Source organism: Pinus tabuliformis, chromosome 4_1 (genome assembly GCF_031772625.1).
Source record: "Pinus tabuliformis cultivar Carrire ecotype Pingquan chromosome 4_1, CPIR1, whole genome shotgun sequence".
Classification (NCBI taxonomy): domain Eukaryota; kingdom Viridiplantae; phylum Streptophyta; class Pinopsida; order Pinales; family Pinaceae; genus Pinus; species Pinus tabuliformis.
The window spans coordinates 243,995,453-244,067,541 of NC_142303.1; the positions used below are offsets into that span (position 1 = coordinate 243,995,453).

Below are 72,089 nucleotides of genomic sequence, written 5' to 3' on the forward strand. Positions count from 1 at the left end.
CTAGTGTCCTCTCCCACTTCAGTTATACTTCAGTTCTTGAGTCCACTTGGAGTTTCTTGCTTCCACTTGGAGATCTAGATCCTCTTACTCATCAGAAGGCGAATTCCCTGATCCAAGTGTCATTTTGGAAGCTTCCTGGGCATTTGACACCTTGCAGAATGACTGTGCCACTTGGCCAATCTCGCCCAGCGCAGGTAGCCTTCATTAGAGTTGACATTCAGCGCAGGTACAGAGTGGAGCAGTTGACATTCAGCGCAGATGCTCAGTGGAGCAGTTGACATGATCCAGAATTAGCTTGCTTTTGAGTGTTTTCAGGTGGAGAACTGATTTTTAGTGTTGTGGTTTGCTGACCTTGTTCCTCTAGGGGTAGGAACAACATGTTTAGGGACTTTGGATCCCTTAGACTATCAACATTTCATGCTTCATGCTGTAAGGCACAAAAATGTCTATAACAGTTGCCCCCTAAAGTATGAGGTCGTTTATCGGGTGAAATGCTTTATCAGGAGGATCCGAAGTTCATTCAATCGCCGAGAGGTGCCCTGTAATAAAATACAATACAATACATTATTTTTCATTCTGCTTTCATGATCTAGCTGAGGCGGGCATTCCCATGCTCAGCTTTATAAATTCATTCTGGTACATAGAACAGACGATCGTCTGATGGTAGACTGATAATTCTCTGCTGAAATTATCATCCTTTGAGTAGGATGATCATCTGCTGCAATGATTTACATATCAAATGTCTTTATATTTCCTGAATATATATCGCAGCCCGGATGGATGAAACTAGATCCGGGGTCTTCAAACTCGTTCGATCTTCACTCTAAGTACAAGTCGATCCATGTGAGAATTGCGCTGAAGTCGAACATGGAAAGACATCGCTTGATTACCGGTCAATAATGTAAACCGTTAACAAGCGCGAGAGGAATCACCAATAATGACAATGACCCTCAAGGTACTGCAATACAATTCACGTGGTGTGAATAAAGGACTTGGCGTCGAACACCACGCAAAATCTTCTGGTCGAAGGTCATTGATGTATACCTATCGCCGGAAGTGAGAAACTCGCCATTGAGGCATGCAAGCTTCAAAGTACTGAGGGGGTTGTTCCTAGATCAACTTCTTGGATAATGAGCTGAAGTCGACAAGAAGTGATCCGTCAAAGGAGGGCCTTAATGAATCCCACATCAATGACACGGAACGGAGCTAATGATTTTAGTGGAGGTGAAAACAATCTGTGAAATATGATTCAGGGTGGCGATCATGGGTGGATGAAGGATAATGTATGGCAGTGGATGGGACACGGTTGACTCTTTCTGAACAACATCTCTTGAACATATAACGACACTGATGTGATGGATCGGTAGCATTACCCCAAATGCGGATGGTTTGGCGAGGACCATGGTGATGAGACCGGTGAATGAAACAGCCCAACCCGATGTGATACGGAGGACAAAGTGTCATGTTCGAGAGCGACTTGCTACCATTAAAGCTTTGAGGTTCTCCCAATTTTTCCCCAGTCATTTCTGACCAGTACCTCTTTATTTTTGTCAAGCTTGAGGAGGATAACATATGCTTTTTCTATAACCTGCCCTTCGGGCAAGCCCATCGCTATGTTTTAACGAGCTTAGCGATAGGGAAACTCGTTCTCGTCTAAAGACAAGTTTGTCGCTATTTAATCATTTTAACGAGTATAACGACAAAGAAAACTCGGTCCTTTTCATTTTTAGAGAGTCTGAAAAGGTACAGAAAGTTAACTCCAAAATTCCTTTTTCGTCATCTAATCCCTTAAGTCCGAAAAAGTATAAAACAATACAGAAGGGATGGGTTTTCGATAACTTTAACGAGCCGAATAAAACAAGCGCTCGACCTTTTTGTGTAATAATCCCTCAGGTCCAAAAAGATTAAAATCTAGAGGAGGGATAGCTCTTCCGGTCATTTTAACGAGCTGGAAGGCCAAAACTCGGCAAACTTTTCATATTTTACGAGTCAGATGAAAAGAGCTCAAAGAAGACTCGTCTTTTGAGGAACGAGTGATAAACAGGGATAGCAGCAGATTCCAGGTACAGGTTGGAATTTTCCAATCACGGCAGTGTCACAAGGATGGCTAAGTGAAATCACTCTTCGCAGCTGTTCCTCAAAATGGGTAAACAATCATATGGGGGTGAACGATCGGCCAAATGAAATGGAGGTGGCAAGTGCAAACATGACCAAGGCTTTTTATGGCTAATAAATTTACGATCATAATGGTTATTTACCGGAATAGGTTCATTTTTTAATGAGCTTAAACTCTGGAGGAAAATCTTGCTCACGCTTTTCTATTTTTTAACGAGCATAAATTCCACGGTAAAACTGCTCAATCTTATGTTTATTTTTTAACGAGCATGAACTATGTGCTAAAACTGCTCGGATCTCGCTTTTCTATTTTTTAACGAGCATAGATTCCGCGGTAAAACTGCTCGATATACCAGTCATAAGATAAGAAATGTCTCCTGCAAGATTCCAATTTTTATAGAGCTTGCACCTCACATAAGCTATGCTCCCTCTCATCCTTTCTTTATGCAAGTTCGGAAACGGCTAATCCCAAAAACAGATAAATAACCGCTCCTAGCTTGCACTCCAAAAGGTTTGCATGCCCCCAGGTATAAAGTACAATTTCAAGGCTGCCCCTACTTATCCGATAAAACATTTGTTTTAAAGGGTGAGGCTTGCCTCTTCCTGGTTACCCAAAGATTGTTTTGTTAACACCATCAAACGAAAACACTTCCTCGGCACTGTCTACCGAAGTAGACAATGGTGAATGACCTTTGTCAGACAAGTAACCTTATCAAAAGAATCCTGTTCTAGAACAACCCCTCTTCCTTCCACGGACGGGGTACGGACTAGTCATATTCCTTCGCGGAAATTCTACTTTATACCCAAGGTTTCCTCTGCCCGAAGCAGACCAGGATGCATGCCCCCTGGGTTCCAGTCCCATCTTTCCGAATCACTCGCACTCATCGGGAAGGAGGACTGGGGGGGGAGGCATTTCTTGGGTGAATAGACCATTCAGGGTTGGTATTTGACTATTTGCGATGCGTGATCCTGGAAATGAAAGTTGGTCTACGAGCTTGACCATTCTTCCTTCGTGTGGAAAACACATTACTCTAAAGAGTGAGGAGACTATAGCTCCCATGCAATATATATAGTCTCGTCCAAGGAGTAGGTTATAATCCAAGGGTCCTTGAACGACCATCACGTTCATTTGAACGGTCTTCCCTTTCAATGTAACAGGCACATTGGGGAGGATCCCTAATGGTCGACTGGTTCCTTTATCAAAACCCGAGAGATTTCTCATCTCAGGCAAAAGCGCCGGGGAACCCAGTGCTTTCCAAGCAATAGAGGAAAGGATACTCACAGATGCCCCTTCATCAATGATAGTTCCAGCCATTACCATTCTGTAGATTTGGACTATGATTCTGAATGGTATACTGGCTGGTAACCGGGGTCTGCCTAGTTGGTTCCAATCAAAGGACACAACCAGGTTGCTTGGTGGTGGGACCGAATACACGGCCGGATACGATCCTGACGATGTTCCTTCCTGCGATAAAGGAATGGGCGCATTGCCCTGATGCCCATCAGAATCTGTGTTGATGAAAAGAATCTGGATGGTGTCATCCTTATTCTCTTCAGTGAGGGTGTCATTTGAAGATGAATCTTCAGTGACGGTGTCATTTGAGGATGAAACCTCTGAAGGAAGAACCGGGTCAACTGCCGTATCGACCTTTAGACTTTCGTCTGGTCTGGATTCAGTAGGTTCATTTTCAATGACTGACGCTTCAGCTGACCACTTGAGCGGGCCAGCTGTATTTTCAACCAACGAAGGACTTGGCACGAGTTTTTTGTATCCAGGAGGAAGTCTCAACGGTGAAACCGGGCGATCTTCCAAAACTCTCTTCGCTTCGTCTAAGAAGGGACAACGGTGGATGGCGTGATCGCCTTCACACAGTCTGTAGGGGGATCTTGCTCCCCCTCTTTGTCTTGAACCTTCACTTTCGCTGGTCGACGGTAAGCAATCAACATGGCTATCAGAGGTTGATGCTCCCGAATTGTGCAAACGAGGGGACCAGTCCCTTAGTATCCGGGGAATACAGGGACAATCTCTATGGAAGTGGTCTCCTCTACATATGACACATGGCGATTTAGGCCCGGTCTGTGCTGTGTGTGGATTTTTGTCAGATGTCTTTTGCTTGCCCCAGTCGCCTTAGGCTCCTTCTTCTTCTTCTCTTTCTTCTTCTTCTCCTTCTTCTCCATGGGAGCTTGGCTTTTGCCGGCTCTACCCTGCGAAGATGAAGGATTGGAGGAAGAGTTATAGGAAGTTGAAGGCTGGTGGGCAGCTCTAGACTCATCTAACTGTTGACTCGATTGTTCAGGAACCATGGTGGTCTGAACTACATTAGTTGAGAATAGCCAAATAGGCAGGCCAATTGTCAGTCCTGGAAGCGACAATGTGGCCATGTGGGGCGCACCAACTTCTCCCCAAGAGGAGAATGGACTAGGATTTCCATCATGTGGAATTCCTTGGTTGGGGCGTTCCATGTTCTCAACCTACAGATCAACGCGGGAATAGGAGGTGATTATGTTCCGTTTAAAATAAATTTTATAACGACGCTTTAGACACAACTTGCTTTTTCACTTTTTAAGAGTCGAGAAAAAGCTAAAGATGACTCTAGTCTCCTTCGATGTTTTAACGAGCCCGAAGTGACAAATGCTCGGATGGACTTTTTCAGTTATAGAGTTTGAAAAAGGCCAAAAGAAACTGCTCTGGAGTTCTAGGCAGAGGGTGTGCCAAACTTTTCGCAAAACCACAGAATACGTTTTACGGTACGAGTGGTCGATCTTCGTGAATGCTGTGTTCACTGCATTGCGATCAGTAGGGCGGCCGACACGGTTTCCTATTGGATAAAGGCTTTGTTCCTATAGGGGTCTCCCAATATATACGCGACGGTACGTGGGAGCACAAGTCCGTATTGATACTTATCGCTTCACCGTGGAGGAATCACCCAACCACTCAACGCTAAGATATCACGTTTAACGACGCCGGAACACGTCTCTAGCTTAGACCTCTATGTGTTTGCGTTATGTTTCAATGCGTTGTTATGTAAATTCAATTTATTTTAAGGTTGATCTTGTTTAGCAGTTTGCCTTTATGGATCACCACGAGATGTATGATAACACTCCTAAATGCAGTCTAAGATGATAAGCAAGCTTTTCAATCTTTCAACTTTGAAAATCTTAACTACTGAGGGAAAAGAAAGATAACATCTTTTCACACAGATCATAGAGCACACACTAATGCACTTTTTCCTAAATCAACATGCAAGCTGTCATAATGCACATGCACAATGCAAGTATTTCTTTTCTCTTTCTTAATGTTTGTGCGACACAAAAAAGAAAGCTGTTGTATAACTTTGAATTCAATTTCAAGTGAAAGCAAACAAGCTTGTCTAAAATCGAAAGACACCTTAAGATTTACTTGTTTCGACACTAGAAATATATAAATTCAAACCAAACGACGAAAGCAAAAGCTCAATCAGCTATGAACAGCAAACAAACTAACTCTTAAGATCAAAACGACACTTTATCACAGGTCTAGATCTAAGAGGTCACAGCAAGACTAGTTCACTTTCGTTATGGGAAACTGTAAATGATACAAGAAATACACAAAGAACAAACACAGTTTTTTTATACAACCGAGGCGGAATAGTGGCAAGGAAAGTTGGTTTCAGATAGGCACATTGACTGGTAACAGGCAGCAAAAACAAGAGTGAAAACAGGGCAAGAAACAGCAGGAAACCCCAGTAGCACAAGGCAAGACTGGTCCAGCGCAGGTGGGACACTGTCTGTTTGACCTTCAGCGCAGGTAGCCCCTTCGGGAACTGCGCTGAAATGCAGACAGCCTTCACAGCAGTTGCACTGAAGAACGAAACTTTCGTTTCTCTTGGTTTCCGGGTCACAGATTGCTCAAAAATTCACAGTTTTTGGCCAAATCAGAAGCTATCAGTCAAGGACACACTAAGGGATGACAAGGAGGATGAAAAGCTATCACTAAGAGCTTATTAGAGTCCTTGTGAATCAGCTCTTCAAATCATAAACTTGCCCAGAAACTGAGCTAGAGTAGCTGCCCTCTACTTTGCATTTGAAAGATCCAAATGCAGTTCGATTCAGTACTCCCTTTGTTTATGAAATGAATAGCAAAAACACAAACAACCAACAAGATACGATCCCCAGCGGAGTTGCCAATTTGTTGTTGGGAAAAGTATCCAATACGGAATGACCCTATCCCACTCTAAGGGTGATAGTACCTCAGCAACAACCGAATGCAAAGCTATTCAAGATTACTTCTTTATGAGATGTAAGAGAGAGGAGAAAGAGATCCACTAACCGTTATCTTCCGCTAATGATTGATCCAATCTTCCCTCTTTGCTGCTTGCTCCCAGCTCCTTGCTCTTTCACTAGCCCAGCTACACAAAGATCCTGCAAAAGCACAAGAAAAGGAAACTACAAGAAGCATACATCCATAATTGATTCAAGGATTAGAATAAATCAAATATACAAGCATCAATACGCCACAGAGACACATGCATATAGAAGAACCTCAAATACTTTATTAATGGAAGAAGTAAAGTTCTGATAGTGTTACAACCATAAGAGGCCCAATCCAGCAACACCTCCCAGTAGAAAGAAATCTCCTCTTCACCTCCTTCAAAGCAATCACCCAATAGTTCTATACTCAAACCAACAGCACTTCCTTACATTCACAAGATTCCAGCCTCTATAGACCTCATGAGAGAGCTCTATATATAGGAGATTTGGAGAAAGGATGAGTCAGCTTGAGTTTGGCATGAAGCTGACTAGTGTCCTCTCCCACTTCAGTTATACTTCAGTTCTTGAGTCCACTTGGAGTTTCTTGCTTCCACTTGGAGATCTAGATCCTCTTACTCATCACAAGGCGAATTCCCTGATCCAAGTGTCATTTTGGAAGCTTCCTGGGCATTTGACACCTTGCAGAATGACTGTGCCACTTGGCCAATCTCACCCAGCGCAGGTAGCCTTCATTAGAGTTGACATTCAGCGCAGGTACAGAGTGGAGCAGTTGATATTCAGCGCAGATGCTCAGTGGAGCAGTTGACATGATCCAGAATTAGCTTGTTTTTGAGTGTTTTCAGGTGGAGAACTGATTTTTAGTGCTGTGGTTTGCTGACCTTGTTCCTCTAGGGGTAGGAACAACATGTTTAGGGACTTTGGATCCCTTAGACTATCGACATTTCATGCTTCATGCTGTAAGGCACAAAAATGTCTATAACACTCAGGCAAGAGAATTATTTGACCAGTTCTTGAAGAGTCCCAACTATGAAGGATTCTAAGAAGAGAACGAGTTTTCTTTTTTCCTTTAGGAGTACCAGATGTGAGAAGATTATACATACAAGGCATTAATGATGGCAATCTCAACAAACTATTCATAATTTTTTCACTTCCACTGCAACACAATGATAGCAAAACAGAAATAAATTGTCCTTGCATTTCGCTGAAGATGAACCCAATCTTAAACGGTTGACTATTAGAGGGATTGCAGAGCTTTCGCTAACTACAAGTAATCCTCTTAGCTCTCTTACAAGAACAGGTAGAACACCAACTGCATATTTTCTAGTTTTTATCTAAGAATCCCTTTGTAGAGGAAAAACTAGTGCAAGATTTGGAGGAAGTGGAGTGGTCACATGGGAGATTTAGCATAGTAGACCATCATGATGGATGTGATTTCTTGGAGAAATATTGACATTTCCTTACTTATGACACACTGAGCATGAGCAAGATTTTCTTTGATTTAAAAAGACTAGGTCCTTACTATCATGATAAATCCACAAGCACAAGATCTGAAATATAGAGAAGTCAAGCCAAAATAGAGTTGTGATCTGGGAAAACTATTGGGATGAAATCCAAGGGGGAGATGGGAAGAGTGACTGGGTGATTGAGAAATAAGTGTTATTAAGAATAAATTGCTTATAAACATAGTAAAGAAACCTTTCATCACTGATCAACAACCAACGAACAAATCACATAGCATATCAATATCACTCCAGAAACAAAGATCTGAGAAGGTGTTTGGAAGGATCAAACAACATCATAATGTATTGATGATAATCACAAAACCATGAACCAGTTACTTTTCTCAAAATACATTTGTCCATGTACATGAAATATATTACATTTGTCCATAAATTTGTCTCCCATACAAAAAACTGTAATAATTACATGTTGGGGAAAAATAAAACATTAATAGGTTCTTCTTTAGTTAAAGAACCATGCTATGATAGACCCAAGAAAAATGATAACAACAACCCATTCGCACAATGGGGATTTATATTGATGGTGATCAATGATTTCTGTTGCTGTGGATGGTGATCCTATGCAATATTTGACATCTACATATGTGCTTAAAAATGCTCTAAACATTATACCAGTGGACATCTTTTCACTATCTGCAGAGCGATTGATGGTAAAATGTTGAAATTGACAACTCCAATTTATTGCTTCCTTATGAAGAGGTTTTAAATTGTCCTTCCGAAGCCAATAGATGCCTTTCATCTGATTACATATCAACTTCGAGTTGGTGAAGACTTCAATATCATTGACATCATGTTGTTTTGCCTCTTTTAACCCTTCAACAAGGGTAATGTAATATGCCTCATTGTTTGTCGTCATTCCAGGCACTTCTCTCTTTCCATGAAATAAATGATTTGTTGCCATATTGTAAAAGACGAATTTAATGACTGCTCGACCTGGATTTGGAAAGCAGGACACTTCAATGCATAAACGCCACTTTTGCACCATTTTTTACACTTCAAGAACCTGAAAAATAAGATAAAAATAAATTCATGTTAAACAAGTAGACAATTATCTATTTCCTAATACTCAACATGTTTTTCAATCATATATAATTAAAACTAGTAGATAATTTTTGTTCATTTACATTGCAACACTTTCAATACTGGCAACTATTCTGCAAAAAAACACATTTAACAATCACCACTTTATATAGATGAAATGCTCATTATAGGACCCAAATACATCTATGAGTTTTAAAATAAATGATACTAAATTAGGCTTCTCTGGTGTTTGAATGCCATATGAAAACTCTAAAAATATTTATCCTTACCGACTGTCCATACACCAAAAACCACATAACCCTAGACTAACAAAGCATTGTCTAAGAAAAACATGATTCATGTATATGCCTTATGTGTGACAGAAATGCCATTTGTCATATAACATCACAAGAAATTTATTCAGCCACTCTACATGAACAGTTCCTTCACACGACACTTGCTAAAGGTTGAACTTCATCAACAACATTTGGAACAACTTTTCTATTACAATTGGGGAATAGGGTAGACTCTGAAGCTATCTTTGGGTTGAAGTAATAGCACTCCACCACTCTCCTACCAATATTATGGGAAGTTTTGTGTCGTGCCTTGTGGATCATTGATGTCTATGTGTCATGCCTTGTGGATCATCTTTTTGTTTGATGTGATAGCATCTTCCTTAGTTATGATACTAATGTTGCAAGCAGTTTATGTTTTATGCCTTGTACAACATCTTTGAAATTGGCTCTGGCCTTGGCTTTTTCATTGCAAGCAATAACCGTTGTGAAGCCTTATAGAGCATCTTTGAAATTAGCTTTGGATTTTGGTTGTCATCTATGTGATGTTGCAAGCCATTTTCAAACTCATGTAAATTTTGATGTTGCAGTACATGCTGATGGCAATGTCGTGAAAATGCTTGTGGGGAATAAGTCTGATTTAGCTCATATAAGGGAAGTTCCTGTGGAAGATGGGAAGAAACTCGCTGAATCAGAGGGGTTGTTCTTCATTGAGACCTTGGCTCTGGATAATAGAAATGTATTTTCTGCATTCCAAATTGTAGTCAAGGAGATTTACACTAATGTGAGCAAGAAAATGTTGAATTTGGATTCCTATAAGTCTCAATTGTCCGAGATTTGAGGTGGTTATGAATGTTGTGTGTGCAGGTCTAAGAGAATGCATAACCCATTTGGACACCACCACCCTGAGCCCCAGCAGCCATATCAGGCTCCTCATGGGAGTCAGTATCCACAACCTATTCAAGGAGAGATTTTGAAGATATATTGTGAAGAAAATCCTGATTTCTTCTTGGCTGGTAGAAATGGCAGTGTTGTCATGGCTCTGGAAAATGAATCAGACCCAAGCCAGGTTGGTGACATCACTTTTTCTCTCTTTGAACAAGACCCAAATCAGTTTGGTGAGAGAGATTAGATTTTTATATGTATGTATGTGTGAACGAGACCCAAATCTAGTTGATGGTAGAGATTAAAGTTTTTGTAAACAACCCAAACACAAACAAGGTTTGTGACAAAGATTAGTATTTGTTGTGCGTATGTGAAATGATTGGTCAATTATATGTTTTTGATCCGCAGCAATGGATCATGGATACTTCATGGAGTGTGAAGGCCAAGGACGATGAAGGATTTCCTGCATTTGCCCTTGTAAACAAAGCTACAGGCCAGGCATTGAGGCATGGACGTGCAAAGAAGGATAAGGTCAGTTTTGTCATACTATCAGGGACAAATGAAGCTTTGAATGAAAGCAGGTTAAACCAGATTTAATGAGTAAAATTCTGGGAGAGACATTTCACAAGTTTTAAGCAAAAACTTGAATGAATTTAAACAAAGTCATCTACAAATGTGATGTCTGTTTTTCCTATTTCGATTCCAAAGGCAAACAGGTCAGTATTAATCTGGAATTTGTGAGTTGTGTTCCATAAAACCAATATACTAGTCATTATCTTCGAGTTCCTGCAGAACAAACATTAGATATACCAGCTGATGAATGACTGCTACTGCATGGAGTAGGCTAAACAACAGACTAAAAACAACAATTTTTGGCCATGATTCTAAAGTGATTCTGGCAGACTGGGAAGCTTTTAGGTTACTGTCTGGCAGTGGTTCAAAGCTCGAGTATATCAATTATCGGTCGTAAGTTCATGCACACATAACCTATTTTTATTTTTTGAAAAGGTTTATTATATCATTTTTGCTTGCCATCCTTTATAGTTAGCATATCTTGCAGAAATATTGGTAAGTGTGGATTCCATGATTAATCTACTTACAGGTACTACCAAAGTACTAACGGGACAGAAATAGTCCGGATCTTTATCGAATGTTGAACATATTTGCTGATATATTTCATGTTCTTTTATGCAGTATTTGGCTTTTTCACTCTTACCACACACTTATCCCACCAGATATTGATGTGTGGGTATTTTATAGTGCATTGACTATACATGGCTCACCCTAGAATGACATCGAGGTGGGTATTTTATAGTGCATTGACTATACATGGCTCACCCTAGAATAACATCGAGGTCTTCCTATCCATTTCAGTGATGGCTCTTATGTGTTGAAGAACATCCTTTTGAGTCCCTTATCTTGGTCTAGATTTGTGATTCTGGTTTCTCAATTGATGTCTAGTGCCATTGGTGTGTCCTCCATCCATCTTTGGCCTTCCTTGGTTGTATATCTGGCTATAACATGTGCTTTGGCCAACCCACTTGGATCCCTCCCTTTCTGATTAGGATCTGCCTTGGGCCTCATGCACTTGTTAGGGTATTAGTTGAGGAACCTCCTTTGAGTCCCCCAAACGTCCCTAATCCATTAGAGCATACTGTTTGAGGCACACACTTAATTAGATTTCCTATAACTTAGTGGTCTAGGCATGCACTCCAAATTGTAGATTGTTTTAAGACTACCACACCTGTTTCCAGCTTCCACACTTTCCTGCATTACAGAGAGTGGGCTTTTTGGAAATTACCTATGGTTAGGCCCATTTGACTATGTACATTCGGTCAAAATCTATCATTTGACTCTTTTCAAAAAGCCGCCTATCCAACGGTCTCTATTCTCACTCTTGGAAATACCAAAATTGTCGATTTGAACACTCTGCAATGATCTCATGATCTCCTTCCTCTCTTGGGCTTGCTGGTGTTTGTTGTCTCTATGAACCCTCCACCTATTTGGAGGTTTCTACAGTTGTTCTCTTCCTCTCCTTTTAGCTTAACCCTCCATTTGTTGCTTAGGTTAGTTTGATTGAGTTGTTGACATGGTCCCTTATTCACATCTAGTCATCCAATCTCTCCTACTTAAAGGGAGTTCAATGCAAATCTTTGGATGAGGAGATAACCTTCACAACTGAGGGCATACGGGTCATGCATACTTTCATTTTCCTAATTCATCTTTAGTTGTGTAATTTGTTTGTTGCTATTGTTCATTTCATTAGGAGATAGCATATCTAAACTTGTTTTCAAAATGTGAGAAGTGCTATACAAGTACATAGAGTAGGGTCTAGACTCTAACCCTCTTTGCTACTTCTTGTTTGACTCTTTTCCTTTAAGCCCTTGTAGCTTGTGATAGACTTACAGTATATGAGGGTTAGAGGAATTCCGAAATATTCCCGAAAATATAATTGAGTTAAATTACTGAAACGACTAGTTAAATTTTGAGTTAAATTGTTTTGGAAGCATTCACATGAATATGTACATGATGCTTTCTCTTTCTTTTCATTTGGCGCTTCACTTGGCTTATATTCGTCCTCTCGGCCCTTAGTTCTGCTTCTCTGCCAACAGCAGGGATCTGCTTTTGAATTAATGTGATCAAACTATTGTCAGGCTTTTCTGACATGACATGAAATTTAATTTATGATTTTTCTTAAAAGTGGGGGGTTTGTCTCTTTACAAAGCAAGGGCGTATATGGTTACAACAAATTCTCGGATTTCTGAAAGTAGTTAATCATGAAAGTAATACTCCTAAATTTTTTCCGCAAGGTTTACTGATCTTGAACATCATTTTGGAGATGTGGCTAAAGTAATATTCCTCTGTTCTGTACTAAAAGATTAACCGATTTCTCCCTGGTCTGAGTTTTGCTAAAAAGGCCTGTGCATTGCTCAGGAAATTCTCTGTTCTAAATATCGTTTTCTTCAACTTTCAGCTCTTACTATACCAGATAGGTGATGTCAAATCCTTGTTAACATTTTAGATGGGACAATTTATTTTTATACTGATCAATTTGTAAAATTGTCATTAGCATACATATCTGCATTTTACCACTGAGCAAACTGCCTCTCATTTCAAGCATGCATGCAGTAGACTAGTGGGATACTTCATGGAAACCAGGTTCGGGTGAGATGGAAGTTCTTTCTTCTAGAACCATATTTGTTTGCTGTGCATTCTTAGTAAACATTAACAGCCAATCAAGGGGCTGTGAGCTAATGATTGGCTACTTGCATTTCCATCTTATCCATTGAATTTTACATTATTCCCATTTAATGAATAAGATGGAAATGCAGTAAGCTAATGATTTGTTGCTCACTGTCTAATGGTAAGAGTTTGCCATGCATTATTGCCTTTACATCTTTTTTCAAAGATGATGATTATCTCGACAGAATTTTATACCTCTTACGAGATGAAAAATTAATTTTTAAAATTTAGGTGTTTTTGGGAACATATGGTTCTTTTCAGGCCATGATCCTATTTGTTTGCTGTGCATTTTTTTTTATCCTTATGGTTCTTTTTAGGCGATGGCCCATCACGGGCTTGATATTAGCGAATATCCTTTTTATTTTTATTAAGGAAAAAATGTGCAGGCTTTTTAACTCCGGAGAGATTTTCTGTAAACGAAAATGACATTTCTGTGCTTGATATTGCATTAAATTCTATGGCTAGTTTCTGGTAAATGATCTGTAATTTCAGCGAAACCAAATTTTTTTGAAATCACGGGTTCATAAACACGAAAATCAAACTCTGGGAATGCGTGTAGACGGGTAGTGGCAGGCGAGGAGCGGTATTAAAGGCAAAGTTGTGGGGTCGATCTGGTGATCCAGCGGCTGGACCACCTGGAAATACTGGTGGATTTACGGGCTTGTAAAGCACGAGTGCTTTCAAAGAGAAACTGATTAGAATGACAATCAGTGAGGGCGAAAGATCCACCCAGCTTCGAGGTCAAAGTGAAGGCTATGCAGAACGCCACAAGCGTGCAAATGCAGAGGCAAAGTTTTTTGTTATAAAGTCTCAGAGAAAAGGGAACGTGGTGAATAGTAATAAACAAGAAGTGTGGACGAGCAGTTGTAGAGGAAATAGAATATTAGTTGCAGCTTACAGTGAATCCTGTCATAGCCGGAGTGTGAATGTTTCTTGTCCAATTTTCTTATTCTTCTCGGTAAATTTATCACTCTACTCCTAAATGCATACTGTCATAATTAACGGGCTTGTAAAGCACGAGTGCTTTTTCATCATTAGGGACCGCAGACATTGGCTCTGTTGCCATTAACAAAGGTTCAGTAGTCTGCTGCAATTCTGGTATTTGGACTGGCTGCGGTAATTCTGATGTTTCAACTGGAAAACCCCCTTGCATCTATACACATTGTTGATCCCCACAGAAGATTGGCAAATCCGGGAGATTTCAAGCACTTTATCCATAAAAGAACAAGAAAGAAAGAAATAAATCCAAAACTGACATTTGCAATTCTGCAAAATAATCCGAAACTGTTCCTGATTTTTCCATGCAAACTGTTGAACTTTTACAAATAATTCAGGGTTTTAATGGCTCCAAACTGGCGGTTAATATGACTGAGGAAATTTAAACAGCCGAACAAACCTGATACTTCAATAACAAATGACATTTTTTTGGGTATGGTGTGTTAGTCCAGTGTACCTGGGTGGCGAGCAGCAGAGCGGAGGAAGGTGAGTGAGGAATTGCAGAGCGGGAGGCGCCGAGTCGAGGAGGAAGGTGAGTGAGCAGCCCGCGATCCGGCAATTCCTCCATTTCGAATTGGCAATGGCATTATTCCTCTGCGGCGGCGATCTGTCAGGATTTGTCAGGATTGCCAGCTTCGATCCGATCTGCATGGAAAAATCAGGAAGTGAATGCGGAGCGTGGCGGAGCTAGGAGAGGGTGGCGGAGGGATTGCCGGCGGCCGGAGCCGGACAATTTTCTGGGCGGCGACGGAAACCGGGCAATTCCTCCGCCTAGGTACACTACTTCTGAGTAACAAAGCTATTTGAAGAAGTATATTCAGGAAATTACATGTTTCATTGCAGCTCGATTTGCGGTCGGAGGTCCCTAGAGAACAAGAGGCGGCGGGTTTGGGAAGAATCACCGTGATAATTCCCCATGCCATTCACATCTGAAAGTTTGTTGATAACAGCTAGGGCGTTGCTCATGACTTCTGTAGACTTTTCTGTCTGGGCATTAACAACCGGGACAATGTTTTTATTTGCTCCACCCAGTCCATGCAGGCAAGTTGAGGGATTAGTGAATGCTGCACTAACCCATGTCTGCACATCAGCTATATCGTCTGCAAATGAATTGGAATTCATGTTCTCCAATTTCGAGGCCGAAGAATTGAGCTGCTCCACTGTATTTTGATACAGTTCCACGCAATCCTGAAGGGCCTGCCTGTCGCTGCCATTTTTGGATTTGTTTTTCAAATCTGCTATGTAATCAGAGACCCGTTCTGCTTCGTTCAAGCTGAGCACCACCGCAATCCCGGCGAGCTGACTCAGATTTGCGTTGGCGGCGCCCGGATAAGATGACAGGGACGAGATACAGACGTTTCTGTATAAGGATACGTTGCAGGCCTTCATAATGGTCTGCGAGACCAAGGGAGACGGCGGCGGGGTGAAGGGTGTGGTGGCGGCGGGAGGCGGCAGAGTTTCTGGGGGTGAGAAAATGGGTGGAGTTGAAATGAAAGGTGGTGAGAAGTTAAGTTCCACCACCATAGCCAGAACCATTTGTGTGATCATCATTTTTGTGGAGACTGAAAACAAGAACCAGAGCGATGACTATGGCCAGTAGCAGCATAGTACCAGCACATAACAGCGCAGATCGTTTTCTCCGTCCCGACGAATATGGCGGCCCTTCGACTTTCACGTCCATTTTTTTTTTGCAGCGGTGACTGAATCGCCGGAGTCCTGAACTTACTCGTTGCAGTGCTGATTTAACAAGTGAAATGGGGGCGAGAACGAGATTTAAGGCAAAAGAGTAAAGGTACACAGGCGAGAAATTAGAAATTAGAGGAAATAGGAAATTAGAGGAAATAGGAAATTTAAGCTTTATTCTGCTCTCCCGAATAATGTTTTGCTTTCAATGTGGGTGATCCCATTATTGCCTTACAAGGAGAGCGACATGCAGAGTATGAGTCCGATGTAGATTACGAAAGTGTTGCAAGCTTTTGGATAGCTTGAAATCTTGTGATTTGGCTCATTGGTGTTTACAAGATTTTAGTTTTGTCCTTCCCTCAGTTCATCTTGTTCAATTATTTATAATTTATGGTTATTTTACCATGGATGTTGCTTTACTCGACCATGATTCCTCAAATAATCTTCACAATTTTCCATGGAAAAGGTTTTAGATATGGCTCCATTAATATTTATATTTCCAAGAATTTTACAAGGATGTTGCTTTATTAGACCATGATTCTTCGAACAATCTTCACAAAATTCCGTGGAAAAGGTTTTAGATAAGGCTCAATTAATATTTATATTTCTGATGTTAGCATGAGTGAATGTGGAGGCCATATGATATTATAATATGACATATAAACAACAATTTGCTAGTAAGTGTAGGTCAATCACAAAAGCAATATGCTAAGTGCTTGCCATGGCTAGGTCATTGGTTAGAGTCACATTGACACTTGTTGTAAGTTAGCTGCAATGTTACTTATTTATTTATTTATTAGCAAACTAGCTATGTATTCTACTTATCCAAGGGGTGACTCATATCATATTATTCTTTTCCTGTATTATGACGTGTACATACATGTACAAGAGCCTCAACTTGGAATGAGTGATAATTTAATATCACATAATGTGAAAGCATGAGACTCTAACATCACATTGGTAGTTCTTTTGAGTTGAGTCGGTTATAATATCGTATTTGAGTGAATTGATTATTATAAGTATTGTACTTGTGTAGAGGGTAAGCCATATCACATTATTTTTTTTTTTTTTTTTTTTAGGACTGAGATGTTAGGATATTTAGAAATTTATTTAATTTTGATTTTGTTTATTTTATTTATTAAGTGAATGTGTTATTTTACTAATGCATTATTATTTTTTCAAGATAATGGTGATGTATAACTATTCCCTAGCTTTTAAGGGAGATAATTGTTTGTTTTTTGAAAGTGATGGTCGCATGTAACTGTCTAAATTACATGAACGACCATTGCAAGTGGTGAGGACAGAGAGTATTTGTTTTTTCTTATAGAAAAATTTGGACTATGTGTTGTGCTTTTAATACTTATTTAGATAATTATTGAGGGAATTATAATTTAAAAGTCATGATATGTTCTAGACATACAATGATCCAATCTCCCATATTCTTCTCAATACTAAGGCTACTAATTCGTGGGTTAAAACCTAATTGGTCTTTAATATATATTTAAAGAGCATGGAGGGTCATGGTTGATGATGACTGTGAGATATTTCTTATAAAAGAAATATTTTGCATTAAAAAAATTGTGTTGAGTGGCCACATTGGTTGGAGTTGTAGATTATTTCCATTGTAGAGGGTTTTAACCACATAAAAATATTGGTATTATAATCGTTGATTTGGTTGTGTGAGGGGTTACTAAAGGTATTTACCCTATATGGAATACCTCTTTGTCTCAAACATAGTACCACAACTCATTTGAATATTTTTTCCCATTGTTGATTGATATCTTGAGCCCATGTTATTGCATTTATGAGATCTTATATTTATGTGTAGTTTCATCTTGAATAAAACATTCCATTTTTTGCTAGAATAAACCATTCCTTGAAGACCGTCAACTTGGAGTGGGGAATATGTGATACTTTAATATCACATAATGTAAGGGCATGACACTTTAACATCAAATTTGTAGTCATTCTATGTTAGCTATAAAATTATATTTGAGTGAATTGGCTATGTACTCTACTTATCCAAAGGGTGAGAAATATTACATTATCTTTTTAAGGGTGGGATGTTAAGACATTTAGACACTTAGTTAAGTTCAACTTTGTGATCCAAGGGATTAAAAATATGCTCACTCAAAGTGCTCAAAATCGCTCGAAACTAGTGCCAAATCATAGATCTCATTATTTTAATTCCAATGACGCTTGAATTGCCTCAATTTGACACAATATGTGAAATTTATCACGTTTTGAGGTTTTTGGCAAACAATTAAAAAGTCAACTTGCAAGGTTGACTGGTCCACTAACTACGCAGGTCGTACATGTGATGTGGCATTGATGTCAATAGGATGACTAGACAGTACGGATGTTAGATGAGTCAATCACGTGCTAACACGTGTGTTACAGATCCATTTGGGCACATCAACCCCAACTTACAGATCGATACTATTAGGGCCCATCAACCCCTAATGCAGTTGTTACATGCCCTAAAGAAGTTAAACATCATAATGCCTCACTTCACAAGAAGTTCCATCACTGAAAACATCCAAAAATTGCCTCTAAGAAGATCAACACAGGTAGGCCTTCATTAGGGTGCGCTGCAATGCAAACCATACACTGTTAGGGTGCTATGCAGCGCACTTGGTCCCTCTTTGGCCTGCGCTGGGCGAATTTGAGCGAATTTCCGTGAGGGTTTGAAAGATTCCTTATCCATTGGATGCCTCTAGAAGTTTCTCAAAACTACCCACTCCTTTGAGTTCGCATTTGGATGAGGAAGGGAGTTAAGGAACATCAATCCCCTTATCCCTTCTTCCATGGAACTGATTTCTAAAAATAGGAGGGCATTCATTATCACCATTGATGGCATAACTTCCTTCATTCACCTATAAAAAGATCACTCATCTAAGAGATCAGGGGGCTGGAAATTATTGAATTATAGGGAGATGTTGTTGATATGAGATTTGTGTTGATTACAAGTATTGTAATAATGTCAAAGTTTCTTACTTGTTGTGAGGAGATGATGGGATTGAACTAGAGGAATGATGCTGGATAAGGAAAATTGGGTTGTAATTCTTCCTTTTACTAATAAAGTGTTCAAAGCTTTTTCCATATTCTTGTATTGTCTTTTGATGCTTTCATATTCTTATCATGTACTTGATTCCATGCTATGTTTAATCAATAGATCATTATAATATGCTTTGATTGGTTCTTATTTTTGTCTGTGTGCAAGTACCTTTTTGGATCCTTTTTCATGTATACATTCTACGGATGAAGGAATTGTCAAATCAATGATGATAGGAGAGGCACCGAGGGGGGATTATCATCATAATTCCCACCTACTAGATGGCATTGAAGATTATTCAAATGAATTAAATCACCCATTAATCGTTGATTTCTTGTCAAATTTTGTAAATACTATAGATTCTGAGCGTAATTTGTCAAACATAGAAGAAACAATTTCTATGAACATTTCGATCAAGCCCAGCACTATACAAAACATTCATGTCGGCAAATCTTGTTCTCCATTGGAACTTGATAATCACTGTGCTCTATTTATTTCGAGATTTTTTGCATGGTCTTATGAGGAGATGTTGGGCATTGACTCAAGTATTGTTGAACATGAGATTAAAATGTACCATGATGTCAAACCAGTACGACATCAGTTTCGATCTATTCATCCTAAGAAAGATGCTGCCATTAAAGAAGAGGTTGAAAAACTTTTCCGTGCTGGCTTCATTTTACCTGTACCTCTTACTGATTGGGTATCTAATATTATTCCAGTGATGAAAAAACAAGAGACAATTCGAGTGTGCGTTGATTATAGGGATGTAAACCAACTATGTCCAAAGGACAATTATCCTACACCTTTTAATGACCAGATTATTGACGAATGTGCTGGATGTGAAATCTTTTCATTCATGGATGGATTTTCTGGCTACAATCAAATCAATATCCGCCCACAAGACCAATCAGAAAATGCTTTTATTTGTCTGTGGGGCACATTTACCTATCGAAAGTTATCTTTTGGTTTGAAAAATGTAGGGGCTACATTTCAGAGGGCGATGAATTATGCCTTCCATGACATCAAGCACATTGTTCAACCTTATCTTGATGATTTGCCTGCGCATTCACGAAAATGGATTGATCACCCGCAACATTTGAGAGCAATATTCTTAGGGTGTCGACACTAGAAGATAAGACTCAATCCACATAAATGTGTGTTTTGTGTTGGCTCTGGTCGATTGCTTGGATTCGTAGTTTCAAAAGATGGAATTTGACTTGATCCCCTTAAGGTTCAGGCAATCCTTGACTTGCCTCAACCTTCAAACTTGTTACAGATACAAAGACTTCAAGGGAAGGCAAACTTTATGAGGAGATTCATTCCAAACTATGATGAATTAGCTAAAGGTTTTATGCATCTATTGAAGAAAGGGGTACCCTTCCATTGGGACCAAGTTGCGCAAGCTTCTTTTGATGCTCTCAAAGATTCCCTGATTAGAGCATCATTAATGTATGCCCCAAACTATCAAAAAGACTTTTACCTGTATCTCGCCACTGCAGATACAACCATTGGTATGGTTTTAGTTCAAGAAGAAAGTGGAACTGAACATCCTATTTATTATTTGAGTCGTAATCTCAATGATACAGAAAGTAAGTATTCACATGTCAAAAAGTTAGCCTTGGCAGCTGTTCAAGCTGTGCAAAGATTTTGTCATTACATCCTCCTCCGCAAAACTACCATTATATCAGATTGCAACCCTATGACATACATTTTGTCATGTCAATTGCTGGGGGGCAAGTATTCTAAATGGATAGTTATCTTGCAGGAGTTTGATTTGGAATTCATCAAATCTAAATCAAAGAAATCTCTTGTCTTTGCCGAGTTACTTTGCGATCTTCCCTCATCCTCCAATGATTTAACATTAGAAGCATCAATCTTGGATGAGTCTCTGTTTCTTATCTCGTCAAGTGATCCATGGTATGGAGATATACTGATCTATCTCCATAACTAAGCTTTTCGGCCTAATACCTCTCCCTCTGAACAACAACGTACTCCATATCAAACCAAATATTATTTAATCATTAGTGATACACTTTATCGTTGTGGTGTTGATAAAATTTTACGTAGGTGCCTTACTCATGAGGAGGCCGAAAAAGCTTTGGATGAGTGTCATTCAGGTGCTTGTGGGGAGCATTTATCTGGTTATGCAACTACACAGAAAATTCTACATGCTGCTTACTTCTGGCCAACCATATTCAAAGATTGCATTCTTGTTGTCAGAAGTTGCCATGCTTACCAGATTTTTGACTGTAAAACCAAATTACCACCTGCACCACTGCATCCAGTCGTTTCTATTGGCCCATTCGCAAAATGGGGCATTGACTTTATGACATGTAACCCCACCTCAGCCGAGGGGCATGGGTATATTATAGTCGCCATTGAGTATTTTATCAAATGGGCTGAGGCGATGCCAACATTGAACAACTGTGGTGAAATGGCTGCTTTGCTTTTCTTCAACCATGTGGTTGCCAGGTTTGGTGTACCACAAGCCATAGTTACAGATCATGGGTCGCATTTTCGTAATCACATGATGATTGAATTAACTGCCAAATTAGGACTGTCACATGATAATTCTACTCCATACTACCCACAAGCTAATGGACAAGTTGAGGCTATCAACAAAGTCCTTAAGCACATGTTGCAAAGAATGATTGGAGTTTATAAAATGAATTGGCATTTAATCCTGTACTCAACTTTGTGGGCATATCAAACCTCAGTGAGGAATGCGACCGTATTTACACCCTTCCAGTTTGTGTATGGTTTGGAAGCAGTCTTACCAATCCAATGTGAAATCTCATCTCTCAAACTCGCAATTGGCCTGCTACCTAACACTTCTGAAGAAGATGCAAATTTCTTGGAGTTAATCCATCTGGATAAAACCCGTCGTGATGTCGCAGTGGCTAATGAGGCACATAAAAAATGCATTAAGGCGCAATATGATAAAAATGTCAAGCCTCATGTCTTCTCAGAAGGTGACCTCGTCTTGCTTTAAGATCAGGATTCTGATAAACTTGGAGCGAGAAAATTCGAACTGTTATGGATGGGCCCTTATATTGTTAACCGTGTGTGGACAAAAGGTGCCTACGAGTTAGTGGACTATGATGGGATTCCATTGTCGCAACCCCGAAACGGGATGTACCTTAAACGTTACCATGCTTAGTCAAGTGTAGTAAAACTCACTGTATATATGCTTTGCTTGCATGTGTGTGTGTTTCTTTTAGAGTTCTTATTTGGTTAAGTAATTCACTTCGTGTTTGTTGCAGATGTCAAATTTTTCATAACCATTTGTTGATTATGCCAATGGAGCTAGTTGTAGTATGCAAAATTTATCTTCTGTAGCATGGGCCATTTTCACTCCATGCGGTGAGTTAGTGAGTTTTAGAGGGATATGTATTAGACGATCAGCAAACAATATCCCTGAGTATAGCGCATTGATTGAAATCCTCTCTGATGCCATTTCACTTGGCATATGCCGAATCATCATTAGGCTAGACTCACAACTTGTTGTACTACAACTTACTGGCGTCTATACTGTCCGAAACCCAGCAATTCATCGCATGTTCCTTAGAGTTTGTATTTTGGAAAGGTATTTTGAGTTTATTCAATATCAACATACTTCCAGAAATCTAAACACATTAACTAATTCTCTAGCGAATTATGTGTTAAATAGACATTTGCGACATATGTAAAGTAAATATTTTCAATTCACATCATCATTTGAATAGGATTGAATCACTTAACCATAATTAAACTCTAAAAGTAAAATAGATAGTTGTATATAAGTTTTTAGAAACAATTTGTGTCCAAGACAAAAATTGGTATTCTGACCCAAAAAAATAACAAAATGTATAGAAAAAATATCCAAGTAGACTAGTGCTGCTCATGATAACAAGTCACAGCCTGTGCTATCATGCATAGAAGTCTCATCCAACAACTTGGCATGCCAATGGTATGGTGCTGCAATTGCATAGGTAACTCCTCGATCTAGACATCTGGAATACCTAGGGTCAAATCCTCTAGGTGATCTTGTAGCTCGGCCAATGTCTCTTCTAAATCCAAGTCTTAGAGAACTGCTCTCCCAACAGCTCTTTGTACTGGTAATTTTAGTGTTATAATTTGTTTTTAGTTGAATGGAACTTTGAAGCTGGCCGTTAGCGGCGGCGCCGCCGCACATTGCAATCCGCAACTTGAGTTCTAGTTCACAGAATTGTACAGAGATGATAAGAATTGTATAGAGATGATAGGTCGAGATATGATAGGTTTTTTTTAGTGCGGTTTAGGTTGGGGTTGCATCATGTTCATATTTAAAAATAATAATATTGCAATTTAATTGGCCAAATAATAATATTGGGATAGAGTAGAGAATTAAATGAGTGACTAGAATGAAGTAATTAATTGAATTGATTGCTTAAATAGAGTGATAAATGAAACCGATCACTAAAATAAAATAGAGAATTAAACCAGTGACAAAAATAAAACAGAGAATTGAACCCATAACTAAATAGAAAAAATTGAACCAATAACTGATAACCAGGCACCATATATCCAAGATGCCCTTGGACACTGATAATATCTATAAAAGTAGAAGTGCGACATGTGGGCCTGGCTTTCTGATGTTATCATTTATCAAGTTGAATTTATGGGGCTCCACCGTGGGTTCTGGTTTGCCGAAAGTTCACGAGGCATGAGTATCTTTTCTAATGGAGGCCTCTTTCAGTAGAACAATGATAGTAAAGTCGGTTTCTATGCGGGCCCTCGAATAAAAAAAATATCAAAACACTGCTCGTAATTCACGGGCAGGTTTTGTTTTGCCTTCAAATGTCATCAATATGATTTACAGCCCACGCGAGAATGACTTCCAGACTTTTGTGTCTATTTACGGATATTCCTGTTTCATATTTGAAAATGAGACATCTTGAAGAATGTACTTATGGATTGTGAAAATTTTTCAATAAATACTTATGATATGGTGAAGTTTTTTCAATGAATGAAATGCAATGATTATAACACAAGGCTTTCATAGTCACTTTTCTAACCCAGCAATGTGACTTTACATAGGATATCCTCAACGTCACATGATATTCACTTGTACTGAAATTGGGGTAGTAATATGGTTGTAGCATGAGTGTGCTAGTTTCATCGTGTTTTAGAGATTGTATTTTTTTAAATAGTTTATTTTTGTAATTTTAGATTTATGATTAAATTAGTTATTAAATTGATATATAAGAATTTTTTTATTTGTGAAATAAATGTTTTATTTTTTTATAATATTTTAATTGTTAAAGTTTATAGAAATGTACATATTTTTACCATTTTGGATTACAACAAGCGACTTTTTAAGAGGTGGTGTATTCAAAACAAGTTTATATGAATATATGATGTATAGTTGCATGAAAGTTTCCTCACAATTTTGTAGATTTTTTTTTCACAAATCTATTTATGTGATGAATGATTATTTTCTACATATAATGTTTATAACTTGATTAATTTCATTTATTAATGTGGTTATTTGGAGTCATTTAAGCTTGGAATATGTTTCCTTCCTAATTTTGGAACTAAGGATATAGAAAGTTAGAGTTTTATTTGGATCCAAATTTTTAATATAATTTTCAATGATCTAGGTTGATTTAGAATCAAGAAAACCCCATTAGGTCATTATTAGGCCTTGAATCACGGTGGAACTCAACTTATGCTTAAAATTTCAACCTCCACATGCATTTTGTGAAACTTGATGATATATTTTTTGACATCATTATAATCAATTTGTTGAGAATGTTATTCACCTCTTTCGAGAGTGTTTTGAGATATTTGGGTAATCATCCCAAATGTAAAGCTATAGAAATAGAGATTCTTATTGAGCTAAATTTAAAACACTATACTGCAAGGAAAAAACAAGTACTACCCAAACATCATGTTCATATTTTCATAATTGACCTTTCTTGCTATATAATATTAGAAATGACAATGAAAGAAATGTGTAGAAAATTTTTTTTTTCAACCATCTGTATTTATTATTACTAAGTCATTAAATAAGATTTGAAAAACACACTGAATATGCATAAGAGAATTTGATTATAGTGTTGGATTCTAGCGTTGATCTTCAATTATGCTTTTGAGGCATATAAATTTGAAGATATATATTGGATCCCTTAATGGTAAATAGAATTAATTTTAAGATATTATTAATTTGGAGATTATAAATATGAAGATATATATTGAATTTTTCCATGGTAAATGAAATTAATTTTAAAATAAGGGGGCGGGGAGCAAAGAACAGGAAGAGTGAAGAACAGCTAGGGTTGAATTTTTGCAGGCGTTGTTCTCCATGGTAGGGCAGGGAAGAGGGAGCTCCACTCCCTCCTATAAGCAAGCGGTTAACAACCGTGGTAAGAAGCCATTGGAGGAAGTCAGAAGTAATGACAAGGTGGAAGAAAGCAGGGAAGAAGGGAAGGATAGAGACAAACATTGTGAGAAGCAAAGAACTAGAGACAATGAAGAAAATGACAAGGAAAAGGGAGCAAAAACTAATGCTCAGAAGGGCCCTTGTAAGCCTAAATCTGAGGTTACACCTAGGGTGGTCCTGAATGATCTTGCGCTATAGGCACACAGGGACCACATGAGCACTTATGCTATTATTTGTAAATTCATGGGAGTATGGCCCACTGAAAAATCTTTACAGAAATGGATTAAATATCATTGGAAACCTAAAGGGAGCATAGACCTACATCTGGGGTCAAAAGGGTTTTTCACAGTGGTCTTCACTAATATAGAGGATAAAGACAGAGTGTTTGAAGGAGGGCCCTACTTCTTTGCAGCTGTTGGCCTGTATATGAGGCCGTGGATGATGAACTTTGTCCCGGAGCGGGAGACTTTCACCTCAATACCGGTTTGGGTAAGACTTTACTCCCTTCCTCTCTATTACTGGCAAATAGAATCGTTAACAGCTATAGGAAATAAACTGGGACGTTTTTTCAAGGCTTTAGAAGCTACTAGAAGAGGAAAATATACATCCTTTGCACGAATCTGTGTAGAAATGAATCTCTCCGGAGCTTTACCGGATGAGTTGATCTTGGAAGTTTTGGATGAAGAATGGGTGCAAACAGTGGATTATGAACACATTCCTTTTAGATGTCGCAGATGTCATGTGGGCACTTGTTCAGAGATTGCCCTCTTAGTAAAATCGAGAACAAAAGTAGAGATTATACTAAGAAAGATATGGAGAGTTTTCAAAAAGTGAGCCACAAAGGAAAAGGCCGCAAAAGAGGTCTTAGACACCATCAAGCCAAAGGGTCTCAAGTCATGCTGAATAGGTTCCAAGTGCTCGAGGAGGAAGAAGAGACTATAAAAGCAGATAAGGGATTAGAGGTAAATCTAGAAAATAAGGAGATAGAGGAGAACAAAGACCAACCAAAGCACAATAACATACAGAAAGAGGCCATGATGAGCGATGTAGAACGAGATATGGACCAAGAAATGACTTAAAGTGAGATGGAAATGGAGGATCAGGAGCTGCAGGATATTTTAGATAGAGAACACCTAGATTTAGAAGGGTTCTTGAAGCAAGGAACCATGGAAGGGTTAGATTCGTTACCTCAAGAAGATTTCTCTAGAGTACAACAGTTGTACTTATGGAAAACCCAGGCTGATGGGGAGGAAAGGCAAGGCAATACGGCAAAACAAGGCAATGAAGGTGTGAAATCTTCAAAAAACACACCAGGATTAGCACCTAGAGGCCCTGGCAAGAAGAGAGGCAGAAAAAAGCAGAATGAGCTGCTGATGGAGTGTGGAAAGCTAATGATAGACTCGGGTAAGATGAAAGACCCAACCAGTTACTCTTTCACTAATCTTTTATGATGAAGTTTACCTCTTGGAATATCAGGGGTCTAGGTAGTAAAAGGAAACAAAGATTACTTAGTAACAGGATGAAACAAGAAGCTTCAGATATCATTTTTATCCAGGAAACTAAATGTTCTATTCAAAAAATTAAAGAACTTCATAGCAAGTGGCTCAGTCGTTTTGAGTTTCTAGAAGTCAAGGCAGAAAACATAGCAGGTGGTATTCTGACTCTTTGGAACCCCCTCAAGATTAGCATAATAGATGCTGAAGCTTCCAGAAATTATCTTTCTTTGGTCATATAGCCGGAGGGGGATAGGGAGATCTATCTGGTAACGAATGTTTATGGCCCTCAGAGAATGGATGACAAATTGAGATTCCTTGATTCTCTTATGGATCTCAGAGAGAGATATGTTGGGACTCCATGGATTTTGGGTGGGGACTTCAACATGATCAAATCACTATCAGAGAAAAAAGCGGGCACCAGAGCTCTCACTAGAGATGCCTTAGCCTTTCAATCCTTTTTGGATACTTCGAAATTGGTTGATATTGATACAAGTAATGATCTCTTTACTTGGAACAATAGGAGAGGAGGAGGGTCTTTGGTGGCCTCAAAGTTAGATAGATTCATCTTATCAGAGGACCTTATTCTCAAAGATATTGATATAGGAGCAAGGATTCTACCCTTTGGAGGTTCTGATCACTGGCCAATTCAACTAGAGATCAGGGGCATTGGGACTCCCAGGAATAGACCTTTCAGATTTGAGAACATCTGGCTCTCCCATCTGGATTTTATCAACAGTATGTCTAGTTGGTGGTCTGGGGATTTGCATATTCAGGGTTCAAGTATGTTCATTCTTCACAAAAGACTAAAACACATAAAACTCAGGCTTAAAGAGTGGAACAAGTGTGAGTTTGGCAACATTTTTGAAGGTAAAAAAGCTGTTGAAAATAAATTGCAAACACTCAACCAATCCATCATTGAGATTGGCTTTGATAAAATTAGAAATGATAGAGTCACCATTCTTCAACACAAGTGGGAGAACTTATGTAAATAAGAGGAAATTTTCTGGAGACAAAAATCTAGAGTGCAATGGTTAAAGGAAGGGGAAAGAAATACTTGATTTTTCCACAGATCAACCTTGGCAAACAGGGCTCATAATAGAATCTCCTTGATTAAAGATGAAGAAGGGAAACTTGTCAATACCCATGAAGAAATTGAAGCGGTTCTAGTTCAACACTTTAGAGGGATTGCATAGGAAAATATTCCAAACAGAGAGACTTTCATAAAGGATATAATAAGAAATATACCAAGACTTGTGTCCAGAGAGGATAATATCAACCTCAACTGGCCAGTTACGGAAGAATAAATCAATGAAGTCCTTAAGGAAATGCAGAATGGTAAAGCACCGGGTCCAGATGGTTTTAATGTGGACTTCCTTAAAGCATGCTGGAATATTGTAAAACAAGATATGCTGAATGTGGTAGAAGATACCAGGAGGAACAGAACTATTCTAAAGGCACTCAATACCTCCTTCATTTCACTGATCCCTAAACAAGTTAATGCTCTTACTCCAGATAAGTTTCGACCCATAGCACTGTGCAATGTGGTTTACAAGATTATATCTAAGGTTGTAGCTAACAGACTCAAACCTCTTCTCCCCACCCTTGTTTCTAGGGATCAATCTGGTTATGTGGAAGGTAGACAAATTCTCAATAACATCATTCAAGCACAGGAAGTAGTGCACTCACTGACTAGCAACAAGAAGGCAGGAATGATCATGCAGCTAGACATAGCTAAAGCCCACGATAAGGTAGACTGGACCTACATTAGGAGGGTTCTCATAGATTTTGGGTTTGATCACAATTGGGTTAGATGGGTTATGGCTTTGGTAACCTCTTCTAGCTTTTCAATTTTGGTAAATGGCTCTCCCACCGAGATGTTTATTCCCTCAAGAGGCCTTAGGCAAGGAGGTCCACTCTCTCCCTTTCTCTTTATTCTCATGATGGAAGGACTTGGTAGATCGATTAAGCAAGCAAAAGTCAAAGGAAAAATCAAAGGTCTTCAACTTTGTGAGAATGGTTAGACTTTGACTCGTCAGCAATTTGTAGATGATACCATGTTGCAGGGGGTTCCCATAGTCAAGGAAGCTTTGGCTTACAAACAACTTCTAAATTATTTTGGTCTAGCCATAGGTATGGAGGTTAATCTTTTCAAATCTAAAATCTTTTTCTTTAATACTGATATTGCTATCCAAAGGAACATCTCCAGAATTCTAGGTTTTCAAAGAGATTCTCTTCCTTCAAAATATTTGGGAATCCCCCTTACTGCTAAACCTCTTCATAAAAGTATCTGGGAACCGGTGATTAATAAGATCCAGGATAAAATCAGAAATTGGACCTTCAGATCTTTAAATTTAGCTGGCAGGTTGGTGTTTACAAAGGCAGTTTTACAATCTATCCTAGTTTTTATGCTTTCAACACTCCCTGTTCCAAAAGGAGTCTTACAACAATTCAGAACCATTCAAAGAGACTTTCTCTCGGGGAAAGGAGAGAAAAAAAGGAAATGGGCCTTAGTGGCTTGGGAAAAGATTTGTAAACCTAAAATTCATGGCAGTTTGGGTTTGGATGATCCAGAGGTTCTAAGCAGGGATTTAGGAGCTAAGTTATGGTGGAGATGGGTTAAAGAACCGAAGGCCCAGTGGGCTAGTATATGGACAGAGAAATATGCCAGCACTTGGGACAATAACAATATTATAAGGATGTCCGACAATATAAAGGGCTCATACATCTGGAATAAGGCTTGGAAGAATAGAGGCATAGTTCAAAAGAATAGTTTCTGGGAAATCAGAGAGGGGGACTTGGCACTTTTTTGGGAAGATAAATGGCAACAGGAACCAATACTGCTAAATGAGCAATTTCTGCACCTCAAAAGAGAGACAGATAACAAGGGGTTATCACAAGTCAAAGATTTTTGGGACCAAAATAATAATGTAAGTAAGTGGAGAAAGTGGGGGAAAATGTTTTATGAGGAAGATAACCCCTTGAAAACTAAAGTAGAGGCTCTCATGAGGATAATGGAACAAAGGAAGATCTTAGTAACAGGAGGGCATGACCAATTAAGGTGGGGCAACAATAACAAGGGCACCTTTAATCTGAAGGAGGCTAAACGCAAACTCCTCGAATTGGACTCTTTGGCCCCGGATAGAGTATGGCAGAATCTATGGAGGCATCAAGGTTGGATGAAGATTAAACTCTTCATGTGGCTTGTCTATCATAAGAGAATTCTGACATGGGATAACATAAGGAAAATGGGTGTGCTGGGGCCTTCTAGATGCCAGCTCTGTGAGGCCCAAGAAGAAACCATGGAACATCTCCTCAATAATTGCAACTTTACCTCTAGTTTATGGGATTATTTTGCTAACATCTTCTAAAGGAGTGACAGGGACAGAGGGTGCATCTTCAACACCTTGACCAGATGGAGAAGTGATTATTCAGATAATGAAATTCTCGGTGTAGCATGGGCTCTTACACCTCATTATTTGGAATCTCTAGAAAGAAAGGAATCAGAGAATTTTCAAAAATAAGAAGAGATCCCTTCAGTGTCTTTTAAAACAAACTTTGACACAACTTAAAGAGACAGTGAGCACCATAGTTCGGAATTCCCCTAACATTCCCCCCTCAGAAGCTGACTTGAGGATTCTGGGACTGTTAGGAATGCAGGGGCTTTTGTCACAGAACCTGGACAGAAGAGTTTTAGTAAGGGTCTCTAAATAGGAATTTTGGCATCCTCCCCCTTTGGGCTTTCTGAAGTTTAATATAGATGGGGCTTCTAAAGGCAACCTGAGCAATGCAGGCTTTGGAGGGGTGTTAAGGGATGTAAATGGAAATATACTTTCCTTCTTCCATGGACATTTAGGCAGGGCTACAAACAACATGGCAGAGGCCATGGCTATGGAGCAGTGTTTAGATCTCTTGGTTCAGGATAACCGGCATAATGTAATTATTGAAACGGACTCGGAAATAATTATCAACTCGGTCAAAAAAATTAGTTGGGGCTCGGAGCTGGAGAGGGTTTCAAATCACTGGAGGTTGATCCAAGTCTTCCAAAGGATACAGTTCCACCTCAGAGGCCTACGCACGGTCAGTTTTAACCACATTCGAAGGCATGCCAATAAACTTGCTGATTTACTGGCTAATCAAGGAGTGAAATGTTCCATGTACAGGGAGACGTTAGGCAGGCATAGGCGGTTTCAGGACAGTTTTATTGACCAGTGTGACATCCAAGCTGAAGAGGATATGACAGTGTACCGAACCAGAACTATGGAAGCTCTGTCCAATAATGGGGATGAATTATGAGGTGCTATTTTCCCCTTTTCTCGTTTTTTCTCGTGCTACTTGGAGGCGTTTGCCACCAGAACAGATGTTTGGAGGGCAGGCTTGGTATGACCCTCAGGACCACTCAGGGTGGCAATAGCTATAGTGGTAGTGACCGAGATCCGGAGTCAAACGACGACCGTTACATTCCTTTTACACCGTCAAAGGTTGTTATTCAGCTTGCGGAGTGGCTTCCGGTATATGAGGGGCCTCCCGGGAAGGAAGTGGTTTTCAATTTTTGGGAGCGATCATACTCCTCGGTCGACACGTGGCGGTAGGGCGGTTTTAGTTTCCACCCTCATCAGGCGTTAAACAATAGCTATTATGTTCAGAGCAATATGTTTCTCCGCAGTAGGATCTGGCCCGGCGGATCTACAGCTGTGATCTGTCGAGTAGGTCAATGGGGCCACAAGGTTAAAGGGCGGATGTCTAGGAGGCACGATATATTCCTACACCGTTGGATCAATTTGGGTGGATCAACGGTTAGGAACAAGTGCGCTCATTGGTGTTTCCAAAAGGTTTTGGCGAGTGTCATGGTTCTGCGTGATCATACACTGCTGTTGGTGGGTGTTTTTATAGTCTCGTGGGGATTCTTTGGAGGTCTAGATACTAGTTGCCTTTTGGGGTGTGTAGTGTTGTGGGTTAGGTTGGGAGGTCTTTCAGTTAACTCGTGACCCCTGTTTCTCTTGATTGTAGTGCTGGTCTATGATCCATGTTTCCTCATGGATAGTTGTACACTATGTAAATATTTTTCTGATTTAATGATTATGAAGGTTCGACTCTTGCTTCAGCAAAAAAAGAAATTAATTTTAAAATATTATCAAGAGATTTCTTGTAAGTTCTACTTACTTGTGAGTAATTATCAAATGTTTGATCAATTATCAACTTGGGAATATATTTTGAGATCTCTATAACAAATTTTTTTACTTATGGTATTCATGGCTAAAAGGAAAAATCCTATAACATTATAGTTTAGTGAGTTAAAAAAAAAATATGAAAATGATTTCTAGTCCAAATGTGTAGACCGTGTTATCTTAACTATTACTTTTAAATAACTTTATAATTATTGTAAAATGTAGAATAAAATAAATAATAATAAAAAATGGTTTTCACTTTGATTTTTTATTTTATATATATAAAATAATCTTCATTTTTATTATTATTATATATATATATATATATATATATATATATATAGAGAGAGAGAGAGAGAGAGAGAGAGAGAGAGAGAGATACATGCTAAATTGTGTGAGGCTTGAGATGACTGCATACTTAATATTTGGCTTGAGAAATCACAACCTAGGGGCATTTAAATCTCGTGTCACACAAACCTTTAACATGATTAGATTTTTACCCAACACCAACCTTTAACATGATTAGATTTTTACCCGGCAAATAACCTTCACATCATAAAATATCTTAATAATACAATACATTATTTTATTCTATATTTCATTAACTAATTATAATATATTTTATTATAATTATATAGTTATTTTATATTTTATCAAATTAGAAAAAAAAATTAAATAATTAATTAAAAATAATTAATTTTTAAAAAGAAAACCTCAAATACAAATACACATTTTATTTACGAGTATACCCTTGAAAAGATTGAAAAGTAACACTGGGACATATTATGTGTGAATGGAATAATGATAATGATTTTTTCAAATTTTATTATAATTATATAAAATATTTTATTATAATTATATAAATTATTTTATATTTTATTAAATTTTAAATATAAAAAAATAATATTCTAAATAATGAATTAAAAATAATTAATTTTTGAAAAGCAAACATTAAGTACAAAAACACATTTTATTTACTAGTATACCCTTGGAAAGATTTAAAAGTAACACTAGAACATATTCAGTGCGAAACGGATAATGTTAATGATTTTTGAATATTTTGAATATTTAAATGTTTGATTATAAATTCGATTTTTTTTACAAAATAGTGTTTCAAAAAAATCCAAACACAAATTTAACTTAGCAGCGTATGCTTGAGATTATGGATCGGAAACACTAAAACATATTATTTAAAAAAAATAATGATAAGGATTAATAGAAGAAAAATATATGAAAGAAAGAAATTTATTTTAATGTTTGTCAAGCTAAAGATAGTTTATGAGACATATTGATTTTTTATCGAGCTGATGTATTCAACCATTTTCTTGTGAAGCCTCACAATAAACAATCCTAGTTTCTTGACAAACTCTTCACTAAATAGATTATCCCAAGAGCTAGCTACCAGAATATCTGCATAACTTTCCTTGTTGTCTTTGAAAGACTCGTATTCTGAAATAAAGTGCTTTTACGTTTCGACTTTTCATGAAGAACAGAGAATACATACTCTTTCCTCCTACACTTCTTTTGTATTTTCTAGCACCCTATTTCACAACAGAGTTGATGAGAATTAGTCCTTAACTGAGCAATAAGAATTTGGCTCTCTAAGAAATATTGGCCTCTATGTTTTTTTCCATGATTATGAGTGGGATTAAACACTTCAATATAGTATTTTTTTTCTTTCTCCCCAACTCCTTATCCCAAGTACACTTATGGAACTTATCCATAACAAAAGTTTTTATCTCTTTACTATTTATGGGACACGTGTTCAAGAAAATACCCCTTTTACTAAACCATTTGTTATTTTGCTGCATCCAAGTCTTCTTTCTTGTGCACAATATGTTATTAAAGACAACCTTAGGCCATTTGCTCATTTTTTTTTAAATACTGTGTGACTTGTACCATAACAATTGCTTCAATAGGAACAACCTCTGTTTCACTTAACAAGATAGCATAATGAATTGCACTTTTAATTTTGAATTTGTGTATAATCAAACGCTTCTGAATTTTCTCAATTTGTTTCCACTGCATGTTAGATGTACTGCTAGCCCAAAGTTCACAACCATAGAGAATCAACAGAATCACTAGAAGCCAAAAAAGAGTTCGAGTGGTTTTCTAGTTCCATAACTCTACCTCTCTACACCTATTTTGAAAAGCATAAAATTCTTTCTAATCCCCCAAAATTATTTTCTTTCTACAACCATCCCATCTTAGATTTTTGTTGAAGTCAATTCTAAGGTATTCGTAATCCACAACTTCTTCCAAAATTTTGCCTTCAAAGTAGAACTTATGTTGGTTATGTTTTATTTTTTTAGCGAAAACCATTACTTTCATTTTGCTAATATTAACTTGCATCCCCACCCTTCTACAAAAATGTTGAAGGGATTGTAAGTGCTCTTGCAAACCAAGAGTAGGTTTAACAATTAGAATAAGGTCACCTGCATACGAAAGAAACCTTATAACAAACTTGCCCAAATGGATAATATCACCCCCTTGCGAATTTAATTGCTCCTCAAGCTCGTCGATATATAAACCAAAAAGGGCAGGAGACAATGGGCAACCTTTCTTGACCCCAATATCGCTTCCGAAACATTCAAAAATGCCTGTTGAAGTTCTAATTTTGACTTTCACCGTTTCATATAGGTTATGCACAACTTATCTCAAATGTTTAGGAACCCTAAGTTCCTCCATTATGTGCCAAAGATTATCCCTAGGAACCGTGTCAAATGCTTTTTCTGAAATCAACAAACCGACAAAAAACTTCTTTCTTTATCTCCCAAAATTTTTTAATGATGTTCCTTAAAGTTATACAATGATCAACTATGGAATGTTTAGGTCTAAAACCTGCTTGCCCTTTAGCACACTTATCTCTTTCTTCTGCCCACTTGCTGATTTTATTTTCTAGCATGCTTCCAAATAAATTTCCAAACAAAGGTTTTATCATTATGGTCCTATAATTGGAGGGATTATTGACGTCACCACTCTTGAAAAGAGGTATCACCAGACTAGTTGTCCAATCTATGGGGAACCCCTGTTATATGATGTTGTTGAGATATTTTGTAATGTGAGGTGTAAGAATATTTGAGCCCCACTTTAGATACTCTACTTGGAGTTCAGCTAAGTCTTTTTTTTTTCCAACACCCAACTTCTTGATACCCATCTCTACCTCTTGCACCTTGAATAGTTCAATATTAGTGTTTACCAAAGGGGGAGGGCCAACCTTGGGATCCTTCTCATAGAGTTGTCTTGCATAGTCAAACCATTTAGAAGTTGTAATGCTATTTTTAATTTGCATCTTTCTTGGTTGGAACTCCTTCCAAAATAATTTGGGATTATTTTTCCCAAGGAAGATTACTTCTTCTCTCCTTGAAACCATGAAATCGTCATTTTTCTCTCTTAATATATGCTTGAAAGTTTTGAGATTTATGTTATCCTTGTTTGACTCTTTCCACATTCTCCTTGTCTTTTTCATTCCTCGTCAAACCAAGCATTAACTAGAAAGCAATTTGTTTCAGACTTCTTAATTTTTTCTTTTTTGCACTCAGCGAGTGCGCTTTGAATTAAGTGTGTTAATTCGTGACTATGAAGGCCATGAATTGAGATTTTCTCCTTCTCAAAGAGCCTCTCTAGCGTCATTTTGAAGGTATTACAAATTTTTAGAGTCAAAATAATTCTTCCATTTGGGAGATTTTGTTGAACACACTCAGCTTTTCACTCTAATTTCTTATTTGCAGTCCAAGAGGAACTTGAATAATTTGACTCGTGATTTGAATATAAATCCCAAAGATGATCTGCAATCAAAACTTCCTATATATATACATTATGTTTATGTGTTACTTTTGAGTGGTAGTGGAATAGAAACATTATCATATTAATTAAAATTGTTTAATTAAAAAAATTAACTATTTATAATAGTTGTATTTTATATTATTATAATATAACATTGGTACATTATAAAACATATCCAAAGTGTTATGGAAGGAGAAGTTTAAACATTTTATAAAATTGGATTTTTTTAAAATTATTATTAGACTTTAGTTAAACAAGAATCATTTGAATGGCAATTTTTTATTGATGAATTTATAATTTTTTAATGAAATAATGAATTTAACACATTAAAAAATCCTTATTGTATCTAGATTGAGAAATGTCAACAATTGATATTTGTTGTTCTAATGATTCTTCTAAATTTTTAGATATATTTTGTGCAAAAAGTGATAAAAAAATGATGAGTAAAAGAGTTCCAAACTATAGCATATTTACTCTATATGGTTATTGAATTATTTATTTGTGGAAGGAAAATGATGAATGAGTGAGTTGAGAGGAAGAAAAAGAGTGCTAAAGAAACTAAATAATTAGTACAACCACTTTAAAAATATTAATGCAGTTGATATAGCCAAAGACTTTATAAATATAACAAAAAAAACTATTACAACAAAAAACTATTGCAACATGAAGAATGCCTTACCAATGTATACATTTAGGTGATTAACCATGTAGAAAAAGGTTATGGGTCAACTTTAACTTGAGAAAAAAATTGAATTACACATCTTATTGTAAAATTGACCATGTTGCTAAATAAATTTTGTTTATATATTAATTTCCAAATTGGAATAATCTCAAATCCCTAGGAAATTGGTGGGTGGGGAGCCATGTGGCATGAATATAATCTAATTTGAGAAAAAAAAATTACACATCTTATTGTAAAATGGACCATTTTGCTAAATAAAATTTATGTATATATTAATTTCCCCATCTAATTAGAATATGAACTTATTAGAATTGGAGGGTGGGGAGCCATGTGGCACGAATCTAATCTATTTTGAGAAAAAAAATACACATCTTATTGTAAAATGGACCATTTTGCTAAATAAAATTTGTCTATGTATTAATTTCCCCATGTAATTAGAATATGAACTTATTAGAATTGGAATAATCTCAAATCCCTAGGAAATAGGTGGGCGAGCCATGTGACATGAATCTAATTTTTTAAATTGCAACCTAACAAACTCTATAACACAATATAGTTGTTGATAAGCATTAAGACTAATCATATGCTAAGAAGATTCCCTTGAGAACCAATCTAGGCTTAACAAAAAAAAAGTCAATCCTCATCCACTTTAAGTTGAACTAAGAAGTCTTCGGTAATTATGATAAATATGAAATGTTTATTTGTTGAAGCAAAAGATGAATGAGTGAGTTGAGAGGAATAAAATGAGTGTTAAAAAAACTAAATAATTATAATAAATATGGTTAAGATGATGTTTTTAAATAAAAGTTAAATAGATTCATTGCTAGTATTAAATTTCTAATTTTTTCATTTACAAAGCAATATCAATCTAGAGTGCATTTACACATGGTCTATTTAGCATGGAGCTACCAAAATATCTCAAAACTTTGAAAATTGATCACATTTTCATGATCATATATAACAAAACCCATATCTCCCCAAAGAAGTGGTAAAAAAACTCAACCTACACCATTTTTAACATTGATCCTATTGATAGGGTTAATCACAATGCACCCAAGTTGATTTTTTTTCAAATTTGAACACTTTTTGTACAATTAGAGTAGAAGGACTTTGGGAAATGTCTATAACACGGGTTCCGTGCTCACTGTAAAAATTGTGGCATGAACCTTATGACTATAATATCACCTCCTTCATACTTGATTTAACATCTTTGGTCATGTGCACACCAAACTTATGATAGTGTGACTTCAGTTTGAATTTTTCCTCTCATCATTTGAATGATTATGTCATTTTCTTGTGGAAGGTTGATGGGAGGAAAATATTTAAGACTCAATGAAGGCCATTAGACATAAGATATATTTAAAGTGTAAAAATAATAGGAGAAAGAGTGCCATATTGTTCACATGCAAGGTATTATATTATTCGTGTTTAATCTCTTCTATTTGTAATAGAATCTTCTGTATTTTTTCCATATCTTCTTATCTTGATCTCATGTTATTTTTTATGAATTCATATCCATGGATTTGTTACGTACACATTAGAAAGTTTATATCTTACTAGAAAACCTCAACTTTTATTATAACATAGAATCCATGCAAATTTTATGTTTTTTGCATTGTCCCCATTAGTTAAATTGAAAGAGATTTTCCTTGAAGTTGATGATTCATCTATCAGATCCTTGATTTACTAGAATTTTTACATAAGATATGTTATGAATTATATATGATATACCAGTATATTGTTTCTCCCGATCATAACCCCAGGTTATAGGGTGCTTAAATTGAAGCACCTAAGAGCTAATGACCCTTGACATATCTCCTACCAGGAATTTTATTAAAGTTTTCTCATTGCATATCCATTGGTATTTGACACACAATTAGCACCTAGTCTCAATCCCTTGTCATGAGAGTTCTAAGGTGTAGCACCCAAGGGCTTAAGCCCCCTGGCATATTGTCATATCAAAGTTTTATTAAAAAGGAATATTTTACTTTAGCTGATATCTTGGTATGTCAATGCCATCACTTGATAGGCCTGTATGATAAAAATATTTCCATACTTGAAAACCAATACACTAGAGCCTTGACATACCATAGACACTTGTAATAGTGAATTCCCATTCCCTGAATGTTCCAATATCCCAATATGATAACACCTATCATCTAGGAGCCTAGTAGACAAATATTTTTCCAACACTTAATATAAATTTTCTTGTCAAAGGTCGAAAAGAACTTTGTTTTCCATGATCTTTCTAACAATTTACCACTTCATGCCTTAAATTGTGTTGGAAAATAATTATCGCAGAGATAAGGGTTTTGCTCAGGGAGCCAACAAAGGAATCCACTGTAATCTAGCTTTACGCCAACATGTTTTATCCTCCACAACAGAATAAAGTTTTACCTTAAGCGTTTCCAGGATTCAAGTGGATTGTTGGGGTTTTTAGAAGGTGATTCGATATATTTTAACAGTTATATGTAAAACCACAACCATTAAACCATTATAGAGTGAATGAAAAGGATGGGGAGAGATGGGAGAGGGAATGAAACAAGGGAAAGAGAAGGGAGAAATGAAAAGAAATAGAAAAAGGAGAGTGGAGAGGGGTAAAGGAAAGCCCATAGGGCGAGGGAAACGAATATAGGAAATGTAAGGTCAAGAGGTCAATAAGAAAATAAGCAGCCAAAATATTTTGAAGGGGCACAAGAACCCAAAAAATGATTCATATTAGAACATCATCTATAGTTCTCGGTGGGTAAGGGAAACCGATTATTATTAATATCAAGGCCATTGACTCTATTAATGTTGTTTGGGTGTTTCTTTATTTGAAGGGCTTCTGTAATTTGACATTTGTAATAATATGCTTTGTAGTTTTGTCACGTTCTTTCAATGTTGAATTCTTTATTCTTTTGTGTTTTCATATCAACACCATGTTCCTTGACCCTAACTTTTAGGAGCATCATTTTTTGCCAATATAGCACTTACCATAGGAGAAACTGAATTTACAAACACCTTGATTTATAAACGACTATAACTAGTCTATAATGAGGTCATTGTGGGAGATTTGGCATAACTCTTCCTTGGAGAATCCAATTTGGATCAGACTGGTGGCATTGGAAAGAGGACACAGAGGGCTATTGCAGGTCACAATTTCAGAACATAAAGATATAAAAGTACAAAGTTACAGTCGTTTCAAGATTGAGCTCCTAAAATCAAGAAAAAGCAAGATGAGGAAGTTTGATGGCAAGGATCCGGTAAATTGGATACTTCAGATTGTTGACACCTAATCCTTGTGATTGGGTAAATATATGTAAATAAATAAATGAGAAATATGAACAGTCATCGGGAGATGAACTGAACAGTCTCTCCCTCATGTATATAATAAACCTATCTGATGGAATAGAACACACGAATCAGTTTTTGTTTTGTGGAGTTACTGCTTGGCCTGACACAGATGGAGCAATATTCTGATCTACATGGTGTACCACTGTTACAAAAGGTATGTATTGCATCTTCATATTTAGAACCGGATCAATTTTTATGGTATAAAGGGCTTTGTTCTCATAAACAACTTGTTACGTGGTCAATTTTCACGGAGGAAACGATAGCACATTATGAGGATACAAAGAGCAACACCTTCTTTAGAGCAACACCACAACAATTGGAAAGAGTACAAGGGCTTTGTTACATAGTGGAAAGTAAAATTATGGCAACAAGGAAGTCTACGCCTCACAACTATAAAGATGGAAGTGTTGTTTCTTCTAGCCTTCCACAACCTACAATGGTTACACCACAACAATTGGAAGAAAAAAGAGAAAAAGGGCTTTGTTACAATTGTGATAGCAAATGCACTAAAGGTCATAAGTGTGCTGAGAAGAAATTATTTTACATAGAGTATGAGGAGGAAGACAAGGATCAAGAAACATCAAAAGAAGAGGATATACGCCAAGACCCAACCCCAGAGAAAGAAGAAATGAATCAGACCATATCTTGTAAAGCATTGGAAAGAACTACCACTCCTCAAACTCTCAAGATACAAGGACATATCAAGAAGAAAAAGGTACAAGAAGTGAAAGATCACATTGACAAAGAAGAAATGAATCCAACCATATCTTGTAATTCATTGGTTGGAATTACCACTCCTCAAACTATCAAGAAAGAAGGGCATATCAAGAAGAAAAATGTTAAAGAAGTGAAAGATCACATCGAGCATCAAGAAATGAATCCGACCATATCTTGTAAAGGATTGGAAGAAATTACCACTCCTCAAACTCTAAATATAGAAGGACATATCAAGAAGAAAAAGGTTCAAGTACTGAAATATCACATCGAGCATCAACAACAAGTTCTCCAACTTTTAAAGGATAATGCCGCTTTGGTGAAAAATCGAATGAAACAACAGGTAGATCAACATCATGGTGAAAAATGTTTTCATTTAGGTGATTGGGTATTTTTACTGCTACATCTCAAGCAAGCTATTTATGATAAGTAAATCATGGCAATACTATATGCAATTAAGAAATGGTGACCTTACCCAATGGGAAGACACTTCAAGGTAAAAATGGATCATGATAGTCTTAAATACTTTTTAGAACAACTATTATCTTTGCAAGAACAAAAAAAATGGGTCACAAATATGTTGGGTTATGACTTTGACATCATCTATAGAAAAGGGAAGTAAAATTTTGTTGCAGATGCACTCTCAAGAAAGGATGAGGATGTGGAAGCATTATTTTGTGCTATTTCTATTATCCAACCAGATTGGATAAATGAAGAAAGGGATGAATGGAAGAAGGACGAAGAAGTATGGCCACTTATTCAAAAGTTGCAAAAGATCCCAATTCAAACAATATTTCCAGAAATTGAAGAGGAAGGAAAAATCATATTGGAACTTGGAGCAGTCACAGAAACAAGAACCCGACAGCTACGAAATTGATCAATTTTGTGGTACCTCATCAAGTGGAAGAACTTACTCCCTGAAGATTCCACATGGGAGAACAAGAATTTTATACAGAAGCATCAAGAACTACTCAAGCATTGAGGACAACACTTTTTGAAGGAGAGGGGCATGTTAGGCTCCTATACTACTAGTGTAACCCCTTATTGTTATTAGTACAACCCCCTTATTATATTGATGTACCCATGTAGTGTCGATATTGTTACTATTGTGCCCCATAGAAGCGCACTATTGTTATTATTATGCCCTTACATTATTATTGTTATGTCGGCTCTGATTATGTTATGACCCCTTAGACTCCTATATATAGAAAGGAGGTATTTTCATTTGTATCATCCCAGAATTGTTCATTTATGTAATGTAAAGGAGGTTACCCCCTCGAAGAGGCTGACTTCTAAGGTGTTAATCTATCTTTCTATCTTTTTGTGAGCTGGTTTCATAACATATGGTCATTTAGGTTAGAAGATAAAATATCCTTTTTGACCTCTCTGATTACTTTTTTTATCGAATTATTGGTAAGCTTCCTATAGCTATTGATAAGCCCTAGTATTGCAACAAGAATGTTGCAAATCCCAAGGCTACTAACTTAAATTATCAACCTGGGGTTTGTACAAACTTAAGAGGTGTCGACACTATATGTGCAACATGTAATGATGTGAATATCATGAAATAAAATACTAACCTAAGCGCAAAAATGGAAACATTACTTTACTTGCAGAATGTAAATTAATACTCTAATTTCAGAATGTGGAATGTTGTTTTGAAAAAGTAAATTTGATATTTTCAACAATAATGCTTGTAACTGAAATCTTAAGGAAGCATGCATTCAAGAATCAAGTCTAATCTACTTTTCATTTTTGAATCATACTTTTTATCACTGCGTTCAAGGAAACTTAGCTTTAGTAACATAATACATGTACATTTCATAAGAAAACATTCATTGTTATTCAAATGTGGAAATTTGTCTTCTAATTCTAATTGTAGATTTGTACTTTCAGTGAAGGAAATGTGGGTATAGAGTGGTCTTTGGTCTTCCTCAATCATGGATTTAGACCCTAGGGGTCATTATTCAAGCCTAAGAGACAAAAACCAAGCTTTTGGAGTAGATCTGGTCAAGTTTACACATGCTACAAGAGGTGCTATAGGAGGCCCTGTTTTGCTACAGGAGGAGATAAATTGCCGAATGCCCAAGTAAATCAAATGAAAATGGGATGATATTTTTTTTTATTAATTAGGATGTCTTAGAACTCCATTCTAAGTGGAATCACTCCAAAATACCCCTGTTAACACGTCCTAAAAAATAGCAGAAAATTACTACTCTAAAAACTAAAAATTCAAGAACTAGTGAGTTAGTTAACCTACCAAATACCTAACCTAATCAAGTGAAAATGATATTGGGTAAATTTTGTTAATGAATTGAATATTTTTATGACCCAATGCAAGTGGAATCAAATCAAATGAAGCTCATTACATGTTCCAAAAAATAACAGAACATTACTACTATTTCACTACAAGAGACTTCTAGAAATTCTAGATTTGTGAACTAGTAAACCAATCCAAGTTGCTCAATGATGAAGATGAATTTTAAAAACTTTTCTAAGGATGCATCATTCTTGTGACTCTGTAAATAACCTGCAAAATAAATCGCTTCAATCATTTAACCAATGTAACCTATAATAAAAGAAGCATGAACAGTAAATGCAGAAATAAGAGATGCAAGTGAAAAAGACATTCAAAGGAAATAAAGAAATTGTAAAAGAGGGATCTGAGGCTCCTAGGATGGCCAAGCCTAAGGAAAATCAGATTCCTATGAAGGAAACCAATCTTTAGAAGCTAAAAATGACACAAAACTTCATTATTTGAATCAATCCAAATACATCCCTGCTAGAAATGAAAGTTGAGCTGCTAAATAACAAGTTTTCTCCACAAGAATACTAAGAAATACATGCCCCTAGAGGAAAATTCTAATTGTTACTTATACAAAGTGATTAGGAAGCATTCTCCTTGAAAGGAGGCAACTTTCCCCTCCAAAATCACTTTAAAGTGCATCTACTTCCCAACGCTAGGAATTTTAATTAAATGATGGGGAACACATTCCTAGATTTTCTCAATCACTAGAGCTCCAGAATTTTTGAAATGATTTCATAATATATTGTTCATTTATTATCTAATATCGATCCTCTTGCATCAGGGAGCAAGTCCCTAGATTATCTCCTCCTCCAAATCTTCATAATCTGCCCAATATTCTCACAATATTCTACAAACATAAATAATATTAGGCACAAATACGCAATTACCTCTAAACCTTCCTAATGAACATATTAAAGTTAAAAATATGTCATCTAATGCAAAAATGTAATTTTAATGTGTTGAAGGATGGTCAGATGGGCCTTAATTTATGTCTAATTTGGAGGCCCATCAACTACCACTCTCAGAAAAATGTTCTCTCAATTTCTTATGGTAATATTCAAGTTCCATTACCATTGTTTGCCCCACCTTTATCAACTTTTAAGATAAGAATGTATGGGTCATATTTGAGCCTTCTTAAAGCTAGGTGTTCTTATTTACCAATAATATTCTTTGGTGGTTTACCTCTTCTCAAGATAGCTACACAACCTTGTCTAATACAATCTTTTTCAACATCAACCAATATTTGAATACATTCGTCAACACTACAAATAGTATCTTCAGTAGGAATAGATTTAGGAGTAATGGAAAATTTTAATTTTTTTGAAGTACCTCTTTTTCAGTAGAATCAAGTGGATGGTTGGAAACGTTTACCACTTTTATTTCATTTCTATGTTGCCTACCCATTTGTGTGATGTTGGGTCTAGTAAAATAATCACCATTATGAGTTTCAAGCCTGCCTTGAGTTATGTATCTGTTTTTATTTTTTTGAGTGATGCTTATGCTATCACTCTCCATACTCAATCCCTACTACCAACAAGTCTACTGAATGGAAAAGATGGTTTGCAAATAGTTTTAATGCTAATATCCCAAATCCCTAACTCCATTCAAATCCTTGTTGATGTCAATTTTCAGATTCATGAGCTTTATGATATTCAAAGTAGCTAGTCCATATATGGTTTCATTGTTATGGAATATCTTAAGATCGGTATAAGGTTTTACCTCACTACAAGCAAGCGTATCCATTTTTTAACGCTAATTGAATTGTCTAGAGTGGTTGAGATAGTTATTTGTATGTGCGTGGAATCACTATAGAGAGCGTTAAGAAGGTTAAAACCCTTATCTACGTTGATATCAATCGATGTATCAACATTTATTTCACTGTTTTGAGCATTAGTGATCTCGTTATCCAAATTATGTTTTCCAATGTGCATATCCACATCAATATTTAGACTATCTTCAACGATTGAATTGGTTGTTTGTGTATTAATGGATACCATTTTATTGTTGAGAGAGTTCTACTTAGAGTTTTATGTAAGTTCATAATCTCATCTATGTTGTTGTTATTCAATGTTTCATTGTCTATTACAATGTTTTGAGTCATGGTGTTTTCCTTCATCTGATCAACACTCATATTTGTCATTATATCAATGTGCATTATGTTAGGAGGATTTATAGGTTCAATGTTACAACTTATCGAAACCACCTCACTCACATAATAAGATTTCTTTGATCAGTTAAAACTATTCTATATCCATTGTTTGTTTCGGAATTTTGTGTATTAGAGGTTATATATCTCAAACCATTTTGGTCTTATATACCTATCTATGTAATTCTCAATTGTTTCCATGTCTAAATTTGTTCTTCTATCTTGTGCATAGTTTAGCTCCACCTCTGAATCTAGTCTAACTATTGTTACTTGGCTAGAGAGAAGGTTATCAAGTATCTTGGAGTGTCATTCATGTGCCTTTATTTCATCATTCTTGGCTTTGATAATCAATAATTTAGGCTAGCCTTAGATGGAGATCTAAGGCTTGCTTAGATAGATTATTCAGTATACTTCTTACTCTTCTGATTTGGTTGCGAAAAAGATATGCCTCAATTTTTTTAAACACCATAGAGTTAAAAGGATTATGATTTTAGGATATACCCTAATGCATTTAGGCGAGATTTGTTTTTCCCTCCCCGCCCTTCTCCTCTAATAAACCCATTTTTTCTATCTTCTTGCACCATGGTTACTTTTTCTTTGTCCCTTCTTGTTTTGTTTCTTATTTAGGTCCTCTTAATTCATATATACTTAAATATATGACACTATCTATATATATATATATATATATATATATATATATATATATATAGATATATAAGAAATCTCTCTCTATTGTGCCTTCTTGTTTTATTTCCTATTTAAGTTCTCTTAATTCATATATACTTCAATATCTGTCACAATCTATCTATCTATCTATCTATATATCTATATATATATATATATATATATATATATATATATATATATATATATATATATATATATATATATATATATATATATATATATATATATACATATATATATATATATATATATATATATATATATAATTCCAACTAAATAATATAGTACACATATTATAGGAAATCCAAACTTTACTATATGACATTATTAAGGATTCATATTTCAATATAATTTTGTTGATTCCATTAACTTTTAACATATATTTCAATAGTTTTTAATTATTATATAACCTTAAATAATTTTTTTAATTATCTATCTATCTATCTATATATATATATATATATATCTATATCTATATATATATATATATATATATACATATACCCTTAGTCGTCCCTTGGATTTCTTGACCATACTTGTCCACTATATATTCCACTTTTGCTTGTCATTTTTTTCCATGCCTGACAATAGACCCTAAAAGGGGCTTTGAAATGTCGACAACGAAACTCATATTATTGGATCTTCCTATATCAATAAACAATGTTGCTAGAAATTACAATTCATTTGTTTCCCTATTGGATCATGTTAATGTTATAAGTGAAGTAACTATGAGCATAAGGCAAGTGAATATAGAAGCAACACAATAAAGGTTCCTCTACAAAAAAAGAAAAAAAAACACAAATATATGGAAAAGGAAGCAAGAAAAATAGTAAGAATGTGGTTTGCACTATATGCTCAAAATAAAGAGATCCAATGGTATGTATACAATGGATGCTTAAGGCACATGACATGAAATTAGAGTAAATTTCTTACTCTAAAAGAAGAAAAAAGAGGAAGTATTATTATTAGAAACATTGCATCAAAAAGAATAGGTGGAATGGGCATAATCAACGTTGATAATGGAAGGACTAAAACTCAAAATGTATTATATATTGAAGGCTTAAAACACAAAATTTTGAATGTTAGCAAAATGTGTGATCAAGGATATGATCTCATATTTCATTCTAAAGGATTTGAAATAAAGAAGTAAGGATCAGTAAGATTAGTGAAAAATGTAGCTAGAACCTCACACAATGTATATATCCTAGCTGAAGTTAAGGGAGAAAAATGATGTATGTAGAAATTAGATGGAATAATTTTATGGAATAGAAGGATGTGTCACACCAGTTTTGAAAATATAGTGAAGCTCAACAGATCATAAGAAATGATAGGCATTTCGAAGATCTCAAGGAAAAATAATTCTATTTTCAAGCCATGCTAGCATAGGAAGTAAATCAGAGTCATCTTCAAGACAAAAGAGTACTCGTCAATAAATCCATGGAACTTGATCATACATACCTCTGTGGACTAGAGAACACAAGTATTAAGAGATGAGAAATATTGTATGCTTATTATTGATGACTATAGAAGAATGACATGGGTTACTTTTCTTAAATAGAAATCTAAAGAATTCTAGAGTTTTAAAACCTTCAAAGCTCTTGTCGAAAATGAAGCTAATCCAAAGATCAAATGATTAAGATTGAAAGTAGGAGGTGAATTTACCTCTGATAAATTAAATTAATTTTGTGAAATACATGGGATCAGAAGAAATTTTTTAGTATAAAAGACTCATTAAAACGGTTTTGTTGAAATAAAGAAGAAAACTGTGTAGGAGAAAGAATAGTCAATGAATAAAATCTCCTAGAAAACATTTAGGGAGAAGCAGTTAATACATCTCTTTACATTATAAATAGAGTTAAAATAAAAGTGAATAACAACAATACTTCTAATTAATTATTCATAAGAATACCAACAAGAATCAATTACTTCAAATTCTTTGGAAGAAAATGTTACATAAAAAAAATGAATAAAATTTAGGAAAGTTTGATTCCACAATAAATGAAAGTTTGATTCCATATAAAGAAGATTCCTCTATTATTCATTGACAAATGAAGGCTAAAAATTTTACAACAAAAGACTGCAGAAGGTAGTAGAAATAATTGATGTAAGAGTGAATGAAGCATTACCTCAAAAGGAGAAGCCATAAGAAAATAAAGATTCACATGTGATAATCAAAAAAGACCATGAAGAGGAAGAAGAAGAAGAAGAAATGGAAGAATAGAAATAAAAATAAGAAAAGGAGGAGGAAATAGAGCATCGACATCCAAAGACTCCATCTAGGTCAATTAATAAGAAATATCCTTGAAATAAAAAAATTGACGATAAATATTCATGGGTTTAGACTAGAAGGGGATTCATAAGCACACCAAAGCATGCAAATTGTACCTTGTTATCCAAAATAAAACCTAATAATTTTTAACAAGCCAGTGTAGATGAGAATTGGTTCAATGCGATGGAGGAAAAGTTAAATCCAATCGAGAAAAATGAAACATGAGAACTTGTGACGATACCAAATGACAAAAATGTAATTGGAATCAAATGGGTCTTCAAGAACAAGTTGAATTAGGATGGACAAGTTGTAAGAAATAAAGATAGATTGGTTTGTAAAGGATATGCACAAGTTGAGAGTGTTGACTTTAAAGAAAAAATTTCTCTAGTTGCTAGAATTTAAGCAATCAAAATTTTCTTAACATTTGGATGTCTCAGAAACGTCAAAATTTGTCAACTAGATTTCAAGGTTTTCCTAATAGACGCTTAAAAAAAGAGGTATATTTTGAAAAATAAGGGAGGATTTTAGTTATCCGAAAATGAATATTATGTATAAAGATTAAACAAATCTCTTTATGTACTAAAGAAACCCCCAATAGCTTGGAGCTCAAGGCTTGAAGAATGTTTGCAATAGTAAGGACTCAAGACAGGCACATCAGATTACAAACTTTACATCAAAGTAGACAATGAAAACCCACTAATCATCATTGCCTATGTTGATGATATAATATTTGGTAGTGATATTGGCACATTGAACCAAAGGTTTGCAATAGAAATGTAGAAAAAGTTTGAAATGACCATGTTGGGAGAATTTTCATTCTTCCCAAGATTGTAGGTTGTTTAATATATTAAATGCATATTCATCTCCCAAACTAAATATGTTAAGGGGATGTTGAAAATGTTTGTGGTGTAAATTATGCACCTCTTATCACTCTTGTGGTCATGAGATGTAAATTAAGAAAATATGATGAATCCTTGGATGCAAATATAACTTTGTACAAATCAATGTTTAGTAACTTATTACATTAGATAACATCAAGACTAGATATTATGAAAGGAATAATATTTCCAATATTTCAATATGCACCAAAGGAAATATATGTGCAAGTAGTGAAGAGAATTTTTCAATATTTGAAGGGGAATTTCGAATTTGGCTTATGGTACTCAAGGAAAAATAATTTCACCTTAACAACATATACTAATGCATATTGGGTCGAATGTTTTGATGAAAAGAAAAGAAGTAGTGGTGGAGCATTCTTTCAAGGAAATTGTCTAGTATCATGGTTGAGAAAGAAACAAACCCCAATATCTCTATCCATAGTTGAAGTTGAATACATTACAACAACAACATGATACACTCAGGTTTTATAGATGAATTAGACCCTAAAATCTATTAGGATAGTTTGTTATCAACTTATATGAATCATTTGTGATAATACAAGTGCTATTAAAATATCATAGAACCCTATTATGCCCTAAAAAATGTATTCCTATCAAATAACACTTCCTAAGAGAAAATGTTTCTAACATGATTATCAAAATGGAATACATTTATACTAAAGAACAGATTACAAATATTTTCACCAAAACAATTCCTAGAGAGGAATTTGAATATCCAAGGAAAAAGATGGGAGTGATATCTTTCCCATCTCATGATCCAGGTCTGGGTGTGACGAAGGACCCTTCCAAAACCTTTTACTTTTGTGATGTGTTAAATTGCATTTTTTAAAAGAACATAAATGAATACATGTGCATGTTGTAAAGAAGAGGAACATGTCAATCATTAACAACATAGAAACATAAGTTGTTGATAACGGAGTTCGTCCAAGAGGGACTACGTCTCCGGGCCCTCATGTCAAGATGGTGTAGGTCATTGCATTAAGTGTTGTCAATAATGGTGATGTACATTGAGGTGACGTCGATATCATACAAGGAAAATTCCCTCACGCAGGAGTGGCTCCAAGAGATGTTCCGATACATGAACTCTCAATCATAAGACTCCTATCAGTATGACATAAAATCATGCATAATGAGCATCCCGCCAATATGGCATAAAAGGGATCTCAATGTAAAAACATGCATGAAAAAAACAAGAGTATCCCATCAACATACAACAAAGGGATCTCAAAACATAGCATGACAAATCAGGACAGCAAGTACATCACATAGATGTTTCCGCATCACATCAAGCAAGGAATCATGAAAACATGTAAGAAACAAGATCCTGCTTCAACATCAATCAAGGATCTGTGCAGTATAGTGCATAAAGAAGAAGTACATGAACACATCATATACCTCACAATCATGGGCCATCTGAAGAAGTGGATGTCGAACTACCGAATTTGTTCGGACCATCAATCTCATGGCATCGATCGCATGAAATTGATTGCTCGCACATGAATGTTGACACCTGCATTCCACTTAGAAAAGTGGCTAAAGAATTGAATGAGATGATGAGAAATCTGAATGCACCATCAGATTTGTGATGTCAAATAGTGCAAAATCGACTGTCCAATTTTTGAATTCTGAGAAGTTGAGAATCTGGGGCTCAAGGAATCTTTTAGATTCCCCCTAAATTCCTCAAATATTCTGCTCCATGGGTGGACTGTGAATATGCAACTCCAAAGGCGAATCTGACCTTGCCATTGTGATCCTTGTGGAAAACCATGAAAAATGACTATAAACTTGACTATATTCCGACATGGAGAAAAATTACCTCCTCAGGAAAATTGCAAGGATCATGGTTCCGCTCCCTGTTTTTGTAGCAATCATGGTTCCATCCTCATACTGAAAATGTCCAAAAAATGCAGAACTCTAATGGAGACATGGAAAGCACCATTGCGTTCGTGGCATTGAGAAGTGTTGAAACCATATAAAATTTGTCAAAATCTGACACAGTGAATTTTCACCCCTCCTGCAAAATACTGCCTCGAACAACGTGCCAAGATTCTGCCTCCTCTGTCTCGAAATTTGTGCCTAGTTCTGGTTCCTCCATCTTTGGGTGCACTGTGAAAATGATATTTTATATAAACTTCTGGGCAGATATTCCCATGTGGACGATTGGCTGAGTTGGTTAGGGCTCCGGTTAGTATGGAGGAGGTCGGGTGGTCAAACCCCACCCCCTCTCATCTTATACATTATATAACGAAAAAAATTTTAATTTAAAAGAAAATGGGTCAAGCTGGGCCCACCTTGGGCGGCCCACCCACCCCACCTCCACCGACTCCGTTGGTTAGTGTATTATTTTTTTGGTGTTGTATGATGGTACATTCTTTTTATGGGGCCGCTCGCTCTAGGGCTGGCCCACATGGGTCGGGCGGGTTCGACCCCCGCCAGCCTCACCGTAATTCCCTTAATGTGTTGTTATGGAGAGGCGTGGGTGGTGGGGGTGGTGGCCCACCACCACCCTTTTTATATATATATTTTTTTATTTTTTTTTAATACAAAAAAATTGTTTTTGAAAATTTTGAAATGTGGCCGAAGGAGTCTTTTTAACTAGGCCGCAATTTCACCCAGAATCTAGCCAGAGTTGGCCAGAATCTGGTGGCCAGGTTCTTTCCAAATTTTGGCCTCCTCAAGCTTTCCCAGTCATCAAAAAGTCAACCCAACTTTGACTGCTTCTATCTTCCTCATCCGGACTTGGATTGACGAACCGTTCACACCATTGTGATCAGGACGATGAGATCTATAGCTTGAACTTAGTTTGGGAAACTTCTGAGCACTTTGGTTTTTGAGATTCCATCAGTCCTCTTTGTCTTATGTGTCTCTCTAGAGCCACCTAGATCAATCCTCCCCACTGAGTAGCTTTTGGTCCTCCAAAAGCATGAAAAATAATCTGTAACTTCTCTGTACCTTGTCTGCATCACAAATGTCCTGAAAAGGTCTCGCTTCCTTCTCCTTCACCTTTGTTCTTCGGAGCCTTACGCAACGAGCTGACACCTGCAACCTCCGCAACCTGTAGTACAATGTTTTGCAAATTACATGCTTGACTTTCATGACCAACTAATGACCCAAACGTCCCACACTTGCCAAGAGTTTATAACACATGCTCGGTGTTCAAGTTTACAACAAGATGGATGTAATACCCCAGCTATGACAGTAAGGCCAACCTATCATTGTTGCTTCAACAAGACATGAAAACACATCATCACTACAACCCATGATTTACAAAGATAAGGCTACACACTTTTGTTTCGACAAGTGATGGAAACACGACATCACTTTCACAGTTTATCACGCAACTCAAAACAAGACCAAACATCATTGTTGCTGAACAAGTGATGGAAAGCACATCATCACTTTTACATCTTAAAATGCAACAAATGATTTACAAAAGCATGACCATGAGCTGCTAACATATCTAGAGACCATTTTTCACTTATCAAGGGGAATGGGTCGCCTCCTTGTCGCGCATTTGCTTGTCGAAAAACTGCTTCACCTGTTTCATGCACCGACACTCTGTCTTTAAGGCGCTGCTTTGGATGGAGCCTCCAACAAGTGGCTCTTTGATGGCCATTTCTGTTGCAATGACTGCAATACATCTTCTTCCTCCATATCTGTTTAACATGTTTCTTTACATGCTATTGAGAGGGTCTTTCATACCTCCTCCTTTTGTGTGTCGTTATTATTTTCCAACACTTAGAAAATGTATGGTTATGTAATCCACAAAAGGTACATGTCTTTCGATGCTATGTTTTACGTTCATCATTAACAACATGATTATAATCGAAATGAACATTCGAATGTTGAGAATGGTTATACCTCTCCTTGATGTCTCTGGCGTAAGTATGGCAATGAGAGCTTACCTCAGCTCTCTCCCTGCAATGGGCACTGTCGTGGGATGATGGTGATGTGTTGCCATCATTCTCTTTCCTTGACAATTTCAACGATGTCTCGGACGAATTTGACACTTTCGAGCACTCTCCTTTAGTGTATCTCAAGCCTACAAATCGATGTTCATGCACAACCTCCAAAGGTTGAGTTATGCCTTGGTTATTAACACCAAGTTCTTCTTTCTCCTTGTGCCTCATCCTTGTAAGGAGCCTCATGTTTGTCCCTGTAATTGGGATCTCCAAATCTCCAATAGAACTCATACTATGTGAAGATGAAACTGAAAGGAAATCAACATCTTTTACCTCCTCTTTCGATTTGGAAAGAATTGACGATGGCTTCTTTTCATCTATTGTTGGTGATTTTCTAGCTATCTCAGCGCATTCCCCAAATTCCTTTCTGACATACCCAATTCCTATTCAACGCAATAATTCCTCTACTTTGATGGGGTTGACAATGCTTTGGCAGTTAATGCCCAAGCCCTTTCCTTCATACCCCATTCTCTTCAACAGTTTGGAGCTAATTCCTGTGGTATGATTTTGAAAAACAATGAAATCATCATTAGGAAACATACATGAATATGGAGAACTACTTTTTATCTCGCATGGGTCATGCTGCAGCTTTTCCAAGGCCTCATCCTTTGCTTGTAGCTGTCGTAGCAAACTATGTTTCTCCTCTTTCTCTTCATGTAGACGCAACTTCAATTCAGCATTCTCTATTTGAAGATTATGTTTGTGGTGCTTCAGTTCTTCTGGGGCCTCTTCCATGGTTCGAAATTAAAGCTGCAATCGTTCCTTTTCCTCTGTCTCTTTCTGTAGAGTTTCATACATTATTTCCACCCTTTTGGAAATTTTGAGCATGGTCTCGTACATCGCTTTTTCATCCTCTGTCGCTGCACGTTCCATTGTTCACGCTACAATTCACATCAATACAAAGACTGCTCTGGTACCACTTGATCCATGTCCGGGTGTGGTGAAGGACCCTTCCAAGACCTTTTACTTTCGTGATGTGTTAAATTTCATTTTTTAAAAGAAAATAAATGAATACATATGCATTCTATAAAGAAGAGGAACAAGTCAATCATCAACAACATAGAAACATAAGTTGTTGATAACAGAGTTCGTCCAGGAGGGATTACGTCTCCAGGCCGTGGTGTCAAGATGGTGTAGGTTGCTACATTAAGTGTTGTCAATAGTGGTGATGTACATGGATGTGACGTCGATATCATACAAGGAAAATTCCCTCATGTAGGAGTGGCTCCAAGAGATGTTCCACTACAGGAACTCTCAATCAAAAGACTCCTATCATCATGACATAAAACTCATCCATGATGAGCATCCCACCAATATGGCATAAAAGGTATCTCAATGCAAAAACATGAATGACGACAACAAGAGTATCCTAGCAACATACAACAAAGGGATCTCAAAAAATAACATGACGAATCATGACAACAAGTACATCACATAGATGATTCCGCATCACATCAAGCAAGGAATCATGAAAACATGTAAAAAACAAGATCCTGCATCAACATCAATCAAGGATTTGTGTAGCATAATGCATAAAGAAGAAGTACATGAACACATCATATACCTACAATCAAGGGTCATCTGAAGAAGCGAATGTCAAACTGCTGAAGCTGTTCAGACCATTGATCTCACAGCATCAATTGCATGAAAATGACTGCTCGCACATGAATGCTGACACTTGCATTCCACTTAGAAAAGTGGCTAAAGAATAGAATAAGAGAATGAGAAATATGAATGCACCGTCAGATTTGTGACGTCAAATAGTGCAAAATAAACTGTCCAATTTTTGAATTCTGAGAAGTTGAGAATCTAGTGCTCAAGGAATCTTTTAGATTCCCCGAGATTCCTCAAAGATTCTGCTCCATGGGTGGAATGGAAATCTGCAGCTCCAAAGGTGAATCTGACCTCGCCATTGCGATCCCTGTGGAAAACCATGAAAAACGACTATAAACTTGACTATATTCATACATGGAGAAAAATTACCTCCTCAAGAAAATCGCAGTGATCATGGTTCTGCTCCCTATTTTTGCAGCGATCATGGTTCCATCCTCACACTGAAAATGGCCGAAAAATGCAGAACTTTGAAGGAGACATGGATAGCACCATTGCATTCGTGGTGTCGAGAAGTGCTGAAACCATATGAAATTTGTCAAAATCTGACAAAGTGAATTTTCACCCCTCCTGCAAAATGCTACCTCGAATTGAGTGCCAAGATTCTGCCTCCTCTATCTCGAAATTCGTGTCTACTCTTGGTTCCTCCATCTCTAGGCTCACTGTGAAAATGAGAGTTTATATAAACTTCTGGGTAGATATTCCCATGTGGATGGTTGGCTAAGTTGGTTAGGGCTCCGGTCAGTATGGAGGAGGTCGGGTGGTCAAACCCCATCCCCTCTTGTTTTATACATTATATAACCAAAACAATTTTAGTTTAAAAAAAAACGGGTCAGGCTAGGCCCGCCTTGGGCAGGCTACCCACCCCACTTCTGACGACTCTGTTGGCTGGCGTATTATTGTTTTGGTGTTGTATTATGGTACGCTCTTTTTATGGGGCCGCCCACTCATGGGCCGACCCACGTGGGCTGGGCGGGTTCGACCCCCGCTGGCCTCACCTTAATTCCCTTAATGTGTTGCTATGGAGAGGCGTGGGTAGTGGGGGTGGTGGCCCACCACCGCCCTTTTCATATATATTTAAAAAAAATATATAATACAAGAAAAACGTTTTTGAAAATTCCGAAATTTGGCCGAAGGAGTCTTTTTAACTAGGCCACAATTTCAACCGAAATCTAGCTGGAGTTGGCTAGAATACGGTGGCCAGGTTCTATCCAAATTGTGGCCTCCTTAAGCCTACCCAGTTAGCAAAAATTCAACCCAACTTTGACTGCTTCTATCTTCCTCATCCGGACTCGGATTGACGAACCGTTCACACCGTTGTGATCACGACAATGAGATCTACAACCTGGAATTAGTTTGAGAAAATTATGAGCACTTTGGTTTTTGAGCTTCTGTCAATCCTCTTTGTCCTATGTGTCTCTCTAGAGCCACCTGGATCATCTCATTAGGAGGCGTAAGCTTAGGAGGAGAAGTAACTTGCTCTCGATTTATGAAAAGAAGAGAAGAATTGCATATGAGGAGAAACATCAATTTAGGGGGAGGATCCATTTTCTATTAATTTCAGTAGGTGAAGGAGAATTTTTAGACAGGGAGAGTTAGTAAACAAGGGAAGTTCCATAGCCTTTTCAAAAATTTCCATGGATTGCGATCAATCATAATGAGGGAGATTATTGAAATATTGTCATTGATATCAAAGGTTAGGAGACCCTAATGTGGATAAGATAATAAGGGAAGATCATTTTACATGTTGGCCCCATCAAGGTTCAACTTTTCCTAACATGATTGAGTCTAAGGGAGCGCGTGATTGATTTGGAGCTACTCAAGTTGGCCTATGAAATTTTACAGGAGTCGAAGTTCCTTAAATTCGATTGGTGAAGTACTTTAGAGGAAGGAAGTGAATGGGAAAATGTGATCCTAGGAATAGGAGTAGAGAAAAGGAGTGAGGATAATATTATATGAAAATATAGATATTTAGAAATGGAAGCATGAGGTCTGAGGCATGATTTGTAGTTTAAAGTAAAAAGTGGGAAATTGTTTGAAAATTGTGGGAAAAACTCAAATTTCATTGTGACATAGTGATGTCAAATCATCTTACCTCCAAGAACATATATCTTTTATTGGGCATAATGGGTATTTTTTTACTAAGGGAGATGGTTTCCTAAACAAGTATTATAGGTTAATTATTTGTATTTCTATCTTTTGAATAAGTCTGGGAAATCATGTATATAGGATTGGGATTGTAAACAAGGTCAAGAATATTTGAACAAGTTAGGAAAAATGTAGGAAAATAAGATAGCTTGAGAGGTTTTTGTGGAGAATATTGTGGATCTGAACTAAAATTCCCTTTTATTATACATGTTTGTAAGCATAAAAGTAATGGAGTGAGATGTGTGTACGTGATTAGAGATGAAGAAAAGGCCAATTATGGCCAAAATCGAATCTAAGGCCAATTCATGTATATTGGGAAATATTTTGTAAATGGATATAGTTGTATGAATGGTTTGAATAATGAGAAGGTTTTGTTAAAACCTGTGAGTGTTGAGCTTGTATTTAACTATGTATTAATGTATTTAAATACTGAATGAATTAATTATGCATGTGGGTGAGATTATTATAACATCTGAATCTATAGGTATAATTGTATGAATCAATCCTATTTGAATATTATGTATGGTTTCTATCTTTGTGTCGTACCAATTAGAGATGTAAAATTTACAGGGAACTACCAAATAAAATTCACATTGCTACGGAAGGAGATACTTTTTTGAAAAATGTAGCACGAAAATCTCAATTTGTTTTTGCCTTGATTAAATTGAGAAAAATTGAATTTCTACATCAAAATACAACTTGGATGAAGTTAACTTGTGTGAAATGGGTTGTGTCACCTAGTTTACTTAGTAAATTCAAGTTGAAGGAGTTAGAGTTCATTTGAACATGTGTGATTACTAATTTTTAGCAATCAAGGTTAGTTATCTAAAGTTGTTTTCAGTTAAACTAGTTCCAAATGTTGGAGGAACTAGTGGAAGGTTAGTTGTGCAGTGGGACTTTAGTCAAACTCGGTGATCATCCATTTAATTGATCAATCAACCCAAAATATCTAGTGCATGAAATTAATTTGAGTTCCCAAACTGTAGTGTAGATTACAAGGTAGTGTAAAATTAGTTGTAGACTAGTCTTAAATGTGTAAGTGTTGCATGCAATCAGATGATCAACCTTGGGAATCGCAAAATCCATTTTGGAGAAATTCCTAAATAATTGGGGCCTAATTTTTCAAGGAATTGTGAAAGGAAATAGGGGCTCAGGCAAAGGCAGGAATTGACTAACTCTGGGTCAGAGCTTTTCAGTGAGGAGAGAGATAGGTTATTCACTTAGAGGCTATTATCAGCTAAGCAAAGAAATTGTAATACATCTTTATTCATCACATTAATGCAAGAAGGCATTGGGGTTTTTCTTAGATGCTTTCCCCAGAAAAATATTGAGTGCATGTGTGTTATTTCTCATTGCATGTTTGTGGTTGATGTTCTAAATTGTGAATTGAATTCCGCAAAGCAGTAAAGTAGGTTTGTGTCTTGTGATTTTGGTTAAAACTTCATGAGCAGTTGCAAATATACACCATAGATTCTACACGGTATCAAAGTAGGATTCACATTAGAGCATGAATTTTGAAGTTCTTTCTTAGTAGGTTTGAATTTACAATTCAGTGTAGCAGGATCTCTTCAAATCTGAGAATATGACCTTCAATGGGCTGAGGCTAGAGTATTCCTTGGAAGGCACCTTTAATTTCATCGCATGGAGGTGGTATTAGATGGCAATGGATTGCTAGAATACATCAAGAGAGATGTTGCAAAACTAGCAAAATCTGATGTCTAAAACCTTACTCAGTGGAAGAAAGATGTAGCCAAGGTGAGGAGAATAATATTGGAGGGAGTAAGGGACCACATTGTCACAAATCTCGATGAGAAAAAAACCCCTTATGCAATGTGGCAGGCACTGAGAGGTCTGTTCCAGAATAGTAGTGACCATGGGAAGCTGGAACTCAAGGATAAACTTCAAAATATCATGATGTAGAAGAATGACACTATCCCATAGTATTTGACAAGTTCACACAAGTTTTTGATGAGCATGTAGGAGTTGGCTTTACTTTTTTAGATGATGATTTGGTAATCCTAGCCCTTCTAGGCCTTCCCAAGAGCTGGCATGGATACCAAGATTAAGTGAATGGGAGGAATAAATTACCAAATTTGGAATGCTTATGGTTTGATTTGGTACATGAGGAAATAAGGAAAAATACCATAGATGGAACTTCATCCAACAGAGAGGATGAAGAAAAAATTGCATTGGTTGGAGAGGGAAAGAAGGGAAAAGGGAAGAAATCTCAAACCAAACCAAAATCTAGCTAAGAGGGCAAGAAGAAATGTTTGTCAAAAATTAAATGCTTCCATTGTCATGAATTTGGGCACTATGCCACGAAGTGTCCACATAAAAAGGAAAACAAGAATACATCAGGAGGTGAAACAAGTGAAACCCTGGATTTACAGTTCGAGCTTGAATTTACCCTTATCACGTGCATGGCCAACACAGTGATAGGGATTGTGTGGTACTTGGACTCAGATGCATTGTTCCACATGACATGGTGTTGAGAGTTTTTCAGTGACCAAGAGGAGAAAGATTTTCAGATGCACATTGAGATGGGGGATGATGAAAGGTACAATGTGACCGAGGTTGGTATAGTCACTTTTCATAGGGAATCAGGCACCCCTCTCAGACTCAAGGATGTCAGGTTCGTTATGGGCCTAAAGAAAAATATCATATCAATTGTAGTTTTGGAATATCATGGTTAGAATGTGATATTCAACAAAGGAAAATCATTCCTGAGATACATAGCCATAAGAGAAGTGAAGAATATCATGGTTCATGTGAAGAACCTGTATAAGCTAGATGTGGAAGACTGTGGTGTGGTGCATTAAGCACTAAGGAGGAGAAAGTACAGGGTCGTGATGTTGGTGAACTTTGGCACAAAATACTTTTCCATTCACATCATGGCACCTTGAATGTTATGCAAGAAATAACCATTGGCATCCCCAAAGGATCACTTGAGCAGTAGGATGTATGTAAAGGATGTACCTTGGGGAAGTACACAAAATACACACTCCATGATTAGGGCAACTAAGAACATGCAGTCCTAGAAAGGATCCACTTTGATGTCTGTAAACCTTTCTCAATAGCCTCCATTCCCTGACACAAATATTTTTTCATTTTTATTGATGACTTCTCACATAAGTGTTAGATATTCCTTAGTGGAAGAAAGAGGATACATTCTCCAAGTTTGTAAAATTCAAGGGATTGGTTAAGAAATAAACTAAGAAGAAGGTGAAGCCTCTCAGGCATGATAATGGAGGAGAGTTAGTGTCGAATGAATTAAAAAAAAATTGTGTGAAATAGGGCATTCGACAAGAGTTGGAAAAACTCCACAACCCACAACAGAATTAGGTGGCTAAGGGAAAGAACCATAGGATTGTGGGAGCAGCGAGGGAAATGTTACATGATCAAGGCCTACCTCTACATTTGTGGGTTGAAGCATGTAACAAAATGGTCTATTTGTAGAACTGAAGTGCTCATCGGATTTTAGGTATGATTACATAGGAGGAGGCTTTCTCGGGGAGGAAGCTGGATGTGCCACAATTAAGGATTTTTGGAGCCTCCGTTTACTGCCATTTCTCTAAAGAGTAAAGGAAGAAGCTTGAGATGAAAACATAATTGAGAATATTTTTGGGTTACACAGAAACTCCCCACAACTACCATGTGTACTTGTCATCTCTCATAATGACAGTTGTGTGAAGGGATGTAAATTTTGATGAGCTGAAAGTGATGATGCGCTCTCTTGAGAGGGAGCTTCAAATTCCACCGGATGAGGATATTTTAGCTCCAAAGGAGGAGCCCGAGGAAGTCATGGAGTAGACACAAGTTGAGGAGCAGAGAGTGGAGACATCCACTCAAGTAGAAACATCCATAGAAGGTAGAAAAAGGATCAGGGAAGCTGATAGACTTATGTAAGATGTGAGGGATAATGTGGGAGCTGCTTCAAATTTGTACAGACATAGAAGGTCACTTGATCGGTACACTACCTACAAGGGTCTAATGACTGAGCTTGTAGAGACTGAGCCATCCTCTTTCAAGGAAGTAGTAGAGAAACTTGTATGGGTTGATGAAACGGTGGAGGAATATGAATCCATTATAAAGAACAATGTTTGGCAAGTGATCCCAAGACCAGTAGATAAATTAGTAGTGGGTTAAAGATGGATTTTCAAGGTGAAGAAGGCATTAGATGGAGTCATAGAGAATTATAAGGATATATTTGTGGCCAAGGAGTACTCTCAATTTGAGGGAATTAACTATGAGGAGACCTTTTCTCATGTAGAAAGGTACTCATCCATTAGATCAATTTTTGCATTGGCTATGCATATGGGGTGGAAGATACACTAGTTGGATGTAAAGATAACATTTATTAATGGAGTTATTTAGGAGGAGGTGTACATTGAGAAAACAAAAGGTTTTGAGACATTTGATTAGGAGTCTCATGTGTGCATACTCAAGTGAACTTTGTACATTCTTAAACAAGCACCCCGTGCTTCGTACACCATGATCGATAGCTATCACACTGGTTTTTGGCTTCACCAAAAGTGAAGCGGATGGAAACCTCTATCATATATTGGTAGAAGTTAAATTTCTTATTATTGTCTTATATGTTGATGATTTGATTTGAACTGGTGATGATGAGTTGATCAGATCTTGCAAGGAGAACCATGCAAGGGAATTTGTAATGAAGGACATGGGTCTCATGCACTACTTCCTTGGGTTGGAAGTATATCAAGGTGATGGGGAATTGTTTGTTAAGGAAAATATGAAAATGAGATATTTCAAAGATTCCACATGAAGAGTTGCAAACCCATGGAGACACCTCTAGTGACCAACTTAAGGAAGGATGACACCACTTCAGGTGAGGAAGTGGATGCTACCATTTATAAGCAGCTAATGGGTTCACTGATGTATCTTGTGAACACATGAACAAATATGTGCTATAAAGTCAACCAACTAAGCCAAGATATGGTTAGGCCAACCAAATTATTTTGGAAGTTAGCAAAGCATCTTTTATGATACCTCAGAGGCACTACCCAGTTTGGAATATGGTACAAATGGATAGAGGGACTGAAGCTATGTGGTTTTACAAATGTAAATTGGACGGAGAATCTATCAAACAGAAAGAGTACATAAGATCAAATTTTCAGTGTTGGGTCCACAATTCTTTCCTCGTATATCAGGAAGAAAATATGTGTGGCGATTAGCTTGGCAGAAGAAAAATACAAAGATGTAGGTTAAGCAACATGTGAGGTGATCTAGATGAGAAAGATACTTGTGGGACTATTTGGTCAGATGACGCATCCAACTGTGATCTATTGTGATAATCAGAGTTTCATTAACCTCTTTGAGAATTTTGTATTTCACGATCAATCCAAGAATATGGATATTCGATATCACCATTTACGGGACTATGTGTAGAGGTGGATAATGTTGCTACAATACATTCTGATAGAGGAATAAGATGCTGAGATTTTGACAAATGCCTTGTCAAGCGGGAAGTTAGAGTTCCACAAGTGCAAGATAGGGGTGGTTGATAATCCCTTTCTTGCTGAGAGGGAGTGTTAAAAAATGTAGCAAGAAATTATGAATTTGATTTTGCCTTGATTAAATTAATAAAATTAAAATTTCCACATCAGTAGATAACCTAGATGTAGTTAACTTGTGTGACATGGCTTGTGTGACCCAGTTTCCTCAGTAAATTTGAGTTGGATGAGTCAGATTTTAGTTAAGAATGTGTGATTTCTAATTTGTAGTAATCAAGGTCAATTATCTAAAGTTATTTTCACTTAAACTAGTTCTAATTGTTGGGGGAGCTAGCGGAAGGTCTGTTGTTTAGTGGGACTTTAGTCAAACTTAGTGATCATCAAGTTAACTGATCAATTGGCCCAAAATAGCTAGTTCATGCAAATAATTTGAGTTCCCCAGCCGTCGTGGAGATTCCAAGGTACTGTAACATCAGTTGTAGACTAGTCTTGAGTCTACAGGTGTTACATGCAGTCAGATGTGTTAGTGTCAGTCTTTCTAGCCTTCCTCCAGTGATGAAATATGCTCTTACAAAGTGGTCTCAGAGTGTCCAGGTCAAATTTTGTCATTTCAAAGAGTCTTCAAGCAAAATTTGGTCACTAGGCATTAGGTCTAGGGTTTGCTTTCACTCCTTCTAAATTTGTCCAAATGTCGGTCTATGTCATCATTTTGCTGAGTCTATCATCATTCATAGGGTTTTCATTATCATTTCAGTGTCTAATGAGTCATTTTACACCTTGTTCATGCTTCAGTTGCGCCTAGGCAAGGTCATTTCCCTCTCCTAGGGTTTTGGAGGTAATTTCTCTTGGATGGTCAAATCATTAGCAAAACTTGTATCCAGATGTTCATACACCTTCCCCTATCCTTCATGTACCTTATTAAACACTTCCCATCCCTTAGATCCGCCAAATTCCTCATTTTCGCACAAACCCTAGTTTCTTGCTACAACTTGGCAATTTTCTAGGTTGGGCCTGTGTTTTGCCCTTTTGGACCCCTTCCCCTCACTCAATATCTGAGATTCCACTTTCCCCTGCTTCCTAACATCCCTCCCTACTCCCCAAAATTTCCCCAAGAATTTACAAGCCCCTCATCCCCTTCATTTCGCTTCATTTCCACAAAATTCCTAGTTTCACACATCGGGATAAGTTTCATTCAAAAGATGTTTCAGAGCAATCAAAGATGAATTTTGGAAAACTGAGAGAGGTTTTTGTCCACAACATGCCAAAGAAGAAAAACCTCCTTCAAGTTTTACACAGGTGTCATGGTTTTAGAGAAATTTCAAAAATACCATTGCCTCAAGAGAATCGAATGCACCTCTGAAGTGACCTTGGGAAAACCAAGTTTTCTCCTAGCTTGGTTGGCCAAATGACTTTCTTGATGAGTCAAATCTTAACTAGAAACAAATATCTTTCCAATGAGCTATCATGAGTTCAATTTGGAGTTGAGGAAGGCATTCAAAGTTGACTGCAACAACACTCTGCCTTGAGGAAGCCTCATTTAGCACATTTTGACCAGTCTTGGGAGATTTGATTTTTGACAAGGAAAATGAACTCCAAATTGAAAAATTCCACTTGCGTTGGAAATTGAACTCAGAGACCTTTCCAACGAGCTATCCAGAACCCGATTTGGATTCCAAGAAGTGCCCCAAAAGCAGGTGGAAAGGCGCGCTACGCATCAGGGTTTTTTGGCACAATTTGTTTTTTGGCTCAACGCGTAGCGCGCCGCGCGCTACCCTTAAAATTGGGAGGTCCAAATCACGAAAGGTTTGTATTTTTGGATTTTTCATGATGAAATACACCTGCTCAGCTACTTCCAAGGCATTTCATCAAGGTTTGGGTCCCCAAAAGGTCAAAAAAATGCAAAAAATGACCTCACTGCCCCTTTTTGGACACACAGGTAGCAGCCTTGGGTGAATGCACTTTTGGAGGAGCAAATGGACATCAAATTGGAAAATTCCACTTGGGTTGGAAAGTAGACATCCAGGGCTTTCCAACAAGCCAACCGAAGCTTAATTTGGATGCCGGGAAGTGCCACAAAAGCAGGTGGAAAGGCGCGCTACGCGTAGGGCTCAGGCGCGCTACGCATCAGGATTTTTGTACAGTTTTCACCTTCCAGCTCAGGAATTCGACCAGTCTTGACCAGTTTTGATTTGTGATGGGATTTTTCACACTCCTTGATGTAATTAATGGAACTTTATGTTGAATTGACACTTATTTACCTATTCTAGATGATTCATTCATAAAATAGCAAAAATTTAATGAATGAATTGGTTTCCTAGCTTATAGAGGCAAGTTGTTTTGACTGCCTAGATTGTAGTGCTTTGTTTAGAATTGGTTGAAACAGCTCCTAGGATGATGAGCTCGACCCATAGAGGCTAGGGAATGGGTTGGCATGGTCTATATTATGTATTTTCTAAATCATTTTCATGGTTGGAGAGGTTGGACTCTTTGGGAAGAGGCTTTGAGACTTTATTGTACATTTTACTTCAACATTTTGGCAAAGGGAAGACCAAGGATTTGCAGCACTATTTGGAATTCTTGTGGCTTTATGTCTTGATGGTGTGCTTCTTTCAGTACTTGTAAGTTTGTTATGTGTATCATTTTCCCTCTCTCATCTTTTGCAATTGAACAAATGAAGTGTTAAGGTAGAATCCATAAATTTGCTATGCTCTGCCTTTAAATTTGTTTAATTTTCCATGTTTTCTTCAGTTTAAGGAGAACCCTTGAGCTTGCTTCCTCTCCTTAGCTCCTCACCTGTCTGATCTATTCACCTCATCACTTTAAAAGCATCAAAACAATTGCCTACCTTGCTCCAATCAGACCTCTGCAGAAACTGTGTCTCATCCCCGCACCCAAAATTGCTTTTCCCTTTGATTCAACAAAAATCCCAAAAAATTACCTTTAAACCTCTACACTTAATATCTAGCTTAAGATCAGTATTCCTTATTGGTCATCTCAGCCCCTTTGAAAACCTTTTGCCGAGATAGACCTGGAGAGAGCCCTCTCCTGTCCTCGTGGTGCTAGCCACGAGGCTGAGCGTGGTATGATGTTGCCTCGAGTTTTGCCTTCCTCAGCCTGAGGCAGATTTGAGCGCTAACAAGATGATCAACCTTGGGAATTGTGCAATCCATTTATGAGAAATTCCTAAATAATAGGGGCCTAATGTCTCAAGGAATTCTGCAAGGAAATAGGGGCTCAAGAAGAGGCAGAAATTGACTAAGCCCATGTCAAAGCTTCTTAGTAAGAAGAGAGATATGTTATTCATTTGCAAGTTGTGCTTAGTTGAGAAAAGAAATTATAATACATATCTATTCATCAGATTAATGCAAGCAGGAATTGGGGTTTTTAGCATATTTATTTCCCCAAAAAAATACTGTGTGGATGTTTTTTATTTCTCATTGCATGTTTGTGATCTATGTTCTAAATTGTGAATTGAATTCCACTTAGCACTAGAGTAGGTTTGTGTCTTGTGATTTTTATTAAAATTTCATGAGCAGTTGAAAATATACACCATAATTTCTACATAGTGATGGAATATCAATCCCTTATGTTTGATCAAAGGAAATTCCTTCAAAAATTTGATGAATCAGATACTGTTGTTGAATGCACCTGTGGCTGTCAACTTAATATGCATTTCTTAGAATAAACATAGTAAGGGAGGCTTATGATCATGTAAGAAAAATGGTATTTAAAATTTTGATCTTGTGTTATTGTATTGAAGTGACTCTTTGTATTTTGGGTCATACTTCTGCATTGGTCATATTGATGGTTGACTTAGTAACCCATGAATTCTATGTTATTGGAATTCATGGTGGAGCCATTATACAAGGCATAAGGGATAGTGTTGAGCTTGATAACATGACCAATGGATGAATAAATTGTTGTAAAGTATGTAGGTCTCTCATTCATGAAGATTGTAGAACAATAAAAGAATAGTGGGAATGCATTATCACATTTTCCTTGGAAATTATTGCTATGAGGAGTTTCCATTAAGCAAAGTCTAGTGTTGAAAAGTGTAACTAGGTTCGATATTCATAATAACATGTGTAATTATTATTTTATGTAATTGATGAAAATAATTGTTAGGGTCCTATGTCTAGGAATCTTGGTCATGTTAGTCTTTATATTTATCTAAGTTTAATTTGTAAATATTAGTCATGATGACCTAACTATTATGGTTCAAAGAGTTTTAGATTTAGATTAAGTGTCATGTAAAGTTGTTTTTTTTTTTTTTTTGAAGGTCCAAATGTCTAAAATCCTGAGGTCTCCTTATTTAAGGGTAATCATAAGTAAGTTTTGGTCACCATGAAAAGAGTACAATGATAATATCATAAAGTCCTTGGTTATTATAGTTTAGTCACCATCCTTGGTCATCATAAGTGGGTCACCTAAGTTTAGAGATTTAATATACATCAAAGCAATCATGAGATAGATTAGGAAAAATTTAGAGGTTGTGATGAGTCAGTTTGAATATCATTTCAATGATAGTTTATGATCTTAGTGGGAAGATAACAGTCATAAGGACAATCCTTTCCTTTTCCACAAGCGATGCATTTTCAGGATGGTGCTGCACATTCATGATTTTCATTCCCATGCACGATTATTGCCATCATTTCCACTCCAAGCCATTTGGAAAGATTATTTAAGCTTTCCTCTTCATTCCACATCATCCATATTTACTCCATTTCTATCAGAAGTCGTGGTTTTCTCGTTGTGGTTTGTTGCGAAAGGGAGGCAGGGGCACTATGAATCCACACAACGCTCAATTCTCACATATCGGTGGTCGACCTTTCTTCATAGGTGCAAATCCAAGTCTAACTTTGTTCCTCAATCCTAAATGAATCTTCAAATCGCATGTAGGAGCTAGAAAAAACCATGAAAATCCTGCAAGAGAGATAAATTCATCGTCGTTACCTTTTTGAAATCGTTGTGTTTCTGCCTTTTGCATTGCGTTTTTATCCTAGTCGCTATGATTCCATACAGTGGTTTATATTTTGAATTTCCCCTTGCCAAATTCGTTCTTTCTCTATATACCCTCCACATGCAATGTATGCCATGCTCCAAAAACTAAATTGAAGTTCCTTGCCCTTAGTGTTTATGCTTAAAGGTATTAAAAACTCAAAAACCTTAAGCATTGCATTTCTTCATTTCTACGGTGCGACTGTCCCATTAAGTTTCTCTGCCAACTGGTTGTGAATTTGTAACTTTTAGGGTTTTCTTGAGAAGGTTTATAGTGTCTATTCTTTTGTGTTATTATTTTTGTCTCTTAAGTCATCATCAGAGGCTTAAGATATCATAACTCTTCCACTGTTACACAGAACAAATTTTCTTATGATTCTAAAAATATTTACTGCTATAAGAGAAAAATCATGTCAACTCCAGAAGAAAAGAATCAAGGGGGAGGTGCCTTTGTTCAATTTGAGCCACAATATTTCATTGTTATCAATGCAGAACCATCCATTAGAATCTATTTTGAGCAGGTGGGGTGTATGAGGTTTTATTAAAATATTTAGGGGTATCATTTACAATTGACTAAGGAGTTTGCCAATGGTTTTGATGGTTTGCAAGAAAAGGTGGGGACACTTACTTTTCCAGTCACAACCCAATCAATAGTTGAGGCCACTGAGATCCCTTTGAATGGTGAGGAATGGTTTAAGGGTATGGAGTTTGACCTGGTTGATTTCAAAGATTTTCTCAAACCAAAACACAGGAAAGGGTAGGGGTTTGTTGTTCCACGAAGTTATTTACAAGACCACCATAGTAAACTTCTGGAGGTGATTCAAAGGTACTTCACATGTGAAGGGAGGTTTAGTAAGGTTTATCACTATCATATTAGGCTCCTAATGCATTTTACAAGTAAAAAACCTTTGAATCTTCCTTATTACTTATTTAGGAGTCTTTGTAAGATGGTTGATAGAGTTCAAGCCAAAGGGAGTCCTATTGAACCTAATCTATTTCATTTCTCATTAATTAAATTGTTGGTGATAAAGGAGCTTGAAAAGGAGGAGTCATGGCAGGAATTTTTGGTTTCTTCAGGGTGTGTAGCACAATCTTCTAACAACTATAGGACCAAGAAAGATACCCCATCAGTTGTAGTCAAAGAGGCCTCACCTGCAGAAGCTAGCTCGGTAAAAAAGCTTTTGAGTAAGAACAAATCAGTTGATAAAAAGAGTGCTAAGAAGCTTCACTTCTCACCTCAAGTAGAAAAATGTGGCTAGAGTACCAAAAACCAGAGCTTTGGCCAAGAGGTTACCTGTGTATCCAAAACCTAAACATGTTCAAGTTGTTGAATTAGAAATCACTCAATGAAAAATAGAAGTTGATGAAAGGGATCAGAAAATTAAGGACTTGCAAGATCAATTGGACAAGGAAAACTTAACAATAACCTATCTGCAGCTGGAAAATAGAGATCTTAGGCATAAAGTATCACAAGAATTTGTTAAACCCACTGAAGGAGAACCCTCAAAGAAAACATCAGTACAAGCTCACAAAGGAAAATGAAAACATGTCATTGATGTTGAAGAGGTAAAGGAGATGACTGAAAAATCAAGGAGACCTAGAACTAGGCCTACTGCAAAGGTGCAAATGCAAATAAAAGAGACTATTCAGCCAGCACAGAGGGTGGTTTTTGATGAGTAGAAAGAGTTTGAAAGGTTATTAGAAGAGTTTGAAGGAGTTCAATAGTAGGTACATCAGCTTGCAGAAAAGAATCATAGGGATAAATTGAGTTTGTTTAAGAAATTACAATTTGTTGAGTCTGTCCGTGATAAGGCCAGATATAAATTAAATTAGACCCTAACTCTACATAGGAAAGTGAAAAGTTTGTATGTACAGAATTTGGTGTTCAAAACAAGACTCAAATTGGTAAAGAAGAAGTTCACTGAGGCTACGCAAATTGTGAAAAAGAGGAAGAGAGGAAAGTTGGGCATACTAGTAGAAGCTAGTAAAATGGTAAATCTTCATCAGGAGGATGCTACTTAGCTCTAAAGTTTTGTCTTTTTTCTAAAGAAATCAGAAAAAAATTAGTTTATGTGGAGCCTCCAAAAACATAGCGAGGACTTGCTGAACGTTTTTATGTAGTCTTTGATGTTGATAAGATAGTGCATTTTTTGAGTTTTTATTATCATGAGAGGAGTTATATGAATGTTGCAATGCTTATTTTGATGACTCCAACATTGATACCACCAAAAATTCATAATGTGTTCATAATATTGAAGGTGTTACGAAAGGTGACAATTTTTGCTGCGAAAGTGGGGGTTAGTCTCTAAGGAGGTTTGAAAACCATCAAAAAGACATTTTAAAGATACCCATTTGATCCATTTTTTCATATTAGGGTTGAAATCATACATAACATGAAGGGTTACTTCAACTTGCTGCAAAACTAGCTTATGCGCTGTGAAACTGGACATTCAGCACCATTTCACTTAATATTTCAAACTTTGTGTTTTTGTAAGTAGTTTGAATCATGTGGATAGGTGGAAATTTGTCTTAGGATATGTATTTAATGTTTATTTGCATAATATTCCAAGTTGGTGATGTTTTACGCATATATTGGTTATGAGAAAAACCACTCATATTTTTAAGTATATGCACTAAAATATTGATATATCTAGTAAGATGTTTGTTTTATTTAATAATTTTGACCACCTAGAGTGGGAGATCGAACTTGATGATGTATATAGAGATGAAAAACATAGTAAAGGGTTCTGTTGGTCAGATTAGAGAGAAACACATTTTGTGCACTCTATTTTCTGAAAATTTTTGTGAGTGAATGAATTAAGGACAAAAGGTTATTTGGAGGGATTCCTGTGTCAAATTTTGATGATGTGTGCTTATTTAGTATTTTAAGTTAATCTTTTGCGTTTACATCTCTTAAATGTATGTCTTCTTCCTTGTAAAAACCATATGTTTAATTCAAAATTCATCTTAATGGTGCTCTGATTTAATTTTTCCAAGAGATTAATGGTTTTCCTCTTAAAACAACATTTAAAATTCATCTATAGTTGATGATATATGTGTCTTATTTCACCTTTATTACACTCACCTGCCTACAACAATTTGACTTGATTTCATGACCAAGACTTCTTACCTTGCCCCTGTGGAGATAACCCTTCCTCTCTTCATCATCTCACTAGACAAAAATAGAATTGACATGACTCCATGCCCAATGGATCTGTCTCTTTTACCATCAAAATAACTTTGAAAAGAAACCTTTATTTAACATTATACCTAGCCTAATATCATATCAATCGAGCAACCTAAGTGAGATAGTCCTCTCCCATGCTAGAAGGACTAGATTTTGGCCTAGAAGTGGTTTGTGGTTACCTCTATAATTTCTCTCTTTAGCCTAGGGAAATTTATGCAATTCTAACATTCTAGCGTCACTATCGGGGATTGAAAGCTAAATCTTCGCTAGTATATCCTTTGTTTGAGAAGATTAATCCTAGTTCTGTAGGTGACAGTGAGTGAGGAAATCAGTATGTTGAAAATTTTCACCTAGAAGTTGTGTTTGGCCTAGTAAACAATTTGTTTGGAAATCTAGCTTCTAGAAAGATACATACAAGATCAAATCCAGATCCTAATCCCCCTGAAGTTTTAAGTGATCCTGAGAAATTTCTTAGGAAAAACAAGTTTGAAGAAGGTGAGGCAAGTAACAACCCTTTACAAAGATCTTACACCCTTCTTGAAAGCATTGCTACAGTTGAAAATATTGAGTTTAACTTACCTTTTTAGCGAAGTCTTTTTAGATCCAAATTTGAATATTCTGTATCTGAGATATTTGTTGATGAATCTGAAATAAAATCATATATTCCATCTCAAAAAATTTGCATTTCGAAATCTGATAGAGAGATTTTACAGGAATTTAGTAAGCTTGAAAATTTGGTCAGTGAACTACACGTGGCTACTGAAAAATCATTTGTATTCCAGAAGGATGTCCCAACCTCTTATGCCCCTTTATTAGCCTGGCCATTGATTCCTTCATATTGTTATGCCCCTCTTATCTCTATTTTCCCTACTCCTTCCATTTCAACAACCCAGCAAATTACAGTTCCAATCCAACAGAACATAGTTCCTCCATCGTTTTCACCTTCATTACCAAGTACAACAACCAAAACAACAACATCTCAAATCACCATTATGGAAGCTCATTATGCTCCATTGGTCTTGCAAGAAACACTGAATGATATTCCATAGAATTATGGACAACACCTCCCTGGACCTATTATAGTACAACAACATGTAGACAAAATGGTTGACTTTATGGACCTAGAAGAAGTTCATCATGATGATGTTAAGATAAGGATTTTTAACCAAATCTTTGTTGGAGAAGTTAGAAAATGGTACAAGGGACTAGAAGAAGGAATTATTGTTGTTCTTCAATAGTTTCATCAACTTTTCCTTTCTCGGTGGAAGGTTAAAAATAACCCTCTTCAAATTGTAGTAGAATATGAAAACTTGAAAAGTGCTCTGGGTGAATCAGTCCAAGTTTATTCAAACAGATTCAATAATATTTATAATTCTATCCCTGTAGAAATAAAGCCTCCATTAATTTTTGCCTTACTCCACTATCTAGATGGATTCGATGTTGACATGGCTTACCAACTAAGAGAAATAAATCCAGCTACCTTGAAGGACATGTAGAAAATTGTTGTCAGTGTAGAAGCAAACTTGTTGGCCAAGAAAGCCAAGATGAAGACTGAAAAGAGGGCGACCAGCAAGGAGAAAACTTCTACATCATCAGATATTAAGTTGAATACTTTGGTGAAAACCATGGAAAATATTATGGAGAAAATGACTCTAACAGATAGAGTTGTTGCAAGAGAGCCACAAGGACATCCTCAAACCAGAAATCCTAATTTTAGAAAACAACACATCCAAATTAAGCAGAGGTAACAAAGAGAT

The 72,089-nt window shown here is 36.8% G+C and overlaps 3 protein-coding genes across 4 annotated transcripts; 2 read left to right on the forward strand and 1 right to left on the reverse strand.

The window, feature by feature from the left end:
• Nucleotides 1-8,228: 8,228 nt before the first annotated feature.
• Nucleotides 8,229-16,290, reverse strand: LOC149175181 (21 kDa protein-like). Of its 2 annotated transcripts, XM_089422779.1 has the most exons (3): nucleotides 15,153-16,290; nucleotides 14,781-14,968; nucleotides 8,229-8,889 (listed from the first exon to the last, which is right to left on the reverse strand). In XM_089422779.1, exon 1 carries the CDS (start codon nucleotides 15,872-15,874, stop codon nucleotides 15,158-15,160), a length of 717 nt encoding a protein of 238 aa, XP_089278905.1. In that variant the 5' UTR covers nucleotides 15,875-16,290; the 3' UTR covers nucleotides 8,229-8,889; nucleotides 14,781-14,968; nucleotides 15,153-15,157. The 2 variants fall into 2 exon arrangements, with proteins under 2 accessions (XP_089278905.1, XP_089278904.1); XM_089422778.1 differs by having other exon boundaries at nucleotides 14,781-16,288.
• On the forward strand, nucleotides 8,954-13,596 carry LOC149175182 (ricin B-like lectin R40G3). The gene is made up of 2 exons (XM_089422777.1): nucleotides 8,954-10,268; nucleotides 10,493-13,596. The coding sequence occupies exons 1-2, from the start codon at nucleotides 10,077-10,079 to the stop codon at nucleotides 10,679-10,681; spliced, it is 381 nt and encodes a 126-aa protein (XP_089278903.1). The 5' UTR covers nucleotides 8,954-10,076; the 3' UTR covers nucleotides 10,682-13,596.
• Nucleotides 16,291-27,253: 10,963 nt separating the features above from the next.
• LOC149175183 (uncharacterized) lies at nucleotides 27,254-31,253 on the forward strand. Its single transcript, XM_089421065.1, has 2 exons — nucleotides 27,254-27,740; nucleotides 30,751-31,253. Exons 1-2 carry the CDS (start codon nucleotides 27,254-27,256, stop codon nucleotides 31,251-31,253), a joined length of 990 nt encoding a protein of 329 aa, XP_089277191.1.
• The last annotated feature ends 40,836 nt before the right edge of the window (nucleotides 31,254-72,089 follow it).

What these genes read in the sequence shown, in the direction of transcription:
- LOC149175183 (XM_089421065.1), top strand. Translation starts at nt 27,254, where the DNA reads ATGGATGACAAATTGAGATTCCTTGATTCTCTTATGGATCTCAGAGAG. An exon ending in TTTGCATATTCAGGGTTCAA is followed by an intron (nt 27,741 to 30,750) that starts GTATGTTCATTC and finishes TGAGCAATGCAG; the next exon opens with GCTTTGGAGGGGTGTTAAGG.
- LOC149175181 (XM_089422779.1), bottom strand. Translation starts at nt 15,874, where the DNA reads ATGATGATCACACAAATGGTTCTGGCTATGGTGGTGGAACTTAACTTC.
- LOC149175182 (XM_089422777.1), top strand. Translation starts at nt 10,077, where the DNA reads ATGCATAACCCATTTGGACACCACCACCCTGAGCCCCAGCAGCCATAT. An exon ending in ATGAATCAGACCCAAGCCAG is followed by an intron (nt 10,269 to 10,492) that starts GTTGGTGACATC and finishes TTTGATCCGCAG; the next exon opens with CAATGGATCATGGATACTTC.